Source organism: Benincasa hispida, chromosome 8, assembly GCF_027475165.1.
Source record: "Benincasa hispida cultivar pf3 chromosome 8, pf3_genome.v1.1, whole genome shotgun sequence".
Taxonomy (NCBI): Eukaryota; Viridiplantae; Streptophyta; class Magnoliopsida; order Cucurbitales; family Cucurbitaceae; genus Benincasa; species Benincasa hispida.
In genome coordinates this window covers 17,332,264-17,404,352 of record NC_143485.1, presented here as the reverse complement: position 1 = coordinate 17,404,352, position 72,089 = coordinate 17,332,264, and the positions used below count along the sequence as shown (strand labels likewise).

At 33.7% G+C, this 72,089-nt stretch overlaps 2 protein-coding genes and 1 non-coding gene across 3 annotated transcripts; 1 reads left to right on the top strand and 2 right to left on the bottom strand.

The window, feature by feature from the left end:
* Positions 1-13,000: 13,000 nt before the first annotated feature.
* Positions 13,001-18,427, top strand: LOC120082843 (Double Clp-N motif-containing P-loop nucleoside triphosphate hydrolases superfamily protein). Its single transcript, XM_039038180.2, has 3 exons — positions 13,001-14,831; positions 16,044-16,287; positions 16,376-18,427. Exons 1-3 carry the CDS (start codon positions 13,636-13,638, stop codon positions 18,242-18,244), a joined length of 3,309 nt encoding a protein of 1,102 aa, XP_038894108.1. The 5' UTR covers positions 13,001-13,635; the 3' UTR covers positions 18,245-18,427.
* An 18,400-nt stretch (positions 18,428-36,827) lies between these two features.
* Positions 36,828-43,938, bottom strand: LOC120083538 (uncharacterized). The gene is made up of 5 exons (XM_090316713.1): positions 43,680-43,938; positions 42,432-42,568; positions 40,961-41,162; positions 38,907-39,890; positions 36,828-38,820 (listed from the first exon to the last, which is right to left on the bottom strand). The coding sequence occupies exons 1-4, from the start codon at positions 43,936-43,938 to the stop codon at positions 39,802-39,804; spliced, it is 687 nt and encodes a 228-aa protein (XP_090172839.1). The 3' UTR covers positions 36,828-38,820; positions 38,907-39,801.
* On the bottom strand, positions 43,442-43,537 carry LOC120084309 (small nucleolar RNA snoR113). The gene has a single exon (XR_005483672.1). It is a non-coding gene; the product is annotated as a small nucleolar RNA snoR113 (small nucleolar RNA).
* Positions 43,939-72,089: the final 28,151 nt, after the last annotated feature.

Genomic DNA, 72,089 nt, shown 5'->3' with positions numbered 1-72,089 from the left:
AATTCCATATTGCACCTTATGTCTCCAACTATCTATCTAGTTTTACCCTCGAAATGGGAGGCTTATTGAGCCAGCACTATTGAGCCAACCCTCACCCATGCAAATCTAAGGATAATCCCAAGGAGTTCATAGTTAGCTTAGGATTAAGATCAAGTTAGCTAGGTCATTGCTTTGAAATAATCAGTCTTAAACAGTAAATAGTGTTATAAAGTAAGAGTGACTTTATTTCTTGGTCTGATCTTGTACAAATTCTTTGCATATGATTCCTTCATTTGCATGTCTCTACATGAAGGAATGAGGATCATTTTGTTTGTAGCACTTTACAACAATTGTAACATTCACAAAATGGGCCAAATCCGATAGTGTCCTCATAATAATGTACCCAGCTTCATCCATATACTGTAGACCATTTTAGCTATTTACTCGAACTTGATCTTCTCGTATGTCTCCACATAAAGTTCAAGTACTCATGTAACAGCCATGGATCTTAGTTCATTGGATTTAGGTTATTTCTAAAATGAAATGAGCAATTCAAACATTCAATAACAACTTTATTGAATCAAATTTCAATAACATCTATATTGATTAATAGAATAATGTTTATTGTTTACAAACTACGAGTTTTAGGACATAAAACCCAACATTAAGCCTATTAGTACACAACTAGCAACTCACTTTAAGTTGAATAAGAGAGTTTGCCCTATAATAGAGAAAGAGAAAGAAGTTATATCATCCATTCCTTACTCTTCTGTTGTTGGTTCTTTGATGTGTGCTATGGAGTGTACTAGACCTGATATTACACATACAACAAGTCTAGTGAGCCGCTTTCAATCTAATTCAAGTAAGACTCACTAGGAAGAAATAAAGTGGATCTTCAAATACTTGCGGGGCATCTCTAAATTGAGTTTGTGTTATGGAGGTGGCAAACCTATGCTTGAAGGCTATACTTATCATACATGGTTGGTGATCTTGATAACAGAAAGTCTACCTCAGGTTATGTGTTTACATTTTTAGGGGAAGTCATCTCATGGCAATCCAAGCTACAAAAATGAGTAGCATTGCCCAAAACTGAGGTAGAGTATATTGCAGCAGCTGAAGCAAGCAAGGAGATGTTATGGCTTAAAAGATTCCTTCAAGAGTCGGGTTTAAAGAAAAGTGAGTATGTTATATTTTGTGATAGTCAGAGTACCACGAATTTGAGCAAATGTATCATGCTCGTACTAAACACATTGACTTTAGATATCATTGGTTACGAGATGTAATTAAAGAAAAGAGATTGAATTTGAAGAAAGTTCACACTGGCATGAATAGTGCATATATGTTAACTAAGGTAGTTCTCGAAAGCAAGATTGAGCTTTGTAGTAAGCTTGCCGAGATGAGGTTCAAGTGATCATGGATGTGATTGAGTCTTCCCCGTGTTGGGCTGGAGGGGGAGATTGTTGTGGGTGTCCAGCCCACTTGTTGCACAAACAAGACTGTATTTTAAATTATGTTTCGTGAGTCCAATTGGGGCCAATTTTTTAGGTTGGCACATCTTGTAAGCCCTAACTTTTATTTTATGTGATATGAGGATGACTTAAGATAAAAGAGAGTGAAAAAAAGAAGCAAAAAATCGGAGAGAAAGATAATAGTTCGATTTTTCAACGACAGCTTCCACAAAGTTGTCGATTGCTAGAGTTTGAACTGTTGGATCGTGCTGAAATTTGGTCAGCCTATTTGGGACACATAGGTCTCATTTTGAACAGTTGGATCATTTTTTGGAACTCTGATTTTGAACAGTAGAAAATGTCTTCTCTAACATATCAGCATCAATAATTTTTTCTCTGCATAACAACAATTTTGAACTAATTTTAAATAATATGGAGTTGTAATCACTTACTAATTTGAAATCTTGTAGCCTCAAGTGCATCCGCTCATAACGAGCTTTAGGAAGAATAACTGTTTTTTTTTTAATGATCATACCTCTCTTTCAAATTTTTCCACAAGATATAAGGATCTTTTATCGTAAGATACTCTATTTTCAATCCCTCGTGGATATGATGACAAAGAAAAATCATAGTTTTTGTTTTGTCCTGACTGGATGTCGTATTTTCTTCTTTAGTTGTTTCTCTCAAGTTCATAGCATCCAGGTAAATTTCGGCATCAAGTACCCATGACAAATAATTATTGTCGTTAATATCAAGAGTAGCAAATTCTAATTTTGTGAGATTTTTCATGGCAACACTATCATAAAATATTGTACTTATGTTAGAAATTTAATAGATATTGAATATGCAAAATAACATTAAATTTATTAACTCTAATGAAGAGGAAAAAATCGACAAACTTTTAAGACCTAACTTTAGTAGGGAAAACGGCAGGAGCTCGTGTTGATAACGTGTTATGAAATTGGGGAGCACAACGGGAACATGGATATGGAGAAAATATAATATAATAATATATTTATTTAATAATATTAAATATATAAAATAACTAAAAACATAAAATAACTAAAATTATAAAATTGGATAATATGTAAATTAATGGAATTTTGAAGTGGAATTCTCACCAATGTATGTGTATTAAGATCCACCAAATGCCACTATTTATTGGCAAAGTGGCAAGTATGATGTGAACTTACATGATATCAAACATGAATAATTAGAAGGCACATGAACAACATGGTGACACATGACTTTGGGACATTAAGCAATAGACATCTATTTATTATTATAATATTCATAATAAAAAAATATTTATCATCTCTCTTCTCTTTCATATCTTATCTCCCCCCTTTCCTTCTTCTTCTCTCCCACACTTTCTTTCAATTATGTCTCCATGTTTTAGTGTTTTGTGTGTGTTTTTATATTTGGGAGCTTTCTTGATTTTTCAGAGATTTTAGGTCCATAATTGTGTTTATAGCTTGCATATTTCATTGATGAATAAGAGAGAAAAAAATGAGTTGAGAGAGAAAAAAGAATATAATTATTGTTTAATTTAAAATGTCGTATCAATATTTTAAATAATATTATAAAATGGTTAAAAGGTATCTAAGGGCCTAAGGCCTTTTAAACCTATTTTAAAAAGTTGGTAGACTAAAATTTATGCATTTTGAAATCTCAAATATCAAACACATTTATAATTCAAAATTCAGTGACAAACATTTAGAGAGAAGAATGAGAAAGAACATGAAAATTTTAGTGATAGTGTTTATGAGAGACAAATTAACTTTAATTTGATGACATTTTAGAATATAAAAAGAAGGATAAATATCAATTTCTATCTCTTAAATTAAACTTTTGGTGTTACATTAATTAATACATCACACCAATAATTGTATCAATTGAATTCGTAGATTTTTATAATTGAAACAATTTAGATTATTGGTTGATTTGTAACTATCTTCACTTTCTTTTTAAAACCAACAAAAAATTCTAAATACAATTATTAAAAAAAAACCAACTAAAGTAGCAAAAAAATCATCATGTAATTTTCTAAACACGCGAAGCAAAATAGAAGAAGATCAAGTAGATGAGAGATCACTCAGATTTTAAAAATCGTTTCCATCTATATAATTATCAAATATTCTCTAATTTACACTAATTCTTGCATTTAAAGAACTCTCATATACGTGTGAAAATTACCTATTAATGGGCTTAAAATGAAATTTCTAAATTAGGATCTAAATAGATTTAGATATGAAAGTTTAGAGTGGCTTAATTTGATACGATTTTTCTTTAAATTTTTTAAATAATAGTCCTGTTAAAAACAAAATCTTTTACCGTTACTTATCAAAAGTCACCCGAGAATCACAGTGATCGGTCTAAAACCACTTGAAATGATCTTGGAAAAATAAATTTCCTACTATTTCCAAATATCGTCACATTATGACATTATTAGTGTTTCAATTTGAGTTGCAGTAACAAACATCTCCAAATTTTTTTTACTAGAATATGTGACATTATTAGTATTATTATTTTGATCAAACTACGATAAGATATTAATTCTATTTAGGGTATGCTTGATAACGTTTCTGTTTCCTATTTCTATTTATGTTTGATACCGTTTCTGTTTCCTGTTTTCTATTTCTATTTCTCATTTTTTAAGAAACTGACATGTTTGATAACTAATTATGTTTTCTTGTTCCTAAAATTTGAGAAACATTCATAAAAATGAGATCAAAATTGAAGAACTACGAAAAAATAATTTCTCTTGTTTCGTTTTTATTTTATTTAAAGTTGTTCCTAAATTGTATGGACTTGGCTAATCATTGAGAAAGCACGACTAAATCATACCTTAATTCCATGGCCTCGGGAGTAAATCTCACTTGAGGCTTTTATTTATTTTATTTTTCTTTCTTTTTTTATATTTCATTTTTCTTTATTTTTTATATTTATATTTTTTATTTTTCTTTCTTTCTTTTTCTTTTTAGATATATTTTCTTATAATTTCTTATAATTTTTTATTTTATTTATATTTATTTTCTTTTATATCTATAGGTTAATTTAATTTTGAATTTTTAAATATTTAGATTTTCAAATTTCAAATTTTCAATAGAGTTATTTTCATAATACAGAAAAATAAACCAAAATATATACAAATATAACAATTTTAATTTTGAATTTTGAATTTTCAAATATTTCGATTTGTATATTATTTTGATTTTCGAATTTCAAATTTTCAATAAGGTTGTTTTCAAATATAGGAAAATGAACCAAAATATTTATAAATTTAGCAAATATAATTTTGAATTTTGAATTTTCAACTATTTTGATTTATATATAATTTTGATTTTCAAATTTCAAATTTTCAATAGGGTTGTTTTTAAATATAGAAAAATGAACCAAAATATTTACAAATGTAGTAAAATTTTACTGTCTATCACGGTATATAACAGATAAATTGTGATATTTTTCTATTACTTGTAAATTTTTCAACAATTTTGTCATTTAAAATAATTTTCCTTTTCAATATGTATATACAAATATTTCTTGAATTTTGAATTTTAAAATTTGCAATATGCATTTTTATATATTTTTATTTTTCTTACATACGAAACCAATTATAATTTTATGATAATATAAATTTTGTTTACTAACATATTCATTTAGGTTCATTTTAATATTTTTACAATCACGACATTTACATAATAATATAATTGAGTTAGATTTGAGTCTACGTCATTTAAAATTTAAAACAAATGACTTGAATGAGAAATAATATTATAAATCAAATGTTTGCGACAATATGAATGATAGAAACAATTGTATTATCGATATTAATTTTACATCGGGATTTATGTGTCTTCGATAGTTTAAATATCTGTTAATTATTTTTTATATTTTAATGCATGCTATATATCCTTTTATTTTATATAATTATATTATATTTAAACTATAAAATATGGGGAAAAAATGTAAGGAGAAAAAAAATATAAGAAATAGTTATCAAACAAGTTTCTGTTCTTGTTTCTTTCTTTTAAGAAACATAAAATAAAAATAATTATCAAATATATTTTTGTTTCTTATTCTCGAAAAAGAGAAAACATGAAACAAAAAACAAAAAACAGGAAACAGGAACATTATCAAACGGGCCCCTAAGTTTTCAACCTATAAGAATTAAAAATTCTTTTCAATACTCAAAAATGACCATAACACATTATGGGGCTGTTTGTTTTGCAGACATCCTAAATTTTCATGGAGTGAACATCTAGATGCACTTACTGAGGGCATCTCAAGAGTTTTTTATGCTCTCTTGAAACATAGATCTTTCAGATTCCTAAGTTGAGGGTACTCCAAATTATTGTTTTGCCCTTTTTTTTTTTTTTTCTTTTATATATATTTGCATGTGTTGTGTGTACATATCACTCTTTGTTTGCCATTATAAAATTAAAATAAATATTATGAAGCATGTATATCATTTTTTTTTATATTGTAGTTCTTATAATTTTTTAAGCAAGATATTCAAATTTAATTATAAATTAACATTAATGTAAAAGAAAAAATCTTAGGTTTTGATATATTATTTTTATGAGAAAAATAACTTATGAAATAATATAAATTGTATTGATCTAAAAATAAATATATTATACAAGTTCAAATTATATTAAATGAATGATAAATTAATTAATAGTCGCAAGGGCATTCTTGAAACATTAGGTAAATTTAAGGCATTCCCGAGTAGAATTCCTACAAAACAAACACGTTTATTAAAAAAACAAATTTTTTTGTAAAAATATTCTTATGAAAGAAACATAGTAATCTAGAAATGATGGACACCTATGATTATGAGTATCTTAAGCATTTGATTATTAAAAATTTTAAAAATAAACAAACTAGGGTGACATATATACGAAAAAGTTTTATTTAAGGGAAAAAGTCCATATATTTAATAGTTCTAAAACTGAAAATTGAAGAAACCCTAAAGTTGAGGACAGTTAGGCTAGTTAAGATTTATGAGGCAAAAACATTCTCTGAAACTTGATTTTGTAAATGTGGTGATTAAAGTTATATATTTGCTCTCTTTTCATTTGTTTGGGGCAAAAATGGGAAAAAGTATAAATTCCACTTTAAAAGCAGCGCTTCGGTTGTAAAGGAAAGTAAGTACTAAAGTTTACTTTTACCAAAAAGGTTAAAAAAAGAAAAAGGAAAAAAAAATGATAAATGGAATTGGAAGGTGAAGGGGGAAAATAGGCAATAATTCAGAAATGGGGGCTCCCAAAAAAAAAAAAAGAAAAAGAAAAACCAAAACATGTCAAATCAAATACTTTTTCTCTCTCATGAGTCATTCCTTTTCAAAACCAAAAAATACATAAATAAAAGTAATAAATAAATAGAAAGAGAAAGAGAAATATTGTTATTATTAATATTATTGATTTTGGACCTTGGGATGCCTGCCACTTGCATGGTTGGCTTTTGTCTCTATGGACTTTGTAAGGCTATAATCAGCTGCATTTGTTTGTAGGATTGTTAGCCAGGTGTCACTTTAACAGCCGTTTGATTAAATTTTTTTAGTGATGTGATTGTCCAATGGGGGGGGGGGGGGATGCCATAGCATCTGTCCTCTCTCAGTGGGGGCTTCTATGATTGATTGTGACCTTTGGATCTCTCTCTAGATTGCGTATCTTTTTTTTCTCTCTCTCTCTTTTTAATTAAATTAAAAAAAAAAAACTCATCTTTTTTTCAGTTTATTTAGTTGTCAAACTACCAGCTGATATATATATATATAGTCTTTTTCCTCTTGCACGTGTGTAAGTCGGAAGAGTGACAAAAAGATGGGTACAACTTAAGAAAGAAAAAATGGGGTCGATGACATATTTTTGGAAGATCAAATCAAATTTGACCCAACTTTTATTATGATTTATGAGGTGAAATTTCTAAACGAATAAAATTTGAAATCTTTATTTCTCGATTTGTACTTGTGATTCTCACATTCTTCAATGTGTCCTTCCTCTCTCTTTGGAACCAAAGATGAAAGATGGAATGTGAATTGAAACAAGAGGAAGAAACGAGATCCACATTCACTCTTCAATCTATTGAGCATGTTCATGGGTTGAATTTTGATATTTCATAACCATTTAATGATTCTTTTTAAGACAATAAATTATGTGAAAAGAATAAAGTTTTTTTTAATGGACAATCTAAAAACATAAATTTAAAAATAATTGATTCATTGAAAACATATATGTATTTCATATTCTCAAATATGTGTTTGACATAAGAAAGAGAAATTGAATTTTAATTTAAATAATTGTTTTAAATATGTTTGATATTATATTTATAAATAATAATTCTAGTTTTAGTTGAAAATAATTTTTTTAATATAAATTATTTATTAATTAATTTATGAACATGTTTTAGTTATTTTTTTATAATTATTATTTTGTAATATTATATAATTTTAAATAAATTTCCTAATATATATATTATTTAAAAAAGATAAATTGAGTTTATAACACGAATATACTATATTTCAAAACATTTTATCTTCAAATATATATATAATTGTGCATTTAAAATTATAAATTTCTAAAACTGGATACATTGAAAAAAATAAAAATATTGTTTTTAAAAATTGCATTGTTCGATACATATTGACTTTGAAAACAATTTTGAAAAATATAATATAGACGTTATCTGTAAAACCACACAACTGGAATGTGGATTTAATAAATTTGATAAACATAAAACATGATCAAAATTATCAACCAAATATGCCGTTAACTTTTTAAAGTCGATTTATCTCTCATTGGTATTAGAAATTCTCAATTTAGGTTTGTTGTGAAAAAAATAATATCGTTTCCTATAAATTTATGTATCATTAAATTATTGTTTTATTAATATAATTAAACTCTTGAGTTAACTACTTAGATTTCTTCTTGGGTTTTAACTTTTATTTTAATGAAATGATTTCATTGATAATTTTTAATATATCGATAACTTAATAAAAAGTTTTAAAGTAATGAATAACTAACATTTGATTTGTTTCTAAACTATTTAGTTAATTACAAATTTAGTCTATAAATTTTCATATTTATATTTTTGTAGGTTTTAATTTGAAAATGTTTCAAATCGTTTTTAAAAAAGTTAACGTAAGTTTGTTTAGTAATAGTAATACTATTGGTTAGGTAACATGACATAACTATGAAACAAAATATTGAATGATATAAGCATACTATGACATATATAGATGATCGAAGAAAAAATAGGAAGGTCAAAATAACAAAATGATATTAATGGATTTATTTAAATGTGTCCATTGATGATTTATGTTTTTTTTCTTTGATGTATATTTTTTATTGGAAAAATAGTCAAAGTATTTGTTCATTTTTTTCTATATTTGTTAGACAACATTCTTTACTTAGTCCAAATCCAAAAACTTCCAACATTTGGCCACAAATAGGCTTCATACCTTAGACACTGGAATTTGGAATAGCTTTAAATGGACACCATGCTAATTAATATGAATTTGAGAATTATTTTTTTACCTCTTTTTTGAGAATGATTAAACATTCAACCATGATTTTCAAAGTCCTCACAATATTGTTGTAGATCCATTTCATATGGAATAGTAGTTTCTTCTTAAAATTGATAAATTTTTATTTATATTTCATGATGGGTTAAAATATATGTTTCGATTTCAAGTTTTTTAAACATTTTTGAAGTATAAATTAGATTATAATAATATAATATGTAGTGTTTTATGTACTAGATTCTAAATGAAACTCCACTCAAATGTTGATATATTATTGTACAAATAATTTTTTAAGGTTATTGATCTAAGAGAATTTATATCTCTCCTTTGATAGGTTTTATTTATTTTTCCATAGAAGTATATTACATCTCTAATGTCAATAACTTTATTTGTGATTATGACACTTCTTTAATGTGGTACTTATTCTATTCAAAATGTCAACTTTTCTTAACACATGGTACATGTTAATAATGTTAAGATTATTTAAATTTTTATACGTTTGGTAATTTACCTAAAATTCTACACCCTGTGAGAGTTATTGTTAAGTATCTCTCTTATCATATTAATTCAAAATTGATATAAATATAGAACAACCTTTGACAAGAGATAGTTATAGTATCTTAGTTATATTAATTAGTCGCTATTAAAGTTTTAGATTGCTAAAATGTAAGTTTGGGATAACTTCTAGAAAATCAAAATTTTTCTTTAGAAAAATTAATAATTTAAAATTAATGAAACTCTTAAGAGATAGGTTATTGGATAAAGGCTTTTTAAGTGATTAATTAGCTGAAAATTTTCAAATAGGTATGTAATCATATATATTTCTAATTTAATATAATTACTTTGGAATTCAGTGCTTAGATAAGAAGTATATCAAAAGAGTAACACTCGATTTTTATGCATCATCTCTCATGACTCATATATGTCATGTGACGAAATATTGATAAAAATTTTTGGTAAGATACACAAAGATAGAAATTGTCTAGGATATATTTAAATATTTTTTCATTCCAAAATAGAATCTTGAACCATGTTTAAGGACTCTGAGAGCGATTTTGAAATGACCAAAATCATTTTTGATATGTCTAAAATTATGTTTCTTTTAAAATTGTGATGTTTGACAATGATGAGAAAGTGTTTTTTAGTGCATCCAAAATCACTAGACCATGTTTATCCTAAGGGAAATGTAATAAATCAATGGGGTAATTTGAAAAGCGAGTCTTATTTGATTACCTTTGATGATGTTTACTTTTTCATATCTATACTGACATCCGAGGCTCATTTCCATATATGTAATAAAAAACGTAAACTGATCGATGAGCGGATGATGTTCAATCCAATTGCGCATTGAAAAATTATACTGATATCATTATTGTTATTGTTACATAATCTTGTGAATTATGAAATTTTCACATTTACGGTTACATTTACATTTATTTTTATCTTTATCTTTAACATTTGATCCTAAAAAGTAATAGTAAATATGACAAATTCAAAGTAAACGTGATTAAAAATAATCCAATTACGTTTTTCTATTATGATTACACAAATTTTCACTGCGATGGATAAATATAGCCTTAAAGCAAATTCCAAGTAATTTTGTTAGGTGTGATTGTCAAGTGGTTTTCTTTTTTACAAATACTATTATTTCATATTAAAAAATTGTCCTCCTGTTTCACTTTATTTTGCCCTAAAATTTTAAGAATATATATATATATATATATATTTGTCAGTTTTTATATTTATTTCTCTCTATTTTTTACCCTCTCAAATTTCTCTCTATAAAGTTTGTAGAATGTTTACCTCTAATTTTTTCATTTTTCTCATTTTTTTCTACCTCCCAATCGTTTTAAACTCTCTTTAGCCTTTTCTCTCTCTCAAACTTTTTGTCAAGTTATTATTCATAATTTTCTTTATCATTTTCCCCAAATTATTTATATTTTTGTTAATTTTATTTTTCAATCCTTCAATTTTCCACCATCTCTATTAAATTTCTCTCTCTAATTTTTCTTTGCCTCTAACAAGTTTTTCTCTTCGCAGATTTTTTTCTAGCTTTTATTTTTCTATCTTAAACTTTAATTTCTCTTCGACTCTATACATGGAATCGAATCTTTTTTCAGAGGGTAAAAAAGTCCAACATTTATCTTCCTATCGGGTAAAGAAAATTAAAAAAATATATTATGTCATGTTATAAACTCAATTCATTTTTTAAACTAATATATATATATGTGTGAAAAATTATTTTAAATAAAAAAATTATTGAAAATATTTTCAAATATAACAAAATGTCATTGTCGATAGATACTGAAGACATCTATATGTGACTATCATAGATATTGATTTATATAGTGATATTTTTCTATATTTATAAATATTTTGGTTAATGTTTCTATATTAAAAAACAACTTATAAAATATACTATAAATTATATAATATTACACATAATAACTATACATAATATTTTAACGAAAAACATATTCATAAACAAATTAATAATATGTCAATAAATATTTAGTGGGTAATTATAACTATTTTTATGATTTATAAATATAGTATCAAACACATTTAAAACAACTGCTAAATTATAATATTTGAATATACTACCAAACACATATATGAAAACATGAAATACAATTATGTTTTTATTGAATCCATTGTTTTTAGATTTTTATTTTCAAAATTTCTGCCACATACTCTATATTGAAACCAAACTAAAAAAAGTTAAAAACTAAATATATGATATTTTAAAATTTAGAGACAAAATAGAAACTAAGGGAGCGTTTGGCCTCCAAGTTGGGTTGTGGGTAAAAAAAAATTCACCTACCGTTTGGTTCACCAATTATTAAAAAGATTTATTACCTAACTCTCCTCATATAATAATTACCAACTCAACTCAACTCAATTTGCCAAACGTCCCTAAAAGATTAGGAACTATTTTTTTCTAAAAATTAAATTGGAAGAATAATCATTTATAAAGGTCGGAAATTATTTTGAATCTAATAATGAATAAGGAAAAAGAAATTAGTAAAAATGTGAAAAGAGACGGAAAATAGAAAGAAACATACATATCAAAAATAAGAAAAAAAAAAAAGAAAAAAGAAAAAAGAAGAAGAAGGGAGCGTGTTATCAGAAATAGTCAAGACCAATCACTTCAAACACAACACAAATACACACATTTCTCTTACTTCATAATTGAATAAAGGAAAAAAAAAGTGTTTTAATACCATTTTCATCTTGTCACCGTATATTTTGATTTTTGATTTTTGTTTTTGAAAATTAAATCTATTTCATCCATATTTGTTATAAAAATTCGCATATTTTTAAGTACAATGGATGAATTCTTAATCAAATTTCAAAAACAAAAATAACATTTTTAAAACTAGCTTTTTTGGTTTTCAAAATTTGGTTTGATTTTTAAACTAGTGAAAAACAGACAACAAATGAAAAAATTTAAAGGTAAATGTAGTATCAATAGACTTAATTTTTAAAAACAAAAAATAAAATAGTTACCAAGGTTTTAAATTTTGAGTTTTTTTATTTTTAAACATTGAACCTATATACACCTATAAAATCTATTTTTTTTTTGTTTTATTGTTTACATTTTAGGTGTGTTTGTGACTCACTTCAAAATTGAAAGCTTAATGCCTATCGTGTGTTTGGGGCGCTTGTTAAAATAATGGAGAGTAAAAATTATTTTAAGGATTTGTTAAAGTAAAATTACTATAATAACTAACTCTTTCTCTCTATGTTTCTAATAACTTTACTTAGGGCGTTTGATGTGCAGAGTTGAGTTGTAATTATTATAGGAGGAGAGTAATTAGGAGAGTTGATACAAATAATGAAGTGAAAAATGTGAGTTAGTGCGAATAACGAGATAATAAACCTCTTTAATAATTGGTGAATCAAACGATGTGTAGGTTTTTTTTACTCATTCAATCCAATCCAACTTGGAGGGAGTCTTTGTCTCAGAACACCTTCGGAAAACATACTGCAGTTGTTAAGCATATGAATAAATTAAATTAAAAAAAATGAATAAAAGAAAGTAAAAGATTGACCCTCAAATTCCAAGTACCACAGTTGAGTTATTGGTCCATTTGCTTAAGTGGATACGGCATCTAATCTAAAGATCACAAAATTATGAACCCAAAAAGCAAAGTTCTAATTTTTCTCTCTAGTTTTCAAAAAACGAAAGCAAAGCAACCCATCAGAACAAAAACAGATTTTTTCTCTCGTTGAAGTTAGAGAATCAATGCTCCGAAGGTGTTTTGATGAATTGCCCCACTGAACTTCGCCCCCACTCCTCTTAACCGCTGAGCTCAACCACCGCCGTACGCCGGAGCTCCACCAACCTCAATTATCCATTAACAAGAACAATAACAACAAGAAAAAAACCAGAATCCAACTCAAACCCATCCCCTGTTTTGTATTGGTTTCTTCATTTGGATTTTGGGTCTCTCTTTTATACTCTTCCATTTCTTTCTTCTCTCTCTGGCCTACAATAATCCAATTATTTATTTCCCAAAAGTTGTTGAAGTGAACCAGTCTTTAACCTATTTCTTTTCCCTTTTCTTTTTTTAAAATTTCCCAAGAAAAATCCTTCAACTTCAATCCCATCTGTTAATCTCCCTGTTTTTGACTCTGTTTTCTGTTTATACAAAAGGGGGTTTCTTATGCTGGCCGGCGATGCCGACGCCGGTGAGCGCTGCGAGGCAATGCTTAACGGAGGAGGCGGCGAGAGCTTTAGACGATGCCGTTTCCGTCGCCCGCCGCCGCTGCCACGCTCAAACTACTTCTCTTCACGCTGTCTCTGCTTTACTCTCTTTACCTTCCTCTGCCCTTCGTGACGCCTGTTCACGCGCCCGCAGCTGTGCGTACCTTCCACGTCTCCAGTTCCGAGCACTCGACTTGTCCGTCGGCGTATCTCTCGACCGCCTCCCTTCCTCAAAACCCACTGACGAACCACCGGTTTCCAATTCCCTTATGGCTGCCATTAAACGATCTCAAGCTAATCAACGGCGGCACCCAGAAAGCTTCCATCTCCATCAGATTCATAATCAGCAACAAACCCCTTCGATTTTGAAAGTTGAACTCAAGTATTTCATCTTATCGATTCTTGATGATCCGATTGTGAGTAGGGTTTTTGGGGAAGCTGGGTTTCGAAGCTGCGATGTTAAATTAGCGATAATGCATCCTCCTCTTACTCATCATCCCTCTCGATTCTCTCGTTCTGCTCGTTGCCCTCCCATTTTCCTCTGTAATCTCACCGATTCCGATCTGGGTCACCGGAATTTTCCCTTCCCCTTTTCTGGTGGGTATGGAAACGGCGACGACGATTCCAATTCCAGACGAATCGCTGAAATTCTAGTGAGAAAAACAGGGAGAAATCCATTGTTAATCGGTGTCTATGCTGCTGATGCTCTCCAAAGCTTCACTGATTGTGTTCAGAGATACAAATCAGAGATTCTTCCAGTGGAAATTTCTGGGTTGAGAGTAATTTGTATAGAGAAGGAGATTTCTGAGTTTGTGAGTGGAAATGGGAGTAAAGAGAAAATGAGATTGAAGTTTGAGGAAGTTTTTGGGATGATTCAGAAATGTTCAGGGCCTAGTATGGTTGTGAATTATGGAGATTTGAGTGTTTTTCTCACTGAAGTAGAAGAAAAAGAAGAAGAAGAAGATAATGGAATGAGTTTTGTGGTATCTCAACTGACTGATTTATTGAAGCTTTACAATGGAAAAGTATGGCTGATTGGAGCTATTGGAACTTACAAAATGCATGAGAAATTTCTAGCTAAGTTTCCAGCCATTGAAAAGGACTGGGATCTTCATCTTCTTCCCATAACTTCCAAGCCTATGGTTGATATGTTTGGAGCTAAATCTAGGTGAGTTTTCTTTTAAGCTTTTTATATCTTCTCATCTCTTCTCAAATCGGTAGTTTTTTAATATTACTTTAGCTGCTGAGAAATGATTGAAAATCCCTCCTTTTCCATTCCTGCATATTTTTATTTAATCTGATGTGCAATGAACAAGAACAAGAACAAGAAGTAGATAAAGATGAAGAAGTACCATTTAAAATTTTGAGGGTTTGTTTTTGTTTAATGAAACATTCTTAGTTTAATAAAGCTTGTCTGCTCATTACTGCAATCATTAGAAGTATGGGATCTGTTTTTCTTTGGTTGAAGTTTGTGAGTGAATTGGGAAGAGATAAAAAGGGGGTTATTATAATGTGTTCGCAGATCTGGTTTCTTGTTTCTTGTTTTGTTTTTGCTTTCTCTTTTGATTCTTTCTGTATTATTTTATTACAGAAATGATTTTTATAATTTAAAAGTAAAGTTTTGCTTTTTAGATTATTGGGTTGTATTGTAAGATTTTGGGAAATGTGTTTTTAAATGGGAAATAGAAAGGAAGAATGTTAATGTAACGTTTGTGTTAGAATAGGACACCGATGATAAAAGGTAATTATGCTTAACTTCTACCTCTGATCATGGTTTCTGCTCATGGTTAAAATCTTGTATTTTCAGTGGTCCTTATACTTTCAAAGGATGATTTTGATTTATGCATCCAACAATACTCTTTTAAATCCACAGCTTATGACAGTATTTTGTGTGAGAGCTTACACTGTTGGGCTGAAAGTGTAATTAAAAAATGAGATAAAAGAAATAGTGGGACCAAATTGGTTACTTGTTAAAAGTATAAGGACCAAAACAGTTGTTTTGGGAGTATATTAATAGACAAAAAAAGAAAAAGATAGTAAAGACTCAAAATAAATGTTTTAAAAGTACAATGACCAAAATAAACCAAAGTTGAAATTTAGGAAACCAAAATAGTGGCTCACCCTATTGTGGTACTGTGCATCGGATGCTCTAGAGTCTTGTTGGAACACTTACTACTGATCACTTGAACACTAGAATTCTAAGTATTTATGTATATTTTTTTGTTTGGTCTAAAAATCGAGTAGCCTACTGTTAAATTTGGAGACACATGGAATCATTTAGAAACTTATATTTTCTTGAGATGCTGCAAAACCTTAGAGTAGAATCATGTTTTAAGTTCCATGTATAATAGATCTCACAGTTCTTGCTTGTAATTTGCAGCTTGATGGGATCTTTTGTTCCATTTGGTGGATTTTTTCCTTCACAATCTAATTTCCCAAGTCAGTTAAGCAACCCGAATCAATTGTTTACTCGCTGTCATCAATGCACCGAAAAATACGAGCAAGAAGTTGCTGCAATATGGAAGCCAGGATCTAGTACCATCTTTGGTTGTCACTCCGAAAGTTCCTTGCATATGCCTGTGACTGAACTTGATGCAAAATGCAAGGAATTTGATGTGCATAAGGTGTGTAACTCCTTTGAAGTCAATTTCTTTGACTTCTCTTATGTTGTGGATTGAGTAATTATCTTATGAACTTCTTGATCCAGCGCAGACCAGAGACGATGGAAGTGCATTGAGTGATAAGATAACTGGCCTACAAAAGAAGTGGAACGATATCTGCCGTCTTCATCAAAGGCAAATGTTCCCTAAACTCGACATTTCCCATACCAGGCATGGGGTGTCGTTTGAGTCAACTCGATTTGCTTTAGATCATGAAAGAAGTGGTGAAGAACCATCATCTGTAACTGCAGAAAGATTTGTAATTGGCAATCCTTGCTTATCTAGAGACTTGCAAAACAATTTAAACACAAAGCAGGCCAGGCAGACATCGGAGATTTCCGATTCTCATACCGATAATTTCCAATCGAATATTGTAATTGGACCCTCTCCGGGTGACGACGAGAGTCTCTGTATTTTCTCGAAATCGGTTGTTCCAAAAGGGCATCTTCACTCTGATAACCCATTACCCTCATCCTTAATCTCTGTTACCACTGATTTGGGACTGGGGACATTGTATGCATCTGCCAGTGAGAACAAGAGAAAAGTTGCAGACTTAGAAAGCAAAAAAGTTCACATTCAACACTTAACAGGCTCGAATCCAACCGAATATAGTAGACCAAGCAACAATAGTCCGGGCCAATCCCCCGGTTTCTCTGATCAGAATGCTGGACGGGGGCTTGATATGAGAGAATTCAAGTCACTCTGGAATGCACTGAATGAAAAGGTTAGCTGGCAAGGTAAAGCCACAAGTTCTATTGTCGAAACCATTCTTCGATGTCGAACTGGTGGTGGAAGGCGCCGTAGCTCGAATTCGAGGGGAGATATTTGGCTAACTTTCCTTGGACCAGACATGATGGGAAAGCGGAAAATTTCCTTGGCACTTGCTGAGTTGATGTTTGGAAGCAGAGAGAACCTAATCTCAGTTGACTTTGGCTCACAGGACAGAGATCGACGATCAAACTCACTCTTCGACTGCCAAGGTTTAAATGGTTACGACGAGAGGTTCCGGGGACAAACTGTTGTTGACTATGTTGCTGGGGAGTTGAGGAAGAAACCATCCTCGGTTGTCTTATTAGAGAATGTAGACAAGGCCGACGTTCGGGCTAAGAGTTGTTTGTCCCAGGCAATTACGACTGGCAAGTTTCCAGATTCACATGGTAGACAATTTACCATCAATAATACAATCTTCGTGACAACATTAATGAACAAAACGGTCAAGAAAATTTCGAATCTAGATGGTGATGAACAGACTGAATTTTCCGAGGAGAGAATACTTGCAGCCAGAAATTATCAAATGCAAATACTAGTACAAGGTTTTGCCAGTGATGTCAGTAAATGCAATGACACGAATGTGAGGATTATGTGTGCCCCCCGAGGAAGCTCAAACCTCTCGCTATTGAAAAGGAGGAAACTGGACGACGAATCCACTGAGCTGAAGAAGGCATCATCATCATCAATGTCGTTACTAGACTTGAATCTCCCATTAGAAGAGGTTGAAGATGGATCCAACGATGGTGATTGCGATAGCGACTCTGTATCAGAAGGCTCGGAAGCATGGCTAGACGAATTCCTTGAAGAAGTAGATGAAAAGGTCATGTTCAAACCATATGATTTTGATGAAGCAGCAGAAAAACTAGTGAAAGAAATAAACCTGCAGTTCAGAAGGGTGTTCGGAAGCGAGGTCATACTCGAGATTGACTACAAAATCATAGTCCAAATCATTGCAGCAAACTGGGTATCAGAGAAGAAAAGAGCCATGGAAGAATGGTTGGAGTTGGTTCTTCATAGAAGCTTTGTAGAAGCAGAACACAAGTACCAAATGGGGACTGGTTCTGTGATGAAACTTGTGTGTAAAGAAGATTGTGTAGTGGAAGGACAAGCAGCTGGGATTCTTCTTCCTGCTAAAATCAAATTGATTTGAACTCAAAGTTTTGGTTTTTTTTCTTTTTCCCTTTTTTGTTGTAATGTAAATTATTATATTTGTATAATGTTAGTATTAGCATTTTTCACCTTCTTACTCAAGTTTACCAAAAAAAAAAAAACGCTGTATGGCTAATGATTTCTGGAAATTTTTAGGCAATCAATCAGTCCTTGCTTTTGTATAGTTTGATTTTTTTTTTTTGGAAAGAAAAAATGAGTTTTGACTCAAATTATCAAGTTGATTGAATTTTATCAAATTGTATTTCAAATTTAGGTAAGTGTGATTGTCTTCTTACTTTTAAACATTTTACAAGTATTTCAATTTTTAACCATCTACATATTTTTCTAAATATTATTTAAAAGTCTTGTTTTGAGATCCAAAATAATGACGAAGTAGAAAAATTGACTACTTATAAATTTCATCAGTATAAATAGGAGAATACTATTTGAGAAAACATATTTTCCGATCAAAGGACAATTTGGAGACAATACTAAGGCTACTATAGCATGGACAAATGTTCTTTTCTCTTGAAATGTAGCAAAAAATGAGCGATCTTAAAAGAGTCCCAACAAAAAGAACATCCATTTAGGAGATTAATCACTTCATGCGCATCCGACTCTACCTCAAATGAGGGATAGACTTGAACCATTCTCGCTCCACCCCGTTGAGGCCTTCTAACACTGTTTCTACTTCCAACATACTGACAACTCGCTCCTTGTTTTTTTTTTTTTAAAATACTTTTATATGTTGAATTAATTATAAAACATGTGTTGGCGCATAAATTTGGATAGGAAAAATGTACCTAACATTTACGTGATAACAATTGTGAGAAAGAAAAGACTTGCATAACAAAGGAAAAAAAAGGGCTCCAATGCCAAAGTCAAAGATGGAGAAATCTATAATGGAGAAGTTTAAGTTATCTCATATGAAGTTATAATGATGTATTTATAGAAGATTTGATCTGGGGTTTATCTTAACCCTATTAGGATTAAGATATGAGTTTTTCCTAATTCCAAACAAGCTATGATCAAATCTTATCTTATCTTTACATTACTTTGGACCTATTTCGTTAGATCTAAATTCATCTGCAACAATATGTATGATACGAAATTGATAAAGTTCTAGAGAAAAACATATAGCTTATAGTGTGTTAAAATTTATGAACTTAGGCCACGTTTACCCCGTTGGAATGAAAAATGGGATAAACTGGTTGATTCCAACTAGACCATCAATTGGAATGGGCCTCAATTGTAAAATGGCTTAATTATGTCTATTTGCGTTTACCCATCTATTGTTTCAAAAACAGTGTGATTGTAATTTATTTTGTTTATCTCGCATCATTAATTCAATGGTAAAAATTAAAAAGACTAACTTTGTTAGTGTTTTCCAATCGACAACCCGCCTAATGAGGAACATTTCAAAAAATCTATTGACTATTAGAGCAATCTTCATCTCTTCTTCATGCTTCAACTTCCGACTTCCATTTTCTAGAGTTCATCGACGAGTTTCTTTCATCGTCCATCCGTAAGTGGAACATTTTCTGCCATTAAAGTCCATTTTCTTTACTTCGATTTATATTTTAGTCGTCTTCAATTAGATGTTCACACATTTTTGGTTAGAGCTATGATAAATCGGTACGTAACTGTGATTCATTTTGGATTGAAGTGATAGATCGATAAGGGAATGAAAAGATGAGGGTATAAATGTATTAAAATAGCCACACTGTTATTGATCAATGTACCCGTAAATCGATAATGAATGACATATTGACAACAAATGTTCTTTACTTTTTCAATGTTATCGTTCTCGAAAGAGGATCAAAGCGATAGATTGATAAGCAAATGAAAATATGGGGTGATAAATTTATTAAAATAGCCACATCGGTATCAATTAGTGTACCCGTAAGTCGATAACCTTATGTTCGAGGTAAAAGTTTGAAAGTCATTAGAAAGAATTTTTAAAAGGGAAGTGGGTCCTACTGCATATTCTAACAAAATGAGATTGAACACCCTCTAAACCTCAATCAATTAACAAGATTTGATTACAGATGAGCAGGTGGACCCCATATTTAATTATAGTTACAGATGGACATGTAAACAACAACAAAAGTAATCACATGGGGTCCACTTTTCAAATAGTAATTGATTTGTACCTTTTCAGCCAGAGTAAACATGACCTGAGTTATTCTATTGTTGATGCCAAAAGTTGACTTAGGCAACAGTAAATTTGTTTGTTTGAGGAAATCAAGAACCCCTTAAGGAAGAAATAAAATCAGTACCAAGGTGGCAAGGGCCACATCCAATCCGATGCTTAGAAACAAATTAAAGGAAGAAGTATATAAGTGAAGTACTCACAACTTACTTGCCCTTCTCTAGGCTCTCATAGATTATTTATAGTTTACTTTGACCTAATCCTTTTAGGATTAGGTTTCCAAGCCTATACAGGAGTGTTTTGGGTTATGGCTGAAGCACTTGGAATGGGCTCCAACCCATTCATGTCGTTTTATTTGGCTCCCTTCTTGACTTTTGGTCATAAATTGTGCTTTACCACCCTTCATTAATCGATTTAATATCTATCTTTATTTATGGGACAATTTTGCCTCTAGGTCCCAAACTACCCATAACATCTATGATTAATTTGTGAATTGATTAAATTTATTTTTGGACAGGACTTTATTTTATTAAAATTAATGAGCTCATGAAGATTTTTACACTGTTCTTGTTAGTTAAAATTAGTGCACGAAATAGTAAAAATTTAATCGAAGGTAAAAGTTGTAACAAATATATATGTTTATGGTCTAATATGATGAATTGAAATTTAGGGTTAGAGTTCAAATTGGTACAATTTAACCATTCAAAAGGTCAAGAATGATTTTTTTAGTACAATAAATATGAGGTTTGAAAATTTTATTATTGATCTCACGTTACTTTGTAAGTTTGCATCAAAATCCCCACATTATTTTTTTGTCTAAATAATGGATAAGATGTCTTCTATAATTTTTACGTTTGGGGAGTTTTTTGGGGTTATAAGTACTCGTAAATTATAATGATGTCTTATAAATTAATCATATAATAAGACATGGTTTGATACACTTTTGCTTTAGTTTCCTATTTTGAAATTTTTGTTTATTTTCTTCGAATTTTATTAATATTTTGTGAATGTATACAAGGTCTCATTTGGAGAGTCTTTAGGATATGGTTAAGCTCTATTCTTAGGGTGTTAATACAGTATTTTTACTTCTGTACAGTTCCTTGTAGAAGTACACTTGATAAAATACATCTTTGACATGGTATTATAGCCCTGCTAGCTGGTTTCTTCTTCCTTTTGTTCTCTGTCATCGCTGCCATCTGGTCATCGCACTAGTCCAACCACCCAAAACCCCTGTTCGGCGTGAAAAAGAACCACCCAGATCCCCTGTCCAAAACCACTGTGAAAAACTCGACCCCCGATCCCCATTGTGAAAAACTCGATCCTCGATCTTGTAGCCACTGTGAAAAACTCAATCCTCCCATGTGCAGAACTCGACCTCTTAATCCCCGGTCTAGAACTTAATCCTCGATTTTCGATCCAGAATTCGACCCCCGATCTCCTGTCCAGAACTCGATCCTCGTTCAAACTCAATTCCTAATTCCCAATTTAGAACTCGACCCCCGATCCCTGGTCCAAAACTTGATCCTCGATTGAACTCGATTGTCGATCCCTGGTCCAGAACTCGATCCCTGATTCTCGGTCCAGAACGACCCTCGATCCCTGATTCTCGGTACAGAACTCGACCCTTGATCCCTGGTCCATAACTCAAACCCTCTCATCAACCCGATTCGCGCCCAAATCAACTCCGCTGCAGCTTCGTCTAGCCGGTTCGTTGCGTCCACGCAAGCATTTGAGCCAATTTCTTCTCCTTCTAAGCCACCAAGCCACATGGAAAAAGATCACGTATTTCGTCCCATTAGTACTATTCTTGATGGGATAAATTACATTACTTGGGCCTATCGAATGAAGAGTTTCCTAATCGGATGTAAATTATGGCGAATTATCATTGGTGATATTCCCCAGCTAGTCAAGATATCCACTGAGGACAATACTAAGATTGTTGAACGATTAGAGGATTGAGATAGCAAAAACCATCAAATCATCACTTGGCTCGAAAATACATCTATACCAACCATTCATGTTCAGTTTGATGTGTTTGATGATGTCAAGAGTTTGTGGGATTTCCTGTCTACCCGGTTTCAGCCCGTTGGCTTATCTCACTACTATCAACTGCACAACACTCTAATTAATCTTACTCAGGAGACGTGGCAATCTGTTAATGACTACTTGGCTACACTTCAGCCAGTCTGGACACAATTGGATCTAGCTAAAATTAGTACTGATCACCTTCGCCTTATTAATGTTTTTATGGGGCTTCGTTCATAATATGAGTCAATATGTGCACCTTTGCTCCACCGTAATCTCTTGTCTCTAGATACAACAATTTAGGAAATTCTATTTGAAGAAAAACGTCTTGGCTCACTTCTTCTCGAAAATTGTAGGTTGTACTCGCCAGCACTCATATGCCTAATACTTCTAAAGCTTCCTTTTGTAAAAACTGTAAGCTTATTAAGTATACGTTTGATGACTATCCAAAAGTCGAGTGTAGATACTGTCACAAAAGAGGTCATATTCTGAAAAACTATCCTACAAGATCACCACGACCACCAGGACATACCTTAAAGTCTCGATCTTTTACACCTAATCCTGGCTTTGCTTTTGTTGTTGTTGTTGCATCTTTTGCTGCCTCTGAACCTTCCCCATCTACTTTTCAGATGAGTGACTTACAAGACTTTCTTAAACAGGTGATTTCATCCAATTCCTCAATGATTGTGGTCTCCCTAGGTAACAGATGGCTTCTTGATTTTGCTTGTTGCAACCATATGACATCTGATTTTTCTCTTCTGACTGCACCCACTCCTACCAAATCTCTTTCTCCCATTTATGCCGCTGATGGCAATTGCATGACCATATTCCATGTTGGTTCTGTTGACAGTTCCTTGTTATAGCTTTTCAATACTTATTGTGTTCCAAATCTATCCTTTAATCTTGTCTCCGTTAGGCAATTGTGTGACCTTGGTTTAATTGTGTCTTTTTCTTCTACTGGGTGTCAGGTTCGGAATCCGCGGATGGGACAGACGATTGGTACGGGCTGCAAGGTGGGAAGATTGTTTGAGCTCACATCTCTTCAACTTCCTATTTGTTCTCTTTCTGCCCTTGTCACTGACTTTGCTATCTACCAGTGGCATCTTTGTCTCGGTCATGCTTTTTTTTTAAAAAAAATCTGTCATTTAATCTCTAGTCACAATTTGAATAATGTCTCCAAGTTTGTATCTTTTGACTATTTGAATTGTAAATGTGCAAAACCTGCATTGTCTTTTTCCTAGTCTAATTCTATAAGCGATAGTCATTTTGACTTAATTCACTCTGATATTTGGGGACCCACTTCTATTTCCACTGTCATTGGGTATCACTACTTTGTTTTATTTATTGATGATTACTCTTAGTTTACTTGGATATATTTCCTTAAACACTGTTTTTCTCTGTCTCAAATATATATTGATTTTGCTAATATGGTTCACACTCAGTTTTCTTGCACAATCAAGGTTCTACGTACAGATAACGCCTTCTAAGTCCTTTCCTTTCTCACCCAGCAAGACACTCTTGTTCAACGCTCTTGTCCTCATACCTTTCAACAGAATGGGTGAGTGGAGCAGAAACATCGTCACATCCTAGACTTCTTCCGGGCCTAACTTCTGTCTGCCTTCTGTCCTGTAAAGTTTTGGGGTGAAGCTGCTCTTACCTTTGTCTACACAATCAATCGTCTTTCTTCATCTGTTCTTCAAAATGCTTCTCCGTTTGAATGTTTATATTGTATTTCTCCTGATTACTCTAACCTCAAGGTCTTTGGTTGTGCATGTTTTGTACTTCTTTATCCTCATGAACATACCAAATTAGAACCGCTTGCATATCTTTGTTGCTTTCTTGGCTATGGAATTGAAAACAAAGGTTTTCGTTGTTGGGACCCTCTTTCTAACAGATTCTTCATCTCCCGCCATGTCACTTTTTTGGGGGCACATTATGTTCTCTAGTCTCTCAACCTTTCATGATTCAATCTTGAGTTATCTTCCCTATGTTTCTAGTAGTTCGTTTGATCCTTTCCCTTCTTCTGCATTTTCTGATGATTTTGATCTTGAACAGCCTGTGTCTGTCTCATTGACCTTGATCAACCTTCTGCCTCATCTGTGGAATCTGGACCTGTTCATGACCCTGCCTCTTCTGTTTGATGCTCCACTAGGGAAGGGCACCTCTTACTTACCTTTGAGATTTTCACTATTTTTCTACTATCAATTCCTTGGTTGAACCTACCTCATGTCATGAGACAAATATTAATCCTCTATGTTAGCAAGCAATGAGAGAAGAACTTCAGGCTCTCGACAAAATGCACACATGGGACTAAGTTAAATTACCCTCTAGAAAGAAACCCATTGCTTGCAAGTGGATTCACAAGATCAAGACTCATTCTGACGATTCTGTTGAGCATTATAATGCTCAATTGGTAGCAAAAGGATATTATCAAGAGTATGGGATCGATTACGAAGAGACTTTTGCACCTATGGCATGAATGACATATGTTCGGTGTCTCTTAGCAATTGCTGCAGCTAAACAGTGGCCACTTTCTCAAATGGATGTTAAGAACGTCTTCCTCAATGGGGCCTTATATGATGAAGTATACATACAACCGCCCCCATGTGTCTCTTTTCCATCCCAAAAGGGGTATGCCTCCTCCAACGAGTATTGTATGGTTTGAAGCAAGCCTCTTGAGCCTGGTTTGCAACTTTTAGTTCCACTATCATTCAACTTGGATATACGTCCAGTTCTCATGACATGATACTATTTATGCGGCAGACAACTCATGGTATTGTTCTTCTTCTTCTGTATGTTGATGATATGATTATTACTAGAGATGATCCTTAAGCTATCTCTAATCTACAACGCTATCTTGATGAACACTTTGAGATGAAGGACTTGGGTTCACTCAGTTACTTTCTTGGCCTTGAAGTATCCTTGAGCTCTATTAGTTATTTGTTGTCTCAAGTAAAGTATGCCTCAAATCTTTTGGTGTGCTCCGATATTACTGAATTTGCAACAACTTCAACACCATTTGATCCCAATGTTCTCTTGACTCATTTGATGGAATTGCACTTGAAGATGCCAGTCTCTATTGTCAGCTTGTTGGTAGTCTTATTTATCTGACAGTCACTCATCCTGACATTGTATATGCTGTTCACATTGTTAGTCAGTTCATGGCTACCCCTCGGACCATTCATTTTACTACTGTTCTTCGTATCCTCCGTTATGTCAAAGGTACTTTGGGACATGGGCTTTAGTTTTCTTTCTAGTCTTCCCTAGTTTTATCAGGCTATTCTGATGTTGATTGGGCTGGTGATCCTACTGAACGGTGTTCTACCTCCATTTATTATTTCTACCTTGGTGATTTTCTCATTTCTTGGCGCAGTAAGAAACAAAGTGTTGTTTCCCGTTCTAGTACGAAGTCTGACTATCATGCTCTGGCTGAGGCTACATCAGAACTCTTGTGGCTTTGTTGGCTTCTTGCTGATATGGGAGTCCCTCAGTCGTCTGCCAATATACTTCACTATGACAATCGTAGTGCCATGCTCATAATGAAGTTTTTCATGAACGCACCAAGCATATTGAGAATGATTGTCACTTTGTTCATCATCATCTTCTGAGAGAAACTCTGATGTTACGCTCTATTTCCACCGTCGAGCAACCCGACATTCTCACCAAAGCTTTGCTTCCTGGTCATTTTCCCCAACTACTTAACAAAATCAAGTTGATTCCAACCTTACCACCTTGAGTTTGAGGGATGGTGTGAATGTATACTAGGTCTCCTTTGGAGAGTCTTATTTGGAGAATCTTTAGGATATGGTTAGGCTCTATTCTTAGTGTGTTAATAAATTATTTATACCCCTATACAGTTCCTTGTAGAAATACACTTGATAAATATATCTTCGACATATTTGATTAATATGGTTTTCACATTTCTTAAAAACTAAATGATTATCAAACGAGACTTAAATTGAAATCACACCCTTAATTGTTAATAAAAACCTTTAGCTACATACCAATTACCATTTTTTATATTTTATTGCATCCTCGCCTGACATCTGAAGTGAGTTCATAGGCTTGGAGCAAGGTGACAAATTTGTATCAACTTATGAGAGGGAGTTTACCCGACTCTCTCATTTGTTCTCTAATCTCGTGGACGCTGAAGAAAGGAAGGAAAATTTCTTTGTCGTGGGCCTAAGGTCGGAGATTTAGGGTGCTGTGTCGGCACATAGGACATCATATTATGCTATTACCATAGAGTTGGCAGAACTACTGGATAATCGGGCATGGGTATGGGCCAAAGCGTACATTGAAATTGGTCTGTCTGCTGACTAGAAAAGAAAGTCTAACCAGATGAACTTGTAAGGCCCCTATTCTTTTACTCAACCTTGGAAATGCTAGGAAACTTATAGTTGAGGTTGAACTCGGAGACTCGAGATTAAGTTTGATTTGGGAACTTTAGTCAAGAGATATACTTGACAATTTTTTTAAAAAAGAAGAAAGAATTGAACTGATGTTTTCTTCACTAAGGAAAATAAGATAAAGATCCGGGGAATAATCAAGTAACGAACCAGTTGAGCTTGTAAAGGAGATTTAAGGGTAAAGTACGCATGTTCGAGATAAGTCAAAGTCAACAAAAAGTCAATATGTTTTTTTAAATATGGTGAACTTTGGAAATTTTTTAAGTGTAAAGGTGAAATTAGGATGTTTAAGGTTTGTTAAACTTAGTTTGGGCTGGAAATCGAAGAGAAATTGAGAAGAAAGATAAGAAAAGTGGAGGACCTGTGAGCGCTACAAGAAAATACTCCTTTCTCGATGTTTGAAATTGTCGAAAAAAGATAACAAACGCGTCAAAAGATCAACTCTCAATGACAAGCTAGTTGTTGAGGTTTGGTCGGGATATATCCGTCGGGAGAATATCTCCCGATGTGGCAACATATGGCGTCAAGAGTTGATATAAACTCCCGATGCATGTATAGACATCGTCGGGAGTTCCATGATCTACCAGTTCAAATTCAGAAACTCAATTTTCTAATTTGTACTCTCGATAACTAGAGATTTTTTCGTGGGGAGATAGACATTTTTTTTTTAATTTTTAATTTTTGATTTTCTTTAATTTGATATGAATAACCTAAAATGTATAATATTATTAAGAAAATAAAAAATATTCACATAAGGAATAAAACAAATAAAGAAAGTTGATAGTATTCTTTATTACAAAAAAGTTGGCAAAATGGTCTACAAACGATTTAAGTCTTAACAAATACATAGAAAAAAGAACTCTCAACATCATCTCCAAAAAAAAAAAAAAAAAAAAAAGATTCTCCAACACATCATCTCCAACAACATCATCTCCAACAAAATTTCTAACATCATCTCTAAACAACATCCTACAAAACAAACAAAAACCATAAGGTGAATTCTACAATCCTACAAAATAAAGAAAATCCTACAATCTTACAAAACAAAGAAAATCAACACATTTCCAAGACTACGTGTTCTCAACCTTAAATCTCCATAAACACACAAAGACCACAAGTTGAACTCCAAAAGAATAACTTATCTCAACCCATTCTACATAACATTCAAAATTCATAAACTTTCACAAACAAACAAAAGCCATAAGATGAATCCTACAATCCTACAAATCAAAGAAAATTAACACAGTTTCAAGACTACATATTCTCTATTGGGGTTGATGCCTAAATCTCGTAGGGTCTTATAGTTTGTAATTGTAATATACAAACGTTTTATTTATGAAATAAAATATGTGATGTTTTATTTCAAAATTAGTTGCATTAATCACAAACTAATAAACTAACATCCAAGGTTATCTTGTAGCTTAAACATTATGTAGAGACATGCGGGGTTACCCTTACAAGAATTGGATAGGGTTTCTTTAGTTTCATGTCCCAATTGGTTTTTCCCTATGGTTGGTTCATTGGGGCGGAACTCTAGAACCTAAAATGCAGGATTACACTTACAAGAATTGTTAAGCGAGTTTAACAAATTATGGACTGAACAATGGTGACTGATAGTTACAGTAACAAGGTATTGTTCTGTCTATTGGTTGAGAATGTCTCATTTCAGTGAAAGGGCACTTGATCACCCTATGGTGACTTTTGTCCTACCTTACTGAAACATCATTATAAAATAGATGTCACTTAGAGTACACTAAACTATTTTGCTAAAATTGATTGGTTGTCTTGTTGTTTTAATGCAAATAGACTAATAATAAATAATCTGTATCATTTCAGCATATTTATTTCACAATGACTTACACGACCTTAAATCTACTCACCGCCGACAAATTAAGAGCGAAAACTACACCTCATCGAAAACATGATCAACATAATACTTATAATCGATGATCTTCGTTTTGTCCTGATGGAGGACTATCCTCCCATTTTAGCTCCAAATACCGCTCGAAATGTTTGGGAAGCATACGAGCGTTGGACACGGGCAAACAAAAATGCCCGAGCGTATATCTTGGAAAGTCTTTCCGAAGTCTTGGCCAAGAAGCATGAGCCCATGCTCACAGCCCGTGAGATCATGGAGTCCCAGAGGGGAATGTTCAGACAACTGTCCACACAACTCAGGCATGATGCTCTCAAACACATCTTTAATGTCCATATGCAAGAAGGGGCATCTGTTCGAGAACAAGTTCTCAACATGATGGTCCACTTCAATGTGGCGGAGATGAATGGGTTCGTCATCGATAAATCCAACTAGGTTAGCTTCATTTTGGAATCTTTACCTGAAAGTTTTCGACACTTTCGTAGCAATGTTGTTTTGAATAGGATTGACTAAAATCTAACCACCCTCCTCAACAAGTTACAAACCTTCCAGTCCTTGATGAAAAACAAGGAATAGAATGGTGAGGCAAATGTTGCTTCATCATCTAAAAGGTTCCACAGAGGTTCGACCTCTAGGACAAAGTCTGTATCTTCTTCCTCTGGCACTAAAAAGTGGAAAAAGAAAAAATATGGAAAGGGGAAATCTAACCCACAATCTGCTGCCCAAAAGGGTAAGAAAGTTAAGGTTGCAAAGAGAATCTATTTCCATTGTAACCAAGAGGGACATTGGAAAAAGAACTGTCCCAAGTACTTGGTAGAAAAAAAGAAGGCCAAGCAAGGTAAATGTGATTTGCTTGTTTTGGAAACATGTTTAGTGGAGAATGATGATTCACATGGATTATAGATTTTGGTGCCACTAACCACGTTTGTTCTTCATTTTAGGGAATTATTTCCTGACAAAAACTTGATGTCGGTGAGATGACGATGCGGGTTAGAGCTGGACACGTCGTCTCGACTGTGGCAGTGGGAGGTCTCCAGTTAACTTTACAGAATAGATATATTTTGTTAAAAAATGTATATATAGTTCCTGGTTTGAAAAAGAACTTAATTTCTGTAAAGTGTTTACTTGAACAAAAATATTGTATAAATTTCTCTGTAAATAAAATGTTTATTTCAAATAATGGTGTCAATATTTGTTCAGTTGAACTAGAAAATAATTTATATGTGCTAAGACCGTTAGCAACTCAATCCCTCTATAACACTAAAATGTTTAAAACTATGGTAATTCAACATAAACGACTTAAAATTTCTCTTAAAAAAAGGCCCAACTTTGGCACCTAAGATTATGACACATCAATCTCAAAAAGATTGAGAGATTGGTGAAGAATGAACTTCTAATCGAGTTAAAAGATTTTTTTTTACCTGTGTGTGAGTCATGCTTTGAAGGCAAAATGACTAAAAGACCTTTTACTAGAAAAGGTCATGGGGCCAAAGAACCTCTAGAGCTGGTACATTCAGATCTCTGTGATCCAATGAATGTCAAAGCAAGAGGAGGTTTTGAATAATTCATCACCTTTACTGATGATTATTCAAGATATGAGTATGTTTATTTAATGCAACACAAGTCTGAATCTTTTGAAAAGTTTAAAGAATTCAAGGCTGAAGTTGAAAATTCATTAAATAGAACAATTAAGTCATTTCGATCTGATCGAGTGGAGAGTTTATGGATCTAACATTCCAAAACTATTTGATAGAATATGGAATTGTATCTCAACTCTCAGCATTTGGTACACCTTAGTAAAATGGTGTATCAGAAAAGAGAAATCGAACCCTATTGGACATGGTTTGGTCTATGATGAATTACGCTTCCTTACCTAACTCGTTTTGGGGTTATACAATTGAGACTACAACGTATATTTTGAACTATGTTCCATCCAAAAGTGTTGCCATAATACCTTTGGAGTTATGGAATGGTCGTAAAGCTAGTTTACATCATTTTAGAATTTGGCATTGCCCAACACATGTGCTTGAGGAAAATCTTAAGAAACTGAAACCTCGTTCAAAATTGTGTCTATTTGTAGGCTACCCCCAAAGAATGAGAGGTGGTTTCTTCTTCAACCTTAAAGAAAACAAAGTGTTTGTATTGAAAAATGTTACTTTTCTTGAAGAAGACCACATAAGGGAGCACAAGCCTCGCAGTAAAGTTGTGTTGAATGAACTTTCCAAAGAAACTACTAAACCTTCAATAAGAGTTGTTGAAGAACCCAACACCTCAACAAGAGTTGTTCAAGTGGGACCATCTAGCAGGTCAAATCTACATCAAGTTTTGAGGGAACCTTGACGCAGTGGGAAGGTTGCGAAACCCCCGTTCCGTTACATGGGTTTAACGAAAATTCTAGCTATGGTAGTTGACGGAGATGTTGAGGATCTATTGGCTTACAAGAAGGCAATAGAGGATGTTGACAAATATGAATGGATCAAAGCTATGAATCTCGAAATGGAGTTGATATACTTCAATTCGGTTTGGGATATTGTAGATCTACCTGATGGGGTTAAACCTATAGGTTGCAAATGGATCTACAAGAGAAAATGGGGTGCTGACAAGAATGTGCAAACCTTCAAGGCTAGACTAGTGACAAAGGGTTATACCAGGTTGAGGGAGTCTACTATGAGGAAACTTTCTCATCTGTTGCCATGTTAAAGTCTATCCGGATCCTCCTGTCCATTGTCTCATATTATGACTATGAGATTTGCCAAATGGATGTCAAAACTGCCTTTCTGAATGGCAATCTTGAGAAGACCATCTACATGAAGCATCCCGAGGGATTCATAACTCAAGGTCAAGAGCAAAGGTTTGCAGGCTTAATTGGTCCATTTATGGACTGAAGCAGGCTTCTCGATCTTGGAATATATGGTTTGATACTACGATCAAATCTTATAGCTTTGATAAAAATGTTGATGAACCTTGTGTATACAAGAGGAACATCAATAGTTCATTAGCTTTCCTAATGTTATACGTAGACGATATCCTACTTAATGGGAATGATGTAGGTTTACTGACAGAAGTTAAGAACTGGCTAGCGACCTAATTCCAAATGAAAGATTTAGGAGAGGCTCAGTTTATTCTAGGAATTTAGATCTTTAGAGATCAAAAGAACAAAACGTTAGCTCTGCCTCAAGCATCATACATTAGCAAAATGCTTGTCAAGTATTCGATGCTGAACTCCAAGAGAGGTTTACTACCTTTCAGGCATGGAGTTATCTTGTCTAAGGAACAATGTCTTAAGGCACCTCAAGAGGTTTAGGAAATGAGATGAATCCCCTATGCACCGACTGTTGGGAGCCTGATGTATGCGATGTTATGTATGAGACCTAACATCTGCTATATGGTGGGGATAGTCAGTAGATATCATTCTAATCCAGGATTTGATCATTGGACCGTTGTTAAGAACACCCTCAAGTATCTATGGAAAACAAGAGACTATATGCTCATGTATGGTTCTAAGGATCTGATCCTTACTGGATACATGGACTCTGATTTCTAGACTGATAAGGATTCTAAGAAATCCATATCAGGATCAGTGTTCACTCTTAACAGAGAGGTAATAGTCTGGAGGAGCACCAAGCAAGGGTGCATTGCTGACTCTACTATGGAGGCTGAGTATGTAGTGATTTATGAAGCTGCTAAGGAAGCTGTTTGACGGATTTGGAAGTCGTCCCAGACATGTCAAAGCCCATCGTACTTTATTGTGATAATAGTGGTACAAATGTTGTAAAGTGCTACAAATGTTATGATCCTGATAATTCATGTGGAGACATGTGAACAAGGATATTCTATACAAAGAAGTTTGTATAAGACCGGACCACAAAATGTTTAGTCTCATTATATAACGTCGTTCATAATAGAGACCTACATTTCACCAGGATGACCATAGGTAACATGACCTAGATCTTGAATGAGCTGTGAACTCCTACCTATGAAGACGGTCCTTTGATTTGTGTGGGTGAGAGTGGCCAGATCACCGACTCAAGAAGTCTACCATTTTGGGGATTCTTCTGATTGTGGAACTAGGAACACAACTACACAAGAAGGAATTTAATCCTTTCCCAATGTCGAAGTAAGTAGATAAATTGCTCCCTTAAGGAATGATTCCGGGCTTGAATGATGTGGCATTACACCCTCTCTTGGCCTGAGAGGGGTTTGATCATAATCAGACTGTGATTTATTGTTCATTAGAGGGATCAGTGGTACTTAAAAGAGTTAAACGTAACTATAGGGACAAAACGGTAAACTTGGTCCTGCTGTACTTACGAGCAATTTGTGAAGAGTAAACACGTCCTACTTCTCGATCTTGTGCATTCTCAGTTGCCCGATTCATGAACTTGCTACCTTTAGAGTGTGTTTCTTTAAATAGGTAAACACATCCTACTTCTCGATCTTGTTCTTCCTGTAGCTCAGATTGAATTTGCAGGAATGACTTCGATCCACCTATGTGGTGGTAATTTCTCTCTATTCTTCTTATTTGTCTTTGAAATTTTCTACATTCAAACAGAAAAAAAATTAAAAAGATATTTCATATAAGAAAACAAAACACCAAGAACAAGAAATTAAAGGGAAAATACAAAAAAAATTATGAATAAAAAGGGAGAGACGTTTCTAAAAAGTCCATTAATCTCTTCAAAAATCCACATAAGAAGTCCAAAATCTATAATTAAACATGCAAATAATGATGGCGGCCAAGAACACATTAAAATTTTTCAATGTGATCTTGGGTATATAATCAAGAAGAAAACTTCCAGACACAATCATTCCAATCTAATCTAAACAATTTGGAACTAAAGCACGAAAGATAAAAAGAGAGGGATCAAAAGGATAGATAGATATTGAAGTTGAGATCATATGATATTTGAAGAGCAATAACCAATTCCTACTAAATTTTCACCTTTAAATCCTATATTATGATGCAAATTTCAAAGATGAATGAAAGTTCATTGACAATTTGACATGCCAGATGCTTTTCCAACAGTTGAAAGAAAGCAGTAAATAATCTAGAATTGATCTTCAGATCATTGGCAAAACATTGTTCTAAGATACTATAGCTGTAAGTTCACAAACCTAAAGATTCAATGGATCATCTCCTCCAGAATCAATATTGCACGCTTTAATCTTTCCCAACAAATCTTTTTGCCCCTGCAAAAACAGGAAAAATGAACAAAGCTAATTCTTATTTAAATCACAAAAACAACTACAATGAGATTTTGATAACATAATTCAACATACAACACGATACACAAACCGCAACGACCCTATCTTCAACGACGACACTTAATCGAAACTTAACGACCCTATTCACTACCACGAAATTTGACAGGAGAAGCTCAACGGTGGCATTCGACCAACGACCAAGAGATCTCTACCTTCAAGATTGACGAATGATGGCAGCGGTTGATTGACGGGCACCGACGATAGGTAATGAAATAGAAGAATGGCGAGAGGAAACGAAATCCAGTAGAGAGAAATTGACGCATAAACTCTAGCTGCGCTGCAAAATCGATTTCCAGATCTGGTCTCAAATTTTTAAAGGCTATCTTCTGATGCTTAAAATGTAAGCGTTGGGAGATATGCATAACTCTCGAAGAATAAATTCATTCATCGGAGTTCACGGCCTATCTCTCGATGCGGTAGAACTGGTGTCGGGAGTTACACATAACTCCTGACGAGCTGATGAACCTGTCGAGAGTTATGCCATGTTTTAGCAGAAGTCTCGACGAAGTGTAACCAACGTCAGGAGTTACTTACAACTCCTGACGGTGGTTTTATAGTATCTCGAGATAGCATATCTCCCGACTAGTGGACTTCCAACAGTATTTTTTACGTCGGGAGATCGTCTGTTTCTTGTAGTGGAGGAAGAGGAAAAAGAGAATTTGAGGAAATTTTGGACAAATTGAGGTGCTTCCATCCATTTTTCTCATTGGATGATTTAAAGGTGAAGGGTTAGTTAGCTAAAGTCATGGGAATCTGAAGCAGGTGCTAGTAGGTGAAGAGGAAAGTTCGAATTTGAAGTTTGGGGTTTGGCTGACTATAAAAAGGGAAAGAAGAAAAGAATTGAATTAAGAGTTATTGTAGAGAAAAATTAGGTAAAACAAAGCTAAACCATTGAGGAAGATGAGAGGAAGGTCATGGAGTATTTTAATTAAAGAATCAGGGCTGGAAAAGCAAGGAAAAAGAGGAAAAATGATGGTGTCGGAGTTATTTGAAGAAAATAGAGGAAGCTCAGATTAAAGCAAATTCGTGGACTTATAGGTTGATTCGAAGCTCCAAATTCAAAGGTAAGCTACTTCTAAGGTCCCTATAAAGTTCTATAGTCTTTGATTTGATTAGCTGAGATTGAGGAATATAAACTCTGAAAACTCTGCAACTTTTCGCCGGGAAAACAGGGGTACCATGGAGAGATTGGTTGATTCTTGGAGTTCTAGGGTGATTTGGACATCTAAACTTAGAGGTAAGCTTGTTTTTGTAATGGGTAAGAGGTTTTCATAGGTTAATTAGACTAAAACTAGCTAGAATCGAAGAATTTGGTCGTCGAAAGTCTTGTAAGGAATACTGTCTATCATCTTTTGTCCGTCGTTAAAAGCTGGAAAGTCAATTTGAGGTTCATTAAGGTGTTCTTAAGCATAATTAGGGGTCCAATGGGTATTTTTACGATGCTTAAAACCTAAAATTAGAAGAAATTGGGGTCCTAAGCCAATTCTGAAGTTGATTAAGGGGTTAATTTAAAGTAAACCTTAATTAGGGTTAATGGGAAAATTAGGTAAAAATGGACAAAATTATGATTAATTAAGGTGTTCCTAACCTTAATTTAAGTTCCAATGAATATCAATAAGATGTTTTGACCTTTGGATTGAATTAATTTAGTATCTTAAGTTAATTTTAAGATAATTTAAGAATTAAAGTGTAAGGTGAAACCCTAAAGTTGGATGACATTAGGTTTTGGGAAAAATTGATTGTACTCAAGCTTGATTTAAATCTTAATTGATATTATTAAGATACTTTGAGCTTAAATTGGATTAATATGGGAAAAATTAATGTAATTTAAGTAATTAAAAGGACTTAATTGTGAGTAAACCCTAAATTGAAAGGGAAACCCTAAAGTGGTCAAGACTAATGCTTAAGAAAAATTGAATTGGAATTAATTCTTATTGTAGATTAATTTTTGGGATCTTAAGTTAATTTTAAAGTAATTAAAGGACCAAATTGCAAAACATTGGATCAAATTAGGGTTTTGGGGAAAGTTTAAGTGAAATTAGTTTTATTTGAAGGTTAATTTTCAAATAATTGGATTATGGTTATATGGAGAATAACCAGGGGATTATGAATATAATTTCAGGATAAACGAGAGTCGGAGGAGCTAGAAATCCAAAAAGAAGTCGGTTAACTGTGAGTGGTTTATTTTAAGTATTTTGATATAAAAAATATATATGTATGATAGTATGTTATGATTTGTGAAATGTGTTAGCATGATCTGTTTCACTTAGAAATGCATCGAGTCATGATTTCTGAACTCTCACTAATATTATATGAACTAGAATTATAAAAATGTAGTTTGAAACTTGATTTTACTTTACTATAATTTGTATGGTTTTGTAAGAAAACTTCTTGATGGTGAATAAATGATGCTGAATGATTTGTGAAAGTGGTTTCAAACTATTAGTTCTTGTACCCGAGAGATGGTTCTTTCCCATGCTACTTGAGTATGTTTCAATAGCATTACTCAGGTGATCAGGGGGCTATCAGGGTTAGATGTGGCCAAAGTATATCGGGAAGTCTAGAGGAACATGTGCCTGTAGCGCCACCCAGGTTATTAGGGGGCTATTGGGATAGATGTGGCCAGAGTATACCGAAAAATCTAGAGTAACCTTGACTTGTGGTGTGTATCAATATTTAGCCTTGAGGAAGCTTGCGTGCGTGTATGACCTTGTTATTTGGTTCACACTGTGAGTAGCATTCCTTGTCCAGATTATTGTAAACGAGTATTTGGTATAGAGTTAGTGTTGTTTTCTGATAACTTCGGAATGCTTTATGATAATTTGTAGAAATACAAGTTATCATTCTCTCAAAGTTGAAATAATTAGGATCTTTAGTGATATAAACACACTCATTATAAGAGAAAACACATGAAATTCCATACACGTGATAAATGTATATAAAAGTATCATTTTTAGTAAAAAAAAACTACTTCACTAATGCATTTCTACGAAGGAATCAAAGAAATTTACTAAGTGTTACAACCAAGGCCAATGCAAGGGGTATGTGTCCGAGAATATTTGACACATGAAGGATACATTGGCTCATGCATTTCATGTCAAATCATCACTTGCAGGCATGAGCATCTGACTGGTGGCGTCTGAACATTTCAGAAGTGGCAGGCGATTGTTCCAGGGTATGGAATTTAATGCAAGTCCAATCACCAAGTTGTTGAGATTTTCCTATAAAAGGAGAAGCCACCTTTAGAATCATAGTTAGACACCTTAGAGCCTAGACAGTTAGAAACTTTCTTCAGCACCAGTAGATAAACTCTGCCATTTGCAAGCAAGAAGGATGAAAGACACTCACTGTTGATCAATAAGTGCTGTTGGAGAGAAGCTTTCCCCTACCACGTTGGTTGTAGCAAGCATTAAAAACAAGCCAAAGAGGACAAAGGAATTGAACTCTATGGCTTGACTTTTTCTTTTTACACTTCATTTTCATTCACCATTTTATTTCAATGAGCTGAGATTGTTTGTATAAACACTTGTTTATCTTTAATTCAATCTTACATTTGGCCATTTATCACTTGTCCAGATGTTTACCTTCCAAATTGTGTGTGTCTGTGAATTTTCTGACTTAAAAAGAGCATGAAATCTATAGCTTAAATCTCTCTAATAAGTTGATTAAAGTGATTAAGTAGTTGAGTTACTCGAGAGAGCAATTTAACTATTGAATGCATTAAGTCAGGGCATGAAGTAAGTCTAAAGATAGAGTTGCTCATGTCTTTTGCCTGTTCTTTATGACCAACGCATGCACCCTAGAGATAGGATTACATGTGGCTTTCACATTGAGAGATGCTAAACTTAGCATGAACTAAAGAATAGAATGTCCAACATGAAGAAACCGTTAGAAGGTCCTTAAGCAGAACATGGGATCGAACCCAAACTCAAAATTTACAGAACATAAATTTTATAGCAAAAACATACAGATTATGCATTTAAAAGGTAATTGTAGCATGCTTTAATGCAAAGATTACAAAATAGAAAATGAGTTTAAGAAACCTTACCATTGAAGAACCCTTCTTCACGAGATTCCTTCTTAGAATCTTGTCACATACAATCTCAAACCCTCTAACCGTCAATGAGGACACCACAACGAAAGTTACCTCTATATTCTCTGGGTGAGAATCCAGGAGTTTTGTGGGTTTTGACTATTTTGGAAGAGAGGGATTTTGAGAGAGATGAGACACTAGAAGAATTTTGGGCTTTAATGTCAGTTGACAACCGATATTAAAGATAGTGTTATTAAAGCCCTTTAATGTCGGTTTTAAACCGACATTAAAGGGCTTTAATAACACTGTCTTTGATGTCGATTGCAACCGATATTAAAGCCCTTTAATGAAATTTACAACCGACATTAAAGCCCTTTAATGTTGGTTGCAACTGAAGCCCAAGAATCAAATAAAGCCCTTTAAACCGACAATGAAGCCCATAATCTGTCCATTTTATTAATTATCGTCCATTTTTTAAAATTTCATTGCCAAATCCATTTTTTTGATAAAAAAGTATAACATGACACATCATCATCGAATGCTTTTGACTATGACATATTATTTATGTATGGATTGTAAATCTATTACATTTAAACCACAAATTTTGCTATAAAATTATAATTTAAAAGGTCGTACAATCATTCAGGCCTTGAAAAAACAAATTACAAGTATGATTTTACAAAGTATCACAAACAATAAAGGTTTAAGACAAAGGATTGAAAGTGAAAACGTGATCAGAATTCATATTTAACTAACCGTGTTTATTGGGAATGTGCATAAATGGTTGCGATACCAAATCCTTACTCTTTTGTTGCACCTGCAAAACAAGAAAACTCAATAGTTGAATAAATGAGAGAATCTTTTTTTTTTTTTCAAGATCTTGAAGAAGAGAAGCTTGGGTACCTAGATATGAGATATGAAGACGTGGAAAATTTTCGACAGCATAACGATGCTACCACAATAAAACCAAAAATTTACTTTGAACCTGTTCAAAGAAACACACTCCCAAAAATATTTCACAACCACTTGTTCTCAACAGAATTATTAGAATTCCCAAAAAATGAATATTCAAGAACACATATATCAAGGAAAAGAGATAGACTCCCCACCTTCATTCCCTTTATAATTACTTCATAAACAGCAACCTACAAGGTTCATACTAAACATTAAAATTTCAATGCACACAACTTGCTTCACTAGCTCAAAAACTACAATAACTGCTAAACCAAAAAAGAAAAAAGATAGAAAGAAAAAAAGAAAATCATACTTTTAGCATATTGGCAGCATTGATCTTCATACTCATATGAGAGCTAACAACTAGAATATTAAAAATCATACTATGGTGCTGTTCAAATGTGTTAAACAATTGAAAGAAACCTTAGAAGAGAACTACAAAAAAGAACTATCTAAATGTATTTATTTAGATACAAACCAAAAGAAGTGTACTGCATCTACAATATCAGTATATTGATTTACTGAATGACTCTCCTCCTTGATCCCTTCAACTAATAAATACTTACAAAAACAGCAAGTCAGATCATTTTAACGAAGGCTATTGGCTTACTACCTGCAACAAGGCAGTTTGTATTGACTTCTCAAAAATTGATACATTGTACATACATATAGTCAATATTATTGTTGCTGACTGTAGTACTTATGTAAACTAAAGTCACTCTTCAATCATAATAGTCCAGTAGTCTACATTAATTTCTTTCAAAATCTATGATCTCCCCCATAATTTGGTACAAAACTGGAAAAAAAAAAAGTAACGAACAAAGAGAATTTAATTCCAAGTTACTCACCCGTCTTTAAAACCAAGTTTCTCACCTGCTAACTTCTCTATATTTGGTGAAAAGTTCTTCTCAGGGAAGCCACCATGAGGTTGTCCTGTCTTTCAAATATATTATTTAGACAAAAATATTAATCACTAGGCAGAGAAATAAAAGCAAATACCTTATCATGCAACACATAAATAGGATAAATGTGCATCTCACTTTCAACTAATTTCAAGAAAAAAGTTGTGGTTTAAGTGCCTAAGTCACACTTTAACTCTTAAAACAACCTAAAAAGCTCCGAAAAAAGTGTCTTAGTGTTACTTTGACTCTCAAAACTACATAACATTTATTTTGTTACCTAAGACGTGTAAACCACCCCTTGAAACTATGAACATTTCTTAAAAGTGCTCAAGTGTGCCCTTCAAGATTTGTTAGCCTAGCTTATAAATAAATTATTTACATGAATGTCAACAAATACATTATATGTTGTTCATTATCTAGCTGTTGATCTCAAGCTGCTTTTAAAGAGACAAAATTTCTACCATAATTAAACCTGATTTTATCTCAGGAAAAAAAAAAAAAACTACTTTTAAAGAGACAATCCTCCAACATTCTCAATGTAGTCAAAGGATTAACCGTCAGGGTAATAGCATATTCCATGGGTACTTCCTAATTGATTTTGTGGCAAACACTCTGATCTTTCACAACATAAGTCTGCCATGTCCCTAAGTATAAATTAGATTTTCAAACACTTTAAATTATGGTTCACAAGTTCACAACAATAGAACAAGTCCCAACATAGCTAAGTAGATAAGGCACCAAAGTTCACAATATGGAAGAATGAACTACATCAATAATTATAGAAAATAGATCACTCATCACAATAAACCTAAGAAAACAGGGATTAGTTTGTTAAATTTAAAATCTTCTATCACATTTTTAAAATGGAACCTAAGGAGATAAAATTTGATAAATAAAATAGATAGTATTAGTTATAAATTATGTATATCTCTCCATCAAAAAAATAACCAAATAACTATGCCTGTGATAATTCACTAAACAGTAAATCTCACATTCAATCAGTGTGGTGATTCAAATGTTAATTTCCACTCAATATAAAACATCGAGGTGTAAACAAACAACGGTTTACATGAGACAAAAATTAAGGGAAGAAAGTACTACCATCCAACAACTGTGATCGACCATAAACAACATTTGACTGACAACCATAGAGCCTTTGAGAATTGATTGTTGCAACTCCACCCACAAAACCTTCAGCCTCAGATTTAATCATATCTAGTAATAGATAAACCAGAATTGCCCTTGTAACACTATGTGCACAATGGTTAAACAAAAGCCCCTGCAATAGTCCTTTTCCAAGCGGCTGGACAACATAAGAAAAGAACAAAATGCCACATTAGGTGGAGAATGTATGCAATACAACACTTTATTTTCAATTTTCCATAAAGTTAAAGATACAATTTTAAACATGGTTGCTTCATTAAAAGGTAAAGATCTCATTTCATCAATGGAAATAATTTTTCCAATAGGAAACACAACAAAACAAAACCAAACATTTTCTTATGAAAAGAAGAATGGAAATCCAATTAATTTATCATATAAAAAGAACCAACTAGTAAGAGCAATATCTAATTAATCATGTAACAGAAAATCAAAACTACATGCATCGAAATTTTGGCGATACGTCATATGGTAGAAAGTCCGATCCATCTTTTCCTTCATACAAAGCAAATGAAGAAAACTTCTTATTGAAGACAGCATATATTTCCCCCTGATGAGTTTTCATCTGCAATTATCACTTGATTTCTGAGATAGTCATTGACCACCTATCATTTGGATCCATAGGAATGAAAAGAAAACTATAAGATTGAAATATAAAAATGCTCAACTGCTCAAGGAGAAAAGAAGATTCATTATTTGTCCAATACCAAAGTTTAAAACATAAACATTTCTTTAAAACATTTCCAGTAAATGTTTCAAGAAACTGTACCTAGTGTAAAGAAATTTCTTTAAAACATATATACATCTTACTGAAGTGAAAACCAAATTAATACCAAAGTGCCAGACAAGTTTAGTCCTAATGATACCCTATGAAGCCTAGAAAATATGGAAGCTAAGATTTAACATGATAGAGTGGGCAGGGAAAAAAGAACCGCATTACCACTACTTATAAATTAATAACTTCACAAACCATAGAAAACAAGTTTGTACCTTTATTCATTCTTCTGTTTGGCAGTAGAAACAACCGTAATTGACAAGACAAAGTGACAAGAGTATAAGGAGTCAAGCCAACATAAGGGGTAGATAATGTATATTTCAGAAAAATTATGTATATACCATCCACAAAAATATTTTTGTAAAAAATGTCCTCTAGAATAGTCAATAATCACAAGTCAATAGATTTTGGCGTGAACTAACTACGGTCATTCATTCACGTTCTGTTTTCCAATTTGTTTCCATTCATTGCAATTTCACAAAGTTGTTTGGATAACAAGAGTTTCTTAAAAGAAATAAACGATACTTGAAAACAAAAAGATCTATTTGAACAAGAGACTAAAAGAGAAAAATAAACAATTCATGTAAGAAAAAACATCAAAATAAAATATTCATAAGAATTAGAATTGTTGAGTACCGTAACATGCGAAAGTTCAATGATATCTCCTGCTGAAGCAACATGAGGAAGCTTTTCCAAACTTTCAGCAAAAATATTTGTAGTAATTCCAAGTTTTTTATGAGATTGGTCAACAATTTTTATAGTGCAAAAGCAATCTGCAAAAGTATATAAATGATCTCAAAGTAGGCAGAACCTCAAGGAAACAAATTGTGGCTCAAAACTTAAGAAATTACAAGACAGAGACAAAATGATGAAAAGTGTGATTTACATGACCCAGTATTCAAAAATGAATTTAATTGATCGAGTTACATGATGTGCCATGTATAGATTAGTTTGACTTTCAAGTGGGAGAAACAATCCAGGGTCTAAAGCATGTATTCATCACACAGTATTTGGATAGTCAAGTCTTGGCATATTTCTTGAGCTCCCATATATGGGTCAGCTGGTCAAGTCAAAATCTAACTACGTATAAGTGACTCAACATGCTAGTCAAGTCAAAATCTAACTACGTATAAGTGACTCAACATGCTAGTCAAGTCAAAATCTAACTACGTATAAGTGACTCAACATGCTAGTCCTACCAGTGTATCTATGGAATCTACTGGGAACCTTCGCATATGGCAAACAAACAAAGTTCTACCATTCTAAGTTTCTAACAGAAACCATCAAACAAAAATACACAAGATAATCTATTGAACAGCGAAAATATAGATCAAATAGGTCAATGTGATGTCCTTGTACATATTAAACTACAAGCTGGAAGAGCTCAACATAGAAGTCATTACAGTGGTCCATATCTTTTTAGGGTGAACTTCAATCTTCCTCATTCTCAATCTTAAAATTTTACTTAAAGACCGATAATAGTACCCAATAAATAGATCACCAGTACTTGATAAGACAAAGACAAAATAAACCAAAATGACGGTAGATTATAACAAAGCATGCACTTGAGATCAACTAGAAAACAATGTAAGAACACTCCTACTTCCGCCACAATACATATGCTATTTAAGAGAAATTTACAAGAACTGGCTCAGGAAAAACACCTTACTGCAGACATATCGTCAATCTACTACCGTCCAAACGGAAGCAGCCGTAAGTCCGGCCTTGATTCATCGTTGCCAATAACTTGTTACACGCAAAACCATGAGATCGATGATATCAAAATACGAGATGCTCAGGTTTTACTAAAAAAAGCATGAATCAGAATAAGAAATGAAACTGCTAAGAATTTTAAAGGAGTGACCAAGGACGGACGACAACCACCTGATTCACACGACCAAGCTTGGACGACGGTAAGAGAGGGCCTTTCGGATGGAGGGTTTTGCACGAGCTTGGACGAGGGTTTAGGGACGGAGGGTTTCGGATGAGGGTTTGGGGGGAGTCTGGGAATGAAAGGAAAAAGAAAATGGCGGTGGGAAGGGAAGGGAGGAAGAAAGTTGGTTTTTTTTTTTAAGTGGATCTTTAATGTCGGTTTTAAACCGACATTAAAGGTATACCTACAATGTCGGTTTAAAACCGACATTAAAGATCCACTTTTTTTTAAAAAAAAACAAAACCGACATTATACATCCGATTTCAATTTTTTCAACCGACATTAAAATCTAAAATACTTGTAGGGAGAAAAAGTGATGAGATTCAGATTTTCTCAGAACCTTTATGTGGATCTATTCTCTTTTTGTAAAAAACACACCAGGAAGAAGAAGAACCATACTTCCTTGGCCCATTAGCACGTTTTAGAGAGAAAATAGGGGGACTCCCTCCTAAAATGATTTTTAAATTAAATTAAATTAAATCAATTTATTTTCATAAATAACTTTAATATATATTTATAGGACAACTACCTTATCATATAATATATTTAAACTATATGTTATATCAAATATAACACATAATCTATAGTTTCTATTCTCTCACCAACAACATTTAATATAAATCACATTTATATTAGATTTAATTATATGAATCAAATTCATATAATTAATATTTGAATCATATTCAAATATTTAATTCTTCTCAAATAAACTTCATATTATAATGTATCAAATACATGATAGTAATTATATCATATATAATTAGATTAAATTAATTATATCACATATAATTAATTTCCTCAATTAATTTGAACAATTCATATTAATCCAAAAATTGATTCTCACTAATTCTCGTTCAGCTACAGGGGGGACCTTATAGACCTGTAGCTTGAAGCACTAATGTATGTGAATATTTAATTAAACTCCTTTAGTTAAATTATTCACCATCCATTAATTGTCGGGCACTCCACTAAAGACCGACAGCTGTATTCTTCGCACAACAGATATATTTCTGTGACCATTGGATATAACCAGTCAACAGTACAATGATCCTTCACAAATTGCTCGTAAGTACAATTGGACCAAAATTACCGTTTTGCCCTTATAGTTACATCTAACTTCTTAAGTACCACTGATTCCTCTAATGAACAATAAATCATAGTCCAACTATGACCCAACCCCTCTCGGGATAGGAGAGGGTGTGACGCCACATCATTCAAGTCTCGGAATTAGCCTTTAAGGGAGCAATTTATCTACTTACCCTGACGTTGGGGAAGGAGTGAATTCCTCCTTGTGTAGCTGTGTTCCCAGCTCCCCAATCAGATGAATCCCTAAAATGGTAGGCTTGTTGAGTCGGCGATCTGGCCATTCTCACCCATACAAATCAAATGACTGCCCTTATAGGCAGGAGTTCACAACTCACTCAAGGATTTAGGTCATGTTACCTATGGTCATTCTGGTGAAATGTAAGTCTCTATTATGAACGACGTTATATAATGAGTATAATCATTTCGTGGTCTGGTCTTATTCAAACTCCTTTGTATAAAATATCTCCGCTCACATGTCTCCACATGAATGATTAGGATCAGATCATTTATAGCACTTTACAATAATTGTAACATCTACAAAGCGGGCTATACTCGTAGTGTCACCAGGATAAGGTATCCAGCCTTATCCATCTACTACAAATCATTTAGATTATCACTTAAACATGATTCACCTGTATGTCTCTACATACATGTTTAAGCTACATGATAACCTTGGATGTTAGTTTATTGGTTTGTGGTTAATGCAACTAATTTTGAAATAAAACATCACATATTTTATTACATAAATAAAATATTTGTACAATACAATTACAAACTATAAGACCCTATGAGATTTTAGGGCATCAATCCCAACACAACACATAGCACAAACATTTAGATTGTAAATAAGCATCTGTATCATCTTCATCTCATCTTCATTGTGCTCACATAGGCTTGCTAAACTTGTGAGGAAATCAACACATACCACTTACACTTAGAACCATTAATCCATAAATCCCTTTCTTGCTCTAAACTTCTATTTATTCTTGCATGCGTGCCATTAGGTTAGTGTAAATAATCAACATTTCTCAAGTTAATTAGGAAGCATCTGCATTAGATCTAAAAACAAGGTTTGCGTTAGAACATTTTAGAGTCCTTGCATTCAACTTTGAACTTATCGGGAAACTTAAGTTAGATTTATACTTGGGTTTGACTTGAGAGAACTTATACGCATTCACAAGGTGTGCATGCATCCATTACTAGCGCATTGCCTGATTTTCTTACCGAGAGAGAAATCACTCCATCATCCATCTCCATTCATCATAGTCATTTATCTCTATTCCCCCTCATCATTTTAAACACTTTTGGAATTAAAATCACGGGGCAAACACTTTATAATGTGTTTTCTATGGGATAAGATCATGCCATTATTTTACTAGTATGTGTTTGAAATGTTTTGAATCTTTTATATTTTGCCAATTATTTACTGAATGATTTTAATAGTTTTCTTTGATGTTTTAGAAAGAGAAAACTTATGTTCATATTAAATTACCACTCACTGGGCTTTAGCTCATGATTTCAATGTTTTATGTTCCCCCAGGTAACGATAAAGTTCCCGGTGCCTGCTGGCCACTAGTGTAATTAAACATCTATTGTATTATTGTGCACATATTTGAGAGTATTCCAAGAGAGTTAAACTTGTGAGTTACATGTCAAGGGAGATTTTGTTAAATATAATTCTTACTCTTGGTTTGTAAATCTTTTTAAACAGTGTTGTCATTTAAACCAAGTTGTGTTTTTAAACTCTACTAATGAATGTAAACTATTTTTGAAAATTGGTTCGGAAGTCTGGGTTTGATCTTGAGCACATGATATGTTAGAAGTTGGGACGTTGATCGTCTACAACTAATATCGTATTGATGTTTGACTTCTAATTCTAATAACCCTCTCCATTAAATTTGTCAGAAGCAAGTAATTGTATGTTTGAGTTCGACAATGCTGAAACATTTTTAAACAAACTCTATTAAAAATGCATCTAACTCCATTTTTAGCAAAAACTAATAAAGTACCCAATAAATCTTTATTTATTTGCAATGATACTTAAGTGATTTAGAACAAATGCTATGTGGGGCAGTCAAGAATTCCTTCACAAAAGTAAGAAAGTTCTTGACCAAATACTATTTCCAAAATAACTCATATTCCAATAGTTCTTTTGGTTATCGTTTTCGGTCAAGATCTTTACTAACAATTAGTAATTCTTGTAAGCGTGACCTGCCATTTTCAGATCTTATAGGACGGTATGAATATGCCTCCGAGATAGAAGACAATATCCAAGACAGACTATAAGACCCTATTCATTTTACTGAAGTCTGGGTTGTTCCGAATCCTATGTTACAACCCTCCGTAGGGATCGTCGCGGTTAATGACTAGCTAGTGTCGCATAAAACGATAGCAGGTGCAACATAGGAATCTCATGGTTCAAACTAATGGAGGAGACCATAGGACAATGTTGAAACATTTCCTTCACCCACTTACTATGAACCACTTCCCCCATTCACGTTGTTATTGACCCATGCAAATACTTTCCATATGCAGCAGTTGAGGTAAAATTGACATGAAGCCGAGCATGGATCTCACGGTGTGAACTCTTGAAGACGTGAGAGCTAATAACTATATATCAAATATATTGTTAATCTCCCACTGAAGTGTTCTAAATGTTTGGGTAATTTACTTAGGCATGATGGCTAATTTTATACAACTTAAGTCTAAGTGGTTTATCTAAGTATAACTCTTATAATTGGATTTAACCGACAATGTCTAGGTGATAAACCATTTTATTACCTCACATCGCTCACGCAAGCTCATAAAATCAGTTAACAACTCTCAATCGTTTGGTCATAATCCCCAGGTAGGAGGTGTTCTGTAAACCGTCAACTTAAGTACCCCTAGCCTTAGACAGGTTTATGAACCGGTATGAGTTTGTAACCGTATTTTATAAGGTAACAATCTATTTTAACATTTAAAATTAGTTGTTAACCTAAGTGAGCATGCACAACATTCAACAAAGGTATCTAATATAACCATTATATTAAACATAACCCTAACATGCATACTATATAGTATAACAATTATAACATACTTTCAATGCATGTAACATGCTTCCTACGGTGGGATTTTAAATCTACATGGCATACTGTATGTATATACATGAATTATTTAATTATTACATACATCTCATGTATAAATAATTAAATACTAACTGATTTGGTTTTCGTTTTGGCAAAAACAAGTAAACAGATGCCTAACCATTACAAACAATTTCAAAACCATCTTTGAACTGCTCGAATCGCTCCAAACCGAACCTAAGCATCTTGAACCAAGCTGGATGAGTATGAATTGGACCAAAAAAGTCTAAACCGAACCAACCAAAAACCCTTTGAGACTGAACCGGATTGGACCTTATGAAGACCGGTCGGACCAGCTGCTCTCGGTCCAACCTCAAAGTCTTGCTAAGGTTGATCGTGTAGTGCTAAAGGTAATCATCTAGTGTCTGAGAAGAAGTACACGATTGCTTAGTATTTGCTGAAGCTAAATGATTGCTTAGCTCTATCGTATAGAACTACACGATCGCTTAACACCATCGCCCAACAATTTCATGTCATCGCTTAGTATCCGCCGCAGCTAAACGATCGCTTAGCTCCATTGTATAAAACATCATCGCGTCGTTTAGCATTTGTCTACACGATTGCTTAGCTCCGCATCTAAACGATCACTCAGTGCTATCTCGTAGCACTTCATCGGATTGCTTAGCACGCGTCGTAGCTAAACGATTGTATAGTACCATCGTTTAGCAAATCCAATGTATCGTTTAGTTCCCACGCCAAAGCTAAACGATCGCGTGGTGCTATCGTATTGCAAATAAACGCATCGCTTAGCTCCCACAGGTACATGATCGTTTAGCGTTCAACATCACAACGACCAGTGCCCATTGCTAAACGATCGTCTAGCTTTTCTTCACACCGTGTAATGTCTGGAACTAAATGATTGCTTAGGAACTGAACCTCAATAATGAATTTGAGCAGAAGTTGAAAAACTGGAACAGCAGCTCGGCCTCCTTCACTTGTTTCTTCAATTACATCTTAATTTCAACTCTAATGACTCCAAATAAATTACATACCATTGCTAACACATATAAGCTCAACAAACAAGAGCCAATTAATTGAGAAATTAAAGAGAATTAAGATGCTAAAACTCAAAAAACCATATCAGTGCATCAATTTCATATATCTCATGAAAAAACACCCACACCAAAATTAAACTGAATTGAATGCTTAAAAGATACTCTGATACAAATTGTAAGAGTTAAATAACATGCAGCGGAAGTATCAAGGATCCATAAGCATTCAAATTTACTAATTTTGGCAGAAACTAAAGCATGCATTTCTAAAAAGAGGGTTTTAAGGTCATACCTTTGAAGAACTCTCCAAGAACTTGATTGTACAACAACAGTCTTCACCAAAGATCAACGTGAACCACCTCAAGGTCTTCCCCACTATCCTCTTGGAGCTTTAGACAGAGTTATGGGATTCAAGAACAGCTTGAATCGATGAAGAACAGTGAAGAACTCACAGTAGCTCACTTTTTTCTCTCTAAAATTTTCTCTCAAAATTTATGTACTAGCATCTTTCAAATCATTCCAAACTTCTTTATTTATTGCATATGAACATGCAAAGAAGTGAATTGCATGACTTGCAGCTCATGCTTGGAGCATTAATGAAGAGAAGGAAATTGGCTTTTTGTGAGCATGAAGAAGATGATAATGGAAAAACAACATTTTTCATTTTTAAAGCATGCAAAACTGTTTTTCCAATTTTCTTTTAAAATCAAAATTGATTTCAAAAACCATTTTTGATTTGATAAAACTAAAAAATAATTTTCTAAAATTAATTTCATAAATTAATTTAAAATATTAATTGATTTAATATCAAATATTAAATTAAATTTTGCACAATAATCATCTTCATATATTTAAATATATATTCTCCTGTTCCATTTAATTTGAACGTTTCAAATTAATTTCTCAAACTGCTCTAAAGCTTAACCATTTACGAGCTAGTAGGGAGACCTTACGGACTTACAGATCATGGGCTCCAACGATTTGAGATTAGTCGCTAAACTCATTAGTTCGATCTAACCCCTATTCATTAACTAATGAGACACTCTACTATAACCCATAGTTGAACTCTCCTCACTGTAGATATATTATGTCCACATAATAACCATAATCAGTAAGTCGATCCTTCACAGGTTGTTCGTAATTACAGGTAGGTCAAAAATACCGTTTTACCCCTGTGAATACATCTTGTTCCTTAAGTTGCTACTAATTCTCAAGTGAACAATTCTGATTCATAATATCTATGAATCAAATCCTTTCTCTATCATGAGAAGGCGGGACCCCGATTGTTCAAGACTTGGAATCAATACTTAAGAGAACAATCTATCTGCTAACCCTAAATGGGTAGGAATGAATTCCATCTTGCAAGGCTATGTCCCCAGCTATTCATCCAGTCTTATCCCCAAAATGGGAAGCTTATTGAGCAGTGCTGTTGGACTACTCACACCGTTTGCATATCAAAGGATAATCCCGAACAAATAGGAATTCATAGCTAGCTCAGTATTAAGATTGAGTTAACTTAGGTTACATGATAAATGAAATAGTCAGTTTTAACAGTAAACGGTCGTTATAAAGAAAAGTGATTATTTTCGTGGTCTAGTCTATATGAAAACTCATTGCATAGGATGCCCTCACTCACATGTCTCAACATGAACAATTTTTGGATCACATCGTTTGTAGCACCTTACAACTTCTTGTAACAACTACAGAGTGGGCCGCATCCAATAGTGTTACCAGGATGAGATACCCATTTTCATCCAAATACTTATTAGACCATTTTGGCTATATACTGTCAACTTGATCCTATTTATGTCACTACATAAAGTTACAGTATTTAGTTATAACCAAGGATACGTATATTGGAGTTCCATAATAAGATGCAAAATCAAAAAGTCATTATTATTGATAAATAGAATGTTTAACATAAACTGCAAGTTCTAGGACATTCCCAATAATAGAATCATTAAGCACCCTAATGACACTTAATCATTAAGCACTTTAATGACACTTAATTTGAGTTACAAGCATGCTTTAAAAATAGTTTTTCACATACAAGGGTTTCAGTTCATTACCTTTGAAGAATTCCACCTTAATCCTTCTGCTCTCCACGAATTTGACCTTCAAAATTTATAGTAGACCACCAAAAAGATCTTCTCTACTATTCTTAGCCTTGAATTTGAGTTGTGGAACTCTGAATTGAGAGAAATTGGATATAGTTTGGAGAGGGTTTGATAGCTCGAAATTTTTTTTGCTGAAATTTCCAAAAATTAAGAATTTCTCCTCCTCCCGTTTCAGAAATTGAAGTATTTATTTAACATAAACATGCAAGCACTAAGTTCTTAAGTCGTTTGACACTTCAAATGGCATTAACATGTGGGCTAGATGTTGATTTTGTCACTAGTCCATTAATAACATCAAATGTTGGATAATTCCACTATGAAAATTTAAAATCCTTTTAAATTCTCAATTTTTATTTTAAAAACAAATTTTTTAAATTCAATTTAAAAAAAATCGAATTTATTCCCTTTTAAAGTGAAACTAATTTATTTAGCTAATTAAACAAATTTAACTAATTAAATAATAATAATTTAATATCAAATATTAAATTAACAAAACACCTAATTCAAACATGAATCCCTATTCATGTAATCGATATCTAAATCAATATTTAAATACTTTGAACTCTCCAAATACGTTTAATTTAAACGTTAATTATATCGAATATAATTGTCCAAATCTAAATTAAAATTGAACAATTCAATATTCAAACTTCAAAATAGAAATTTGAACACTTAAAATTGAAACTCTAAACTGAATTTGAACACTTCAAATTCATCCAATATTCTAATCTAGGGTTTAATCTTTTGCGAGCTAGTAGAGGAACCTTATAGACTTATAGATCACGAGCTCCAACGATTTGAGATTAATTGACTAAACTCTTTAAACCAAATTAATCATGAAGGAACCTTGTTAGAGTTCTTTAATGGAAAATATGGATCATCTCAATTTTCAATTTTTTCACAAAACAGAAAATTTACGGAAAACATAACGAAAATTATGCATTTAACAAATAATACAACATGTTTTTAACAGTTTACAGTAAAAATAAAATGGGTTCGGAACCCTTACCTTTGAAGAACGAATCTTCAATTAAACAAATCCCTCAAACTCCAAATAGCACTACCATGAAGGAAACCTTAGCATTCTCTAGTTGAGAATCAAGGAGGATGTGGGGCTCTGGCTATTTTGGATTGAGAGAGAATTGATTTTAGATAGAACTAGAGATGAGAAGGAAAAAACATGTAATTTTTCTATGAGATATATTTTTTTCTATATCTGTATCACTTCATCACATAGGAAGAAGAAGACGTTAAAAAAAATGATTCCCACTATAAGATGTGGAGAGAAAGAGGGGGGAAGAAGTTACAACTGCCTTCCAAAAATAATTTTAAAAAATAAATTAATTAAATAAAACTAATTAACTTATTCAATAAATAATTTAATATATATTCATATGATAATACCTTATCATATAATATATATTAAACTATATGTTATATTTATAACAAATAACATATAGTTTTAATATTGTATCATATATAATGTAACCTGTAGTTTTCTTTCTCTCATAAATGACTTTTAACATAAATCACATTTATATTAAATTTAACCATATGAATCCAATTCATACAATAAATATTTGAATCATATTCAACTATTTATTTCCTCTGAAATAAATTTTATATTATAATGTATCAAATGCATTATAATAATTATATCACATATAATTAATTAATTCCCTCAATTAATTTGAACAAGTCAAATAAATCCAAAAACTGATTCTCATCAATTCTTATTGAGCTATCAAGGGGACCTCATGGACTTGTAGCTTAAAGCTCCAAATGGTACATGAATAATTAATTAAACTCTTTAATTGAATTATTCACCATCCGTTAACTAACAGGCACTCTACTAAAGACCGTCAGCTATACGCTTCACACTACAGATATTTTATGTATTCATTGGATATAACCAATCAATAGTACAATGACCCTTCACAAATTGCTCGTAAGTACAGCTAGGCCAAAATTACTGTTTTGCCCCTATAGTTACATCTAACTCCTTAAGTACCACTGATCCCTTTGATGAATAATAAATCATAGTCCAACTATGACCAAACTCCTCTCGGACCAGGAGAGGGTGTGGCGCCACATCGTTCAAGCCCCGGACTCAATCTTTAAAAGAGCAATTTATCTATTTGCCTCGACATTGGGGAATGAGTGAATTCCCTCTTGTGTAGCTGTGTTCCCAACTCCCCAATCAGACAAATCCCCAAAATGGTAGGCTTGTTGAGTTGACAATCTGGCCACTCTCACCCATACAAATCAAAGGATCGCCTTCATAGGCAGGAGTTCATAACTCATTCAGGATTCAGGTCATGTTACCTATGGTCATTTTGGTGAAATGTAAGTCTTTATTATGAACGACGTTATATAATGAGACTAAACATTTCGTGGTCCGGTCTTATACAAACTTCTTTGTATAGAATATCCCCGCTCACATGTCTTCACATGAATAATCAGGATCAAATCATTTATAGCACTTTACAACAATTGTAACATCTACAAAAAAGACCATACTCGTAGTGTTACCAGGATAACGTATCCAGGCTTATCCATTTACTACAGACCATTTAGGTTATCACTTAAACATGATCCACCTGTGTGTCTCTACATACATGTTTAAGCTACAAGTTTGGATGTTAGTTTATTGGTTTGTGATTACTGCAATTAAAAAAATGGAATAAAATATCATGTATTTTATTAAATAAACAATGAGTTTGTTAAAAAACATTTACAAACTATGGACCCTATGGAATTCAACTATGGAAAGAGTGTTGGAATTCAATAGGATTCCATAGTTAAATTCAATAGTTGAATTCCATAGGATCTATAGTTTGTAAATATTTTTTAACAAACTCATTGTTTATTTAATAAAATATATTATTTTTATTCCATTTTTTTGGTTACATTAACCACAAATTAATAAACTAACATCCAAATTCCATAGTTGAATTCCAAAGTATAAATAGTTTGAATGTTTTTTTAACAAACTCATTTTTTATTTAATAAAATATATGATTTTTATTTCTTTTTTTTTTTTTAGTTGCATTAACCACAAACCAATAAACTAACATCCAAGGTTAACTTGTAGCTTAAACATGTATGTAGAGACATATGGGTGGATCATGTTTAAGTGATAACCTAAATTGTCTGTAGTAGATGGATAAGGCTGAGTACCTTATCCTTGTGACACTACGAGTATGGCCTGCTTTTTAGGTATTACAATCGTTGTAAAGTTACTTGTAGCTTTAACATGTATGTAGAGACATATGGGTGGATCATGTTTAAGTGATAACCTAAATGGTCTGTAGTAGATGGATAAGGCTAGGTACCTTATTCTGGTGACATTACGAGTATGACCTACTTTTTAGGTATTATAATCGTTGTAAAGTTAACTTTTTATGGCCTGCTTTTTACATATTACACTACAAGTATGACATGCTTTTTCATTGCATTAACCACAAACCAATAAACTAACATCTAAGGTTAACTTGTAGCTTAAACATGTATGTAGAGACATATGGGTGGATCATATTTAAGTGATAACCTAAATGGTCTGTAGTAGATGGATAAGGCTAGGTATCTTATCCATGTGACACTATGAGTATGACCTGCTTTTTAGGTATTACAATCGTTGTAAAGTGCTACAAATGATCTGATCTTGATCATTCATGTATAGACATATGAGCAGGGATATTCTATACAAAGGAGTTTATATGAGACCGGACTACGAAATGTTTAGTCTGATTATATAACGCTGTTCGTAATAGAGACTTACATTTCACCAAGATGACTATGGGTAACATGACCTGAATCCTGAGTGAGTTGTGAATTCTTGCCTATGAGGGCCATCCTTTGATTTGTATGGATGAGAGTGGCTAGATCGTCGACTCAATAAGCCTACCATTTTGGGGATTCGTCTGATTGGGAAGCTGAGAACACAGCTACATAAGAGGGAATTCACTCCTTCTCCGTGGTCGGGGTAAGTTGATAAATTGCTCTCTTAAGGGTTGATTCTAGGGCTTGAACAATGTGGCGCCACACTTTCTCCTGGCTCGAGAGGGGTTTAGTCATAGTTGGACTATGATCTATTGTTCACGAGGGGGATCAGTGGTACTTAAGGAGTTAGATGTAACTACAAGGACAAAACAATAATTTTGGTCCAGCTGTACTTACGAGCAATTTGTGAAGGGTCATCATATTGTTGATTGGTTATATCCAATGAACACAGAAAAATATCTGTAGTGCGAAGAGTGCAACTGTCAGTCTTTAATGGAGTGCCCGACAGTTAACAGATGGTGAATAATCTAATTAAAGGGTTTCATTAATTATTCATATACTGTTAGAGCTTCAAACTACAGGTCCACGAGGTTCCCTATGTAGCTCAATAGGATTAAATTAAAATCAATTTTTTGATTAATTTGAATTGTTCAAATTAGTAGAGGGATTTAATTATATATATGATATAAGTAAGTTATTTTAATTATATATAATATAATTATTATAATGTATTTGATACATTATAATATTTGTGAGAGGAAATAAATATTTGAATAAGATTCAAATATTACTTATATGAATTTGATTCATAATTGTTAAATTTAATATAAATATGATTTATATTAAATGCCATATAAGAGAGAGAAGAAACTATAGGTTATATTGTATATGATACAATATTAAAACTATAGGTTATAAGTTATATTTGATATAACATGTAGTTTAATATATATATATTATGATAGGGTAGTTATCATATTTATATATATTAAATATTTTTTTAATATAAATTAATTTTATTATTTTATATATTAAAATTAATTTATTTGAATTAGGGACGAAGTTACAACTCCCTTCCCTTTTTTTTCTCTTCCCACCCACGTAAGTGGTTGGTTGGTGATATATTTGGCATTTGAAAAGAGAGCTTCTTGTTCTTCACTGAGTAATAGACAGAAAGGTTTTGAGAGAGAGTTGTTCTTAGAGGTAATCACAATTCCTCATCCTTCTCTCTACTCTCAATTCATTCCTTCATTCCAAAATAGCTAGAGCTTACCACTCCTGGTTTCTCTACCTGAGAATATCAAGGTCACCATCGTGGTAGTGCTCATTTCCAGTTTGAGGGATTCTTGAGGATCTGTCTTCAAAGATAAGGGTTTCTGAAACCTTAATTTTGTTTTTTAGAGCACGCTGTAGTTTATGTAAATGCATAATTTATTCTTTCTTTTCTATAAAAATTTCATTCTATGAAAAATGGGAATTGGGATGATTCCGCTTCCGCTAAAGGTTCTCTTGAATGAGATCCTATAGGAGGTATTAAGTTGACAGTTTACATAATACCTGCTACCTGGGGGATTATAGTCAAGATATTGAGCACTGTTAACATGTTTTATGAGCATGCGTGAGCAGTTTGAGATAATGAAAAGGTTTTATCACTTAAACATCGTAGGTTAAATCCAAATATAAACATTATACTTGGATAAACCACATAGACTTATGGTGTTTTTTAGCCGAAATATACCTAAGTACAAGAGATACCCAAACAATTAGTACACTTCAGTGAGAGATTAATAATATATACGATATATTTTTTTAGCTCTCACGTCTTTAAGAGTTCATACTGTGAGATCCATGCTTGGCCTCTTGTCACTTTTACCATGACTGCTCCACTCGGAAAGTTTTTTCATGGATCAATAACAAGGTGAATAGGGGAAGTAGTTAATAGTAAGTGGGTGTAGGAAATGTGTCAACATATCATATGGTCTCTTCCATTAGTTTGAACTGTGAAATTCTTATGTTGCACCCGCTGTTGTTTTTAGGTGGCTTAAGCTAGTTGTTTTCTATGGCTATCCCTTTGAGGGTTATAACATAGGATTCAAAACAACTTGAGCTTAAAAAATGAATAGGGTTTCTTAGTTCCGTCTTGAAAACTGTCTTCCAATTTGGGGGCATGTTCATACCGTTCTATGAAATCTGAAAATGGAGGGTCACACTTACAAGCGTTACTAAGTGTTAGTAAGTTTTTACCGAAAACGGTAACTAAATGACTATAAGAATAAGAGTTATTCTGGATATAGTATTTAATCAAGAATGTCTTGCTTTAGTAAAAGAATATTTGACTGCCAGGGGTAGTATCTATTCCGACTCATTAAAGTATCGTTGCAAATAAATAAAGATATATGGGTACTTTATTACTTTTGCTAAAATTGGATTTAGATGAAATTTTCTCATAGAATTTGTTTATGTTTCAACATGTCAAACTCGATTATTCAACTCTTAGTCTCCGATAAGTTCAATAGAGAGGGTTATTCAAATTGGAAATCAAACATAAACACGATACTAGTCGTTGATGACCTGAGGTTTGTTTCAATAGAAGAATGCCCTCCTCTTTCTAGTTCTAATGCAAATTGAAATGTTCGGGATGCCTATGAAAAGTGGGTCAGGCTAACAAAAAAGCTAAAGCCTACATTTTAGCAAGCATATATGATGTGCTTACTAAAAAGCATGAAACCATGATCACTACTAGAGAGATCATGGAGTCATTACAAGGGATGTTGGAACAGACGTCCTCATGGCTCTACAAGATACTATAAAATACATCTACAATTCCTGCATGAAATAAGGGACCTTTGTCAGAGAACACGTTTTGGACATGATGTCCACTTCAACATAGCGGAAGCAAACAGTGCTGTCATAAATGAGAGAAGTCAAGTTAGTATGATGGAATCTCTTCTGAAGAGTTTTCTGACCTTTTGTACAAATGCAATAATGAATAAAATTGATTACAACTTGACAACTCTCCTAAATGAACTCTGAACTTATCAATCCTTAATGAAAAATAAAAAAAGAGGAAGCAAATATTGTTTCCCAAAGGAAATTTCAAAAGGGATCAACATCTGGTTCGAAACCCTCTGAAGTCTGGACCTTCAAAGGATAAGAGTATCCAGACGACAAAGAAGGGAAAAAGGAAGAAAAAGGCTCCTGCTACTAAGAGCAAGATGAAAGTTGCAAAAAGAAAAATTTTCCATTGTAACGTTGACGGGCATTAGAAATGCAATTGCCCTAAATATCTTACTGAGAAGAAAGCTGAAAAGGCAAATCAATGTAAATTTGATTTACTTGTAATAAAAACATGTTTAGTGGAAAGTTCTCATTTGACCTTGATACTATATTCAAGCGTCGCTAATCATATTTGCACTTTCATTCAGGAAACTATTTCCTGGAAGCAGCTAATGGAAAATGAGGTGACTTTCAAGGTGGGAATAGGTGAAGTCATTTCAGCAGAAGCAGTGGGAGACATCAAGTTATGTTTTGGAGATTCTTACATTTTACTGGAAAATGTATATGTTGTACCTAAAATGAAAAGGAACTTAATCTCTATATTTCGTTTACTAGAACATATGTATAAAGTCACTTTTGATGTAAATGAAGTGTTCACTAGTTCAAGAGGTATTCAAATGTGTATAACTAAACTTGAAAATAACTTGTATGTGTTAAAACCAATTGAGACAAAGGCTATTTTAAATATAGAGATGTTTAAAAGAGCAGAAACTCAATATAAGAAAGAAAGATTTCTCCTAACGCATATCTTTGACACTTAAGGCTTGGTCACATAAATCTCAACAAGATTGAGAGATTAGTAAAGAATGGACATCTAAATCAGTTTCAAGACAAATCTTTACCTCCATGTGAGTCATGTCTTGAAGAAAAAATAACTAAAAGATATTTTTCAGAAAAAGATCTTAGAGCGAAAGAACCTCTAGAACTTATACATTCAAATCTTTATGGTTCTATGAATGTTAAAGCTTGGGGAGGATATGAATTCTTCATCAATTTTGTTAATGATTATTTCAGATATGACTATGTTTATCTAATACATCATAAGTTCGAGACTCTTGAAAAGTTCAAAGAGTACAAGACTGAGGTTGAGAGCCTATTAGGTAAAAAGATTAAAACACTTCGATCAGATTGAGGTGGCGGATATATGGATTTACAATTCTAGAACTATTTAATAGAACTAGAATTCAATCCCAACCCACTGCATCTGGTACACCACAAAAGAATGGTGTAACAGAGAGAAGAAGTCAAACCTTGTTAGACATGGTTCGTTCAATGATGAGCTATGTCCAGTTACCTCAGTTCTTTTGGGAGTATGCAGTGCAAGCTGGCATATATATTCTGAACATGGTTCCCTAAAAAAATGTTCAGACACATCGTATGAGTTATGAAGAGGATGTAAAGGTAGTTTACATCACTTCAAAATCTGGGGATGCCTAATACACGTGTTGGTGCAAAACCCTAAGAAATTGGAACGATGTTCGAAAGTATGCCTATTTGTAGAATACTCAAAAGAAACAAAAGGTGGTCTATTTTATGATCCTCAAGAAGATAATGTATTTGTATCAATAAATGCTACATTCTTAGAGGAATATTATAAAAGAAATCATCAACCTCGCAGTAAATTGGTATTAGATGAGATGTCTAGAGAATCTACAGATAAATCAACTAAAGTCGTTGATCAAGCTGGTCCTTCAACAAAACTTGTTGGTCCATCACATCCTTCTCATGAATTGAGTGCCTCGACGTAGTGGGAGGGTTGTTCAACAGCCTAACCACTAGATGGGTTTAAAAAAACTCAAGTCATCATACCTGATGATGGCTTAGAGGATCCATTGACTTTTAAACATACAATTGAAGATGTAGATAGAGATCAATGGATAAAAGCCACTAGAAATGGAGTCAATACAGTTCAATTCTATCTGGGAACTTGTAGATCAACCAAATGGGGTAAAACCTATTGGTTATAAGTGGATTTACAAGAGAAAGTGAGACCAGACTGGTAAGGTGTTAACCTACAAAGCCAGACTCGTGGCAAAAGATTTTACCCAAAAAGAGGGGGTAGATTATAAAGAAACTTTCTCTCCTGTCGCCATGATTAAATCTATTAGAATACTTTTATCCATTGCTACATTTTATGATTATGAAATATGTCAAATGGGTGTCAAGACAACCTTTTTGAATGGCCATCTTGATGAAAGTATTTACATGTCTCAACCATAAGAGTTTATAGAACAGGGTCAAGAGCTAACTGTTTGCAAGCTTAATAAATCCATTTATTAATTAAAACAAGCATCTTGATTTGGAATATAAGATTTGACATTGCGAACAAATCTTATGGCTTTGAACAGAATGTTGACAAACCTTATGTTTACAAGAAAATAGTTAACAAGACTGTAGCTTTCTTGGTACTTTATGTTGATGATAAATATCCTGCTCATTGGGAATGAGATAGGATTCCTTGCTGATGTAAAGAAATGGCTACCATTGCAATTTCAAATGAAAGATTTGGGAGATGCAGAATATGTTCTTGGAATCCAAATTGTTCGAAATTTCAAGAACAGAATGCTAGCGCTATCTTAAGTATCTTATATTGACAAGATGTTGTCTAGATATAATATGCAAAATTCTAAAAAGGGTATGCTACCTTTTAGACAAGGAATCATTTATCTAAGGAATAGTGTCCTAAGATACCTCAAAAAGTTGGGAAACGAAAAGAATTCCTTATGCATCAGTAGTCAGAAGCTTGATGTATGCTATGTTATGTACACGTCTTGATATATGCTTTACAGTCAGAATTGTTAGCAAGTTTCAGTCCAACCCTGGACATAGCCATTGGATTGCTGTTAAGAACATTCTCAAGTATCTTTGGAGAACGAGGGACTATATGCTTGTGTATGGGCCTAAGGATTTGATCCTTACGAGATACACTGATTCTGATTTTTAGACTGATGTAGATTCTAGGAAATCTACTTTAGGATTAGTGTTCACTTTTAATAGAGGAGCTATAGTGTGGAAGAGCATCAAATAGAGTTGCATTTCTGACTCCACTATGGAAGTTGAATACGTAGCTGCATGTGAAGCGGGTAAAGAAGCAGTATGGCTTAGAAAATTCTTAACTGATTTGGAAGTGGTTCCAAATGTGCATCTGCCAATCACCCTGTATTGTGATAACCGTGGAGAATTTGCCAACTCAAACGAACCTAGAAGCCATAAACGCGAAAAAAAAAATAGAGTGAAAGCACCATCTCATTAGGGAGATAGTACACCGAGAAGACGTGATAGTAAAGAAAATAGCCTCTGAAGATAATCTTGTTGATCTATTTACGAAGGCCTTCCCGGCTAAAGTGTTCGAGGGCGACCTGGTCGGACTGAGATTACAAGCTTCATAAATCTAGGAAAAGTGGAGGAAAGTCAAGGGTATATAGATGCCCTAGTTTATTGTATTTTCTCTCTTTTTCTCAACATAGTATATTTGTATATATTTTTAACTCATTGGAGTATTAGTCCAAGTGGGAGATTGTTGGGAAGGTCCTAGAATTTGCTGTTCATAATATATGAAACATATTCTATTTTGCAATAAAAGTAGTATCGAGATTTCATTCAATAAAAGTGTGATTGAAATTGCATACTATTATAAAATCCAATAAACGAACCCATGGCTATAGTATGAATACTTTAACTTTATATAGAGACATAAAAGAGGATCAAGTTATAGTATATAGCCTAAAAGGTCTATAAATATATGGATGAGATTGGGTACCTCATCCTGGGGACACTATGAATGCGACCCATTTTGTATACTGATATAAATGATGTGATCCCAAAATTGCTCATGTGAAGACATGCGAGTGGGAGCATTCTATGCAAAAGGCGTTTGCATAAGACGAAATAGTCACTTTTCTTTCTAACGATCGTTTACTGTTAAAACTGACTATTTCAATTCGATGACCTAGGGTAACTCGATCTTAATCTTAATCCAGAGCTAACTATGAACTTTTGTTTATTTAGGATTATCCTTTGAGCTGCATAGGTCTGAGTAGTTCAACAACACTACTCAACAAGCCTCTCATTTTGGGGATAAGATCGGATAAATAGTTGGGGACACAGTTTTGCAAGATAGCATTCGCTCTACCCATTTTAGGGTTAGCAGATAGGTTGTTCCATTTGATAGAGTATATTAACATGTAGTGGAGAAAATTAGAATCAGTAAGCACTCTAGTTATACTTAATTTGAGTTTAAAACATGCTTCAAAGTAACTATTACAGAAGAGGGTTTGCTGAACATAATACCTTTGATGAAACCTCTTTAACACTAGCTGAGTTCCATGTAAATGTTCTTCAATCTACAAGTAGACCACCATGAAGATCTTCTCTACTATTCTCTTGCAAAGATTGTGTGGGGGAAATACTAAATTGATTTAGATTCGATGAAGATATGAAGAGGGTTTGGAGGGTTTCGAAATCTACAGAGTTCTTAAAGAAGTTCTTGAAAGCTTAAGCCCATCATTCAACCAAACACTTTAATTTATAAAGGTTTCATCATGCAAATTCAAAGCTTGCATGAAGGTAAACTCCTTCTTCATGAAGAAAGTGGAATTGGATGAATAAGGTGCTTTGCACCATAGTGTTGGAAATCTCAACTTTGAATTTTAAAATTTGTTTTTGTTTTCAAATTTAGTTTTCAAAAAATGATATCTAAAACTAATTTCCAAATAAACCAATTTATTTGTATTTATTAGTTTTATAAAAATTAATTCAATTAATTAATTTTAAATAAAAATAATTAATTAAACCTTTTAATTAATTTTGTTAATTGAATATCTAATATTAAATTAATAAAAGACCAATTCCAGTATAATGAATTTAATTTTATACAATTAATATTTAAATCATAATTTAAACATTAATTTATTTTCCAATTTCATTTAATTTCGATAAAATTGAACATTTCAATTGTATCGAATACAATAAATAGAAATCTTAATTGAATTTGAACATTTAAAATTCTAAACCCGACTTTCAAATCTTATCAAGATTACTCAATTTACTAATCCAAATTACGTGCTAGTAGAGGGACCTTATAGACCTATAGATCATGAGCTCCAATAATTGGTAATTAATTGGTTTAACTCATTAAACCGAATTAATCACTATCCGTTAACTACTAAGATATTCCACTATAGCTCGATAGTTGCACTCTCTTCATTGTAGATATATTTCTGTCCATTTTAACCATAATCGGTAAGTCAATCCTTCACAGGTCGTTCGTATTTACAGCTGAGTCAAAGATTACCATTTTATCCCTGTAAATACATCTTGCTCCTTAAGCTCTCACTGATCTTCCATTGAACAATTGATTTGTAGTCCAACATATAAATCATAACCCTATCTTCCATGAGAGGGTGGGGCCCCGTTGTTCAATACAAGACATCAACCTTAAGAGAACAACTTATCTACTAACCCTAAATTGGGTAGGAGTGAATTTCATATTGCAAAGCTATGTTCCCAGCAATCTATCCAGTCTTATCTTCAAAATGGGAAGCTTATTGAGTAGTGTTGTTGGACTACTCGCACCCATGCATATCAAAGGATAATCCCAAATAAACAGGAGTCAGTAGTTAGCACAGGATTAAGATCGAGTTACCCTAGGTCATTGAGTTTGATATGGTCAGTTTTAACAGTAACAGTTGTTATAAAGAAAAGTGACTATTTTGAGGTCCGGTCTTATGTAAACTCATTGCACAGGATGCCCCTACTCATATGTCTCTACATGAATAAGTTTTGGATTACATCATTTGTATCAGTATACAAAATGGGTTGCATCCAATAGTGTCACCAGGATGAGGTACCCATTCTCATTCTTATACTTATAGACTATTTTGGCTACATACTAAAACTTGATCCATTTTTATGTCAATACATAAAGTTAAAGTATTCATGTTATAGCCAGGGATTCGTTTATTGAATTTTCATAAAAGGATGCAATACCAATAGTAATTCATCGAAAAACTTAACAACATTTTTTATTGATAAATAGAATATGTTAACAACATTTACGAACTACGAGTTTAGGACATTCCCAACAATCTCCCACTTGGACTAACACTTTAGTGAGATAAACATATAAATATACAATGTTTACAATGTTAAGAAATAAAGAGAGAAGAATACAATAAACTGGGGCATCTAAATACCCTTTGACATTCTCCCGTTTGCCCTAAATTATAATGCTCGTAGTCCTAGTTCAACCAGGTGGCCCTCGAACACTTTAGCTGAGAGGGCCTTCATGAAAGGATTAATAAGGTTATCTTATGAGGAAATTTGTGTGACTATCACGTCTCCTCAGTATACGATCTCTCTAATGAAATGGTACTTTCTTTTGATATGTTTTCCACATTTATGACTTCTAGGTTCCTTGGAATTAGCAACTGCACCACTATTGTCACAATACAGAGTAATGGGCAGGTGCATATTTGGAACCACTTCCAAATCTGTCAGGAACTTATGCAGCCACAATGCTTCTTTAGCTATTTCGCATGTAGCTACGTATTATGCTTCCATCGTGGAGTTAACTATACAACTTTGTTTAATGCTTCTCCATACTATAGCTCCAACGTTAAGAGTGAAAACTGATATTGAGGTCGATTTCTTAAAATCTATGTTAGTCTGAAAATCAGAATCAGTGTATCCTATAAGGATCAAATCCTCAGGTCCATACACAAATGTATAATTGAAGGAACTTTTGTGAGGAGAACCTTGAGCAGAAGTGGATTGACCAAATTCCATTAACTATCGAATACTAGTAAACATCCAAAAGGGTATGCATTTAAATTAAACAATAACATGCTTTTCAAGAAAAGAGTTCAAGATACATTATCTTTGATGTACCTTTTTCTTCGCGAAAACCTCGAACAGTCACGAACCTCTTGAAGACCTTCTTCAACGAAACCTCGAACTGAAACCTGGACACAACCACAATGGAGTCCTTGGTATTCTCGGGGTGAGAACCCAAGAGTGGTGGGCTCTGACTATTTTGACTTGAGGGAAAGTTTGGGTGGAGGAGGTGGATTGAGAATTCTCTCAAGAACAGAAGAACACAGAACACTTCTGTAAAACTCTCAATCGTTCAGCTAAATTGAAAAATCGTCAAGGAAGAAGAAAAAACAAATTTTCTTTTATTTCTTTTGCCATAAAATAATAACCACCCTACTAAAGTGGGTGGAGAGAAAAGATGGGGAAGGGATTTGTAACTTCCTTCCTTATTATTCAAATAATAATAATATAATATCAACAAATATGATAACTAACTTATCATATTATATTTATATTAAATTATATGTTACATCAAATATAACATATAACCTATAGTTTTAATATTGTATCACATACAATATAAACTATAGTTTATTTTCTCTATTTTATGGCATTTAATATAAATCATATTTATATTAATTTTATCAACTATGAATCCCATTCATAGAAAAATATATTTGAATCTCATTCAAATATTTATTTCCTCCCATTTAGCTATAATGTATAATACATCATGAAAATTATATCATATATACTTGAAACAATTTAATTATATCACATATAATTAAATCTCTCTATTAATTTGAACAATTTAAATTAATAAAAAAAAAAACTGATTCTCAACTAAATTCTTTTGAGCTACCAAGGGAACCTCATGGACTAGTAGCTTGAAGCTCTAGTAGTACATGAATAATTAATTAAACTCTTTAATTACATTATTCACCATCCGTTAACTGTCGGACACTCCATTAAAGATCGACAGCTACACTCTTCGCACTATAAATATATTTCTGTGTCTATTGGACATAACCAATCAACAGTACGATGACCTACACAAATTGCTCGTAAGTACAGCTGGGTCAAATTACCGTTCTGTCCCTATAGTTACATCTAACTCCTTAAGTACCACTGATCCCTCTAATGAATGATAGACCATAGTTCTACTATTACTAAACCCCTCTCGGACCAGGAAAAGGTGTGGCATCATATTGTTCAAGACCGGAATCAGCCCTTAAGAGACCAATTTATCTACTTACCTCTACCTCGAGGAAGGAGTAAATTCCATCTTGTGGATTGAGTTCCCAGCTCCCAACTCAGACAAGTCCACAAAAAGGTAGGCATTTGAGTTGGCAATCTGACCACTTTCTCCCATACTAATCAAAGGACCGCCCTCAAAGGCAGGAGTTCCCAAAACACTCAGGATTGAGGTTATGTCACCTATGGTCGTTTAGGTGAGATGCAAGTCTCTAGTATTAATGGCGTTACATATAGAGTCTAATCATCTCGTGGTTCAGGTCTTATACAAACTCTTTGTATAGGACACCCCTCTCACACGTCTCCATATGAATGGTTAGGATCTACCATCTGTAACAGTTTACAACACTTGCAAACTTCTACAGAGCAGGCCATATCCGTAGTGTCACCAGGATCAGGTATCCCACCTTAATCCTTATACTACAAACCTATTTAGGTTATCTCTTAAGGCATGATCCACTTGTATATCATATATACATGCTTAAGTTCATGTAAGATAACCAAGGAGCTTTGTTTATTGGATATGAGTAAATGCCAGAATTAAATAACACTTATTTTATTCATTGAACAATGTGTATTTTTAGAAAACAACGAGACTCCAGGAGAATTAGGACACCAATTCCAAAAATCTCCCACTTGTTCTAATGACTCGGGAGACTAATGTACAATACAATATAAAAATGTACAATATACAATAAACTAGGGAATACCCCAGTATCATCTCCCATTTGCCCTAGACAAGATGCCGCATGTCCTGCAAACCCAGACTCTCTAGTGACCCTCGAACACTTTAGCCATGAGGGCCTTTGTAAAGAGATCAACAACGTTGTGCTTTGATGCGATCTTCGTGACTATGACATCACCGCGATGTATAATCTCTCTAATCAAGTGATATTTCCGTTCTATATGCTTACCTCGACGATGACTCCGAGGCTCCTTCGAATTCGCCACAGCCTCACTGTTATCATAATACAATGTGATCGACAAATCCATATTTGGAACAACTTCCAAATATGAAAGGAACTTCCTCAGCCAAACAACCTCCTTAGCTGCTTCACAAACCGCTACATATTCGGCTTCCATAGTGGAGTCTGTGATGCATCCTTGCTTGATGCTTCGCTAGACTATAGTCTCTTTATTCAGAGTAAACACTGACCCCGATGTCGATATACGAGAATCTCTATTGGTCTGAAAGTCAGAGTCCATGTATCTTGTAAGGATTAGATCCTTATCTCCATACACAAGCATGTAGTCCATCGTTCTCCGAAGATACTTGAGGAATGTCTTGATCGCTGTCTAGTGATCAAATACTGGATTAGACTGATACCGACTGACAATCCCTACTACATAGCAAATGTTGGGTCAAGTACACAACATGCATACATCAAGCTTCCTACAGCAGAAGCATAGGGAATCCGTCTCATCTCCTCAACTTCTTGAGGTGCCTTAGGACATTGATCCTTAGATAGAACGATTCCATGCCTGAAGGGTAACAAACCCCTCTTGGAATCCTGCATCCTGTACCTGATCAACATTTGATCAATGTACGATGCCTGAGACAGGGCTAACCGTTTGTTCTTGCGATCTCGAATAATCTGGATCCCGAGAATATACTGTACCTCACCCAAATCTTTCATTTGGAACTGGGCAGCTAGCCAACCTTTAATGTTATTCAGATACCCTATATCATTCCCAATGAGTAGGATATCATCCACATATAGTATCAAGAAAGCTACTAAGTTGTTGATAATCTTTTTGAAAACCCAAGGCTCATCAACGTTCTGGTCAAAGCCAAACGACTTGACAACAATGTCAAATCTGATGTTCCAAGATCTAGATGCTTGTTTCAGCCCATAAATGGACCTATTAAGCTTGCAACCTCTTTGCTATTTATCTAGAACAACGAACCCCTTTAGTTGAGTCATATAAACGGTCTCCTCAAGATTACCATTAAGAAAGGCAGTCTTGACATCCATTTTCCATATTTCATAATCATAAAACGTGGCTATGGATAGGAGAATCCGAATAGACTTCAACATGACAATAGGTGAGAAAGTTTCCTCGTAGTTAACTCCCTCAACTTGGGTATAACCTTGCCATGAGTCGAGCCTTAAAGGTTTGCACCTTTCCATCTACACCTCTTTTTTGCTTATAGATCCACTTACACCCAATAGGTCTTACCTCATCAGGTGAATCAACAAGCTCCTGGACGTTATTGAAGTACATAGACTCCATTTCCTGGTTCATGGCCTTAACCCATTCATCTTGTCAACATCCTTCATTGCTTTCTTAAAAGATAACAGATCCTCGACCCCATCATTCATAATGACGTTTTGGGCTTCAGTCAAGCCCATGTAGTGATCCGGTGGGTTCATAACCCTTCCACTACGTCGAGGCAATCTCAACTCTTGAGCTGGTTGACTAGACGTTCCGACCTCAACAACTCTTGTTGATCTGTCGACCTATTCAACAATTCTTGTTGAACCCTCAACAGCCTCAGTCTCACTAGAGATCTCATGTAAAACGAGCTTACTTCGTGGCTTATGATCCCTCATGTGATCTTCTTCCAAAAAGATAGCATTCGTGGAAACAAACACTTTGTTCTCACTCGGATCATAGAAGTACCCTACTCTCGTTTCCTTGGGGTAGCCTACAAAGAGGCAAACCTTTGAATGTGGTTCCAACTTCTTTGCATTATCCGCTAGCACATGTGCCAGACAGCCCCAAATCCTAAAGTGGCGTAAACTACCTTTACGGCCTTGCCATAACTCAAAAGGTGTTTGAGAAACACTTTTCAAGGGAACGTTGTTTAGGATATAACAAGCAGTCTGCACTACATAACCCCAAAACGAGTTTGGAAGATGAACATAACTCATCATAGACTAAACCATGTCCAACAAGGTTCTGTTTCTCCTTTCTGATATACCATTCTGCTAAGCTGTACCAGGGGCTGAAAGTTGGGACGTAATCCCATGTTCTATCATATAGTTTTGGAATTGGAGGTCCATATACTCTCCACCACGATCAGATCGTAGTGTTTTTATCTTCTTATCTAACAAGATTTCAACTTCAGCCTTATACTCCTTGAACTTGTCAAAGGCTTCAGAATTTACGTTGCATTAAGCAGAGATACCCAAACCTTGAATAATCATCTATGAAAGAGATGAAATATTCATACCCACCTTGAGCTTTAACATTCATTGGACCACAGAGGTTTGAATGTACAACCTCCAAGGCTTCCTTGGCTTTGTAACCTTTTCCAGTAAAAGATCGTTTGGTCATCTTGCCTTCGAGACATGATTCACATACCGGCAAGGAGTTTTCTTCTATACTCTTTAGAAGTCCAATTTGCACCAACTTCTCAATCCTATTGAGGTTGATGTGATCTAACCTTATATGCCAAAGATGGGCATTTCTTTTAGAGAAACCTTTGTTCTTTTAGCTGTTGTTGTCATATGAACATTTCAGTGTTAAACAAGGCTTTTATGACTAACGACCTTAGTACATATAAGTTATTTTCCATTGAACCATGACCAATCTCCATGCCATTCTTGAAAATAAATACTTTATTGTCAGAAAAGAAGACGGTATAGCCTTGTTCAATGGGACAAGAAACCGAGATTAAGTTCCTTTTAATATGAGGAACTACAAAAACATTATCCAGAAATAGATAACATTTCTTATCAACAAATAACTTCAGCCTGCCTATAGTAACAGCCGAAACAACCTCACCAGTACCGACTCGAAGAGTCATCTCTTCTTGTGGCAACGTTTGCCAGGAATTGATCCTTGGTAAGAGGAACGACATGATTGGTAGCACTTGAATCGAGGATCCAGACAGAATCATCATTCTCTACCAAACATGTCTTCAACCAATAAATCATATTTACTGTCTTGTCTCCTCTTTTGGAGAATAGTAGAATGGAGGTCGTTTCCACGAAATTGGTTTCACACGATTCTTTCCACTGTAAATAATCGATCATTATTAAAATCTTTAAACGGAAATACTAACTGGTTGCTGAAAAGAAAAACACATTGACCTACATTAGGTTTTAAGCAAATACTTGTTGTGAAAACAAAACAATATTCAATAAGGTTTTAGCAAAACTAACATGAATCCTGTGTGACATCTAATTTCGCAATGACGCTTCAAAGGTTTAGGACAAAAGCCGCCGAAGGGAGGTCAGTTATCCCTCTTCTGGATTGAGAAGTTCTCAACCAGTTATTAATACCAGAACAACTCTTGCTCCTATAACACTAACCATCATTGATTTGGCCAAGAGATCATTAACTTACTTAATAATCTCCCGTAAGTGTGACCTGCCATTTTAAGCCCTAGAGGTCTATCTCAAAAGCCAATCCGAAGAAAAAAATTTTGATTGGAGCAAAACCTAAAGTGACCTTATCCATTTCTAGAGTTTACCTTGATATTGACCAACTGCACAAAACCCATCCGAAGGAGGACGCTTCGAAGGCGACATGAGGGCGTACAGAATGATCTCATGGTGTGAACCAATGACAGAGACCATAAGACGTGTTGACACACACACCCTTCACTCAGTTAATATAAGCACTGTCTCTATTCACCTTGATATTGACTTATGAAAACACCATCCAAAGGAGGATGCATACTGGGCACCACGAGGCCAAGCATAAATCTCACGGAGTCTATAGTAGATATATGATATCAATCTATAGGATAAAAATATAATATGATTATATTTATTAATATTTTAGTTGGTTAATTATATGATAATTAACCTAAAAATCGTATTTGGACTTGGGTTAGTGGGGCAACGTCGGTTATTGTAACCAATGAATTAAAATGAAAATAGTTTCCATTTTGAATCGTCATCCAAAAAGAAAGAGAGAAGTGCACTGGTGAATCGTAAACGATCACTTAAGTATTTCGAGAGCCTATACGATAGTCACTCTTCGCCTAAACGATCATCCACCTCACGTCTGAACGATTGCACACTAAGTTCTAAACGATTGTATAGTGTGCTGTGTTAACTAAACGACCGTATACCTTTTCCTAAACGATCGTTCAGTAAAGGCTACACGATCGTGTAGTTTCTTCTAAACGATAAGTATTTTGCTATACGATAGCGCCTTCCCTCCCTCCCCCCCCCAGTTACTTATCGCCTACACGATCTGTGCTTTCTCCTTCCTCTACCAAATTCACCAAAGTCCACGCTTTGGGTTCTCACTCTGAGAATACCTTGGGTTTTTTCTAGTGGTGTCGTCCCCATTACAATCGTGAGTTTGCGGTTGTACATGCTGCTGCGTTGACGATCAGGTGGAGTTTTCTGCTGTGTTGAGTTCTGAAGTTTGAAGACTGTCTTCAATTGGTATGGAAACTCTCTCCTTTGTTATATCTTGTTCATAGCATACCGATAATTACTGTTTGTTTGCATAATTGTGCGTTTGAATGTATATTGTTGTATTTCGGTCACTGTGAAATTGGAGCGATTCGAATGCCCTCATGAAACTCTTCGTTAAGAGATTCTTCAATTGGTATCAGAGCCAGGTTCTGATACTCCAATTTCATATGTTGCAACGAAATGACATTTACGTTCATGGTGGGTGCATTTCTACATTGTTTAATGGTTAAATTTGCTATGGATGTGCAGGATTAATGGATGTTTTTGTGGATGGTAGCCTCGGTTTGATTTAAATCTTTTTACATTTGTGATTGTTTGTAAAAGCCCCTGCGTTTTTGAGCATTAATAATCGTTATCAAATATGTATTCAAAGTTTGTTTGAAGTTTTGAGTCATTCAAAGAAGCAGATATATGCAAGCGTTGCAGTTCTTCGAGGAAGGAGGCGATCTAGGGTTGATCGCATCGTGCAGAAGATGTGGTATGCGATCGTTGTTGATCGCATCGTAAAGACAATGGCGTACGCGGTCGCTGTTGGACGCATCGGTTAAACGATGGGATATGCGATCAAGAGTTGATCGTATCGTTTTGACGATCGGGTACGCGATCACTGAGTATCGGGTCGTGTAGACGATGAGATACTCGCATATCGTTTAACGAGCGTGCGCTGGACGATCATTTAGGTCAACAAGCTTCATCGCTTAGTAACTGACTAAATGATCGCTTAGTAATACACGGTAAATTGTTTACTTG

Excerpts from the sequence above, each read along its gene's own strand:
- LOC120082843 (XM_039038180.2), top strand. The coding sequence starts at position 13,636 with ATGCCGACGCCGGTGAGCGCTGCGAGGCAATGCTTAACGGAGGAGGCG. Across the intron at positions 14,832-16,043 it reads ATGTTTGGAGCTAAATCTAG|CTTGATGGGATCTTTTGTTC; the intron begins GTGAGTTTTCTT and ends TGTAATTTGCAG. Across the intron at positions 16,288-16,375 it reads AGGAATTTGATGTGCATAAG|ACCAGAGACGATGGAAGTGC; the intron begins GTGTGTAACTCC and ends GATCCAGCGCAG.
- LOC120083538 (XM_090316713.1), bottom strand. The coding sequence starts at position 43,938 with ATGTCGGTTTTAAACCGACATTGTAGGTATACCTTTAATGTCGGTTTA. Across the intron at positions 42,569-43,679 it reads AGCTTGGTCGTGTGAATCAG|ATTGCTTTTGCACTATAAAA; the intron begins GTGGTTGTCGTC and ends ATACTTTTGCAG. Across the intron at positions 41,163-42,431 it reads TTGAACTTTCGCATGTTACG|CCGCTTGGAAAAGGACTATT; the intron begins GTACTCAACAAT and ends TATGTTGTCCAG.